Source organism: Dendropsophus ebraccatus, chromosome 10 (genome assembly GCF_027789765.1).
Source record: "Dendropsophus ebraccatus isolate aDenEbr1 chromosome 10, aDenEbr1.pat, whole genome shotgun sequence".
Lineage (NCBI taxonomy): Eukaryota > Metazoa > Chordata > Amphibia > Anura > Hylidae > Dendropsophus > Dendropsophus ebraccatus.
The window spans coordinates 89,645,835-89,717,923 of NC_091463.1; the positions used below are offsets into that span (position 1 = coordinate 89,645,835).

The following is a 72,089-nucleotide window of genomic DNA, read 5'->3' on the forward strand; positions in this document are numbered from 1 at the left end:
TTGGCGGCTTTTTCTCAGCCAATCATCATGCAGGAGAGTCTTTAGGAGCTTGTAGCATCACGTGGGAACTCTACATGTCGATAGCAGCGATTGGCTGGCCAGATCAGATGACCTGGACATATAAGATCCAGATCCTGTGATGCTCGCTTCAGACGCAGGCTGGATGAGCTTAGGGAGAGAGCTGCTGTCTGTCAGGGAGAGTGTTAGGGTGGGGCAAATAGCAGCTGTTAGGCAGGAATCATCCACAAAGAACCCAACAGTCCTTCTAAGTGCTACAACTACATTTTTTTTGCTACTCTTGGCTGCTGGCTGGGACTTGTAGTGCAGCTACCGCCATCTTGGCTGCACACTGTGCAGAGCGACTGGTGCCAGAAAGGGGACAGCACGTAGTCCACATAAACCCCAAAGAAATTGCCCAAAGTCCTCTTAGTATTCATTTCTGCTGCTGCTGTACCTTGGCTTGCTGGGATCTGTAGTGCAGCTACACCTATTCTGGCTGTGCAGTGTAACGGGTGCTCTAAAACAAAAAGCCCCTGGTACACAGAAACTCCATAAACTATACCAAAAGTCCTCCCAGTTGCACCTAGTTGTGTGCTTTCCTAACATGTGCCAGCACATGTGCCTAGCCCATCTTGTTCTGGGTCAGCAAAATTGTAATGAGGGCCACCACCCGGTTGTTGCCCATAATTTGGCGTAATGTTGCGTTTAGCCAGCCACAGAGGCATCCATGCATGCTGCCCCTGCTTTTTCCTGTCCATTTCTGTTGTGTTTCCATCATTTTCTGAGGTTTCCAGGTTCTCACACAACCTTCCCTGTGCAGAGCTTTTGTCCCCTGCAAAAATGCTCGAGTTTCCCATTGACTTCAATGGGGTTTGTTACTCGGAACGAGCACCCGAGCATCGGGAAAAATTCGCCTCGATTATCGAGCACCCGAGCATTTTAGTACTCGCTCATCTCTAGTTATTACCATGAAACCCAAATTTTAATAGGCTGAACATTTTTGTACTACAACCTAGATTTTCCATATAAAATCATATAATCATCTAAAGAAAGTGGAAACGGGATTTACAAGATACATAAACATCAGCTATAAAATCCTTAGCTGTCAGCAGCAGCTTTATTATAACTTTATTTTGTTGTAAAGTACATGGTCTATTACGCATGTCTCCAAAATGCAGAAAGCAGGGATTAAATGAAGCTGTACTCCATGTCTACGATCTACTATAATTTAACATATTCTGCCAAAAAGATATATAATCAAATTTATAGATATATCTTCATAGTGGGTCCTGAAGAGGATATAAGACAACCGCTCACTTTAAACTCAAACAGAAATTGAAAGGAGAAGAAGCGGGGCAAAAAAAATATTTCAGGCTGGGGGTGGAGTAACATAAAAAAGAGTTCATATTCACCCCATTGGGCTGTCTTCTTAGCTCCCCTCCGGGTACGTCACAACCTGACTGACGGATGTCCAGGCGAAACCCCAGCCGCCTGTGATGTTTCAGCCGGGTCGGGACATACCTGAAACTCTGCAGAAGATGACACCTGTCAGGGTATGGGAGCCCGGTCATAGGGCGAAACGCGGACATGGGGACAGGCAAGCAGTGTCTTTTTTTATTTTCACCTACCCCCTGCCGATAATAATTTTTGGCCCCCCTCCTTTAAAGTAAGTACCATACCAGTTATATAGTTTCTACTATAGGCCAGGGTTCACACACACTACAGATGAAGAATTGCACTTCTGACTGTGGCACAAAAACAGCAGTGACATTTTTTCTAAAAACTGTGAATACAGCCATATAGTTGAAAGCCAAATTAAGTGAACCCCCTGAAATTAGTTTCATGTCTGATTTGGTGAATCTGTCAGATTTCTTTTAAAGTTGTGAATCAGGATTCTGATTTGGAAGTAATCAGTTGCCCTTTGATTGTGCATACACAGTATATACAGGGGCCGGGACTCAAGGGGAGAAGTCATTGGTCCAAGGCAAGGATAGCGAGCGAATGAGTACCAGCTGAGAGGCATACAACATCATCACTTACCTCCAGGTCACTTAATGTACAATGTCTCTCACAGGAGTCCTTCTGAAATTGGAGAAAATCATTAAAAAAGAAAGTTTGGAGTCTAACAAATCCAGATTATTAAATTAGTAAATATCACAACCAAAGCATGAAATCATATACACATATCTGTGAGATAAAGCAAAGGGCTACATTTCTCCAATGAAATACAGGATCAAAGCTTCTGATTATTATGCAAATTAACAGTCTTTATTTCAAAATGATGGCCGTTATTTTACAAATGGCGGCCTCAAATGGCCAAAAGACCACACTGTGGGAACAAAGCCTGTGGGGGTAAATTTATACAGTTGAAAGAGTTTTCAATATAATCCTAAATGGGAAAAATTCATGTGTTAGCCTTAAAAAAAAAATCAATCTCCCTATTGAGTTCTTTTTTTTACATTTTTTTAAAAACATTTTTTAAACATTTTTTTTTTACCTATTCTAACATGTCGGTACTTGTTTTATTACACAGATTGTAATTAAAGGTAATGTGTCATAAATAAATTACCAATTGTTTAGGTCACGTTTTATATTAAATGTTCATCGCAATTTTAAACAAATAACAAGTTGGTAAATCATTTCAATTACCAAAAATGTCTCCTTGCCTCAGGAAAAACAAAATTGAATGGTTTGGCCACTAGGTTTTTTATTTCCGTGCATTCTGCTGTCCACTGTCTATTTTTAGGGGAATTTTGCCATTTAACAGCAGAAAGACCATGATAGAACATGGGAAGTGGGGGTGTGGCTTAGCTAGTGCTATGTTTGGGAAAGCCTATACAGGCATAGCTGCCTGAGTCCTCCAGAGGGTCCATACTGTGCCTAAAAGGCAAATATACTTCCCTATTATCTATTACCACTAATTTAGTTCTGTGCAACTGAGTAAATACTTGTGTTCTTACTATATACTCAGTGCCGTCTTCTGAATGTTGACATCCTCCCCCTTTTTAGGAATAAATTCTAAAATGAAAACACAATTATTCAGTATTCAGTATTCTCTGAGTAGCTCCGTGAATGTATCACCTAGATTTTTTCCTTCATTGATTAGATCCAAATACAGACACATGTTCTTCTTTTAAATCTGTTTATATTTTATGATATTATTAAAAATAATAATAATAATAATAATAATAATAATAATAATAATAATAATAATAATAATAATAATAATTTATATAGCACCGACATATTCCAGAGCACTTTACAATTCTGGGGGTATATACATGAACAAAAATACACAGACATACACATGTAGCCATCAAGTCAAACATGAGGAGTGAGGGCCCTGGTCGCTAGAGCTTACAGCCTAAGAGATAAGAGGGTTGGAAACAAAAGTCAGAGGGGCAGAAGTCCTTAATTTCCCACCATCTTTTATAAATAGGGTAATGCAGGTAACACGGTGGTTGAACCGTTCACTAACCAAGTCCTGTATGTACAAGTCTAAGTGCTTGGGGGGGGGGGGAAGAGGGGGAGGCTGAGCTGCTATTGTCTTTGTTACCTATTGGTCTTGCTTCTGGCTGTAATACTGTACAGATCACTTTTAAAGCATCATCACAGATGCAACAGGAAATCTGTACTTAGTTGCAAGTTTTGTGTCTGGAATGAAAGCTGAAATATTTCCAGAAAGTTTTATACTATAGAAATTAAAATATGAAATTTGGAAGGATTTTTTTTTTTTTTTTTTTTTAAATATGTATGACAGAAAAACTTGATTTGAACGATAGATCCTATCCTTTTAATATATAAAAGCATAAAATACATCTATTGCCCAAAGTCCCTGCTCCTGTAAAATTTCCCTGAAACAAGTCATAAAATTGAAATGCAAAATCATTTAGAATTCATTTGCTCAATTCTTCATAATTAATAATTCTTCATAATTTCCCCCCTCCCCCCCAAAAAAATAAATAAATTAAAATTAAATTAAATATAAATAAATAAACAAATTAAGCTTTAAAGAATTAATTTACTTTATGGCTTTTTGAAGCAGTTACCTGGGCACCACCAGGTGAGTTGAATCCCATCCAAAAAGTATGATTTCTATCCTTCTTCATTTGGAGACAAATAGTTGGGATGGCCATCGGGGTTGACATGGAGGTTGAGTAGCCAGTTAGGAGCATACCATGCTAGTTGCAGATGGTGATTTGTTACTAATAAAGTTGTGGCTGTTTGGCACATTTTTTAGATGCTCTCGGAGTATAAGTCTCTGTTCCCACTATGTCTTTTTTTGGCCAGATAGCGGCCATCTTTTAGGACTGCCATCATTTTAAGGCTATATATTTATATTTATATTTATAATGGCGGTTATATAAAAATGACAGCTGTTGTAGAAATAATGTCCATTACTATGACACATTATGACTTAGACGTAAGTTTAAAGTAGAATTGTCTTAGTTGCCCCTAGCAACCAATCAGATTTCACTTTTCATTCCTCGCAGATTTTTAGAAAAATTTTAGGTGGAATCTGATTGGTTGCTAGTAGAGATGAGCGAACCTGCCTGATTTCTGGTTTATACGAACCAGAAATCCGTCAGGTTCGCTCATCTCTAGTTGCTAGGGGCAACTAAGACAATTCTACTTTACACCAGTTTGATAAATCTCCCTCATAGTCTTTTTAGGGGAATTGGGTGGTGGGTCCTAACAAATAGACATGTTTTCTCTGATAATCCCACCATACTATTTTCACAAGTTTCATACTTGTTGTTCCAAGTTTCACCCTTTACATTGATTGCAGGTAATTGCAATTGATTATTAAATATCATTACAGCGAGGAGCACAGATACATTCCAATCGGGTGAATCGGATGAGTCAGACATGTAGAACACGAATCATACACTCGGTGAGAAGTTCATAATTACTTTCCTTAAGTCAATGGAAGCTCACTATACTAAACGTGATATGGGACGTCCAACTCTGAGATTTTTGTGATGTGACACATCAGACATTGTTGATGAAGTCCATCATCCCATTACATTAGGTATATAAAGATGAGATTGCAAATTTCTAATAGTTTGGGATATTGCCTTTCTTCACGACACAGGACGAAATCATTGGCACCATGGGGAATAGAAAACGCTCCAATTGGATTTTACTTTTGTTCCTGTTTTTGCTCAAAGGTAAGAGCCACCACATTGGATTATCATTGTAAATAGAGATAAGAACAATTAGTAGCATCATTACAGTCATATCTAAGATATAGTTCATATGTAATTCATTCGAATGAAATTGAATTTTAACAAAGGACACAGAGATAATATTCAAAAATAAAACAAACGGCAACAAAGTGGAGAGAAAATAATAGGCAAAACAAAGTTCAAAGAGAGCTGGCACTGATAGACTTTTTGGATGGGATTCAACTCACCTGGTGGTGCCCAGTTAACTGCTTCAAAAGCCATAAAGCAGATTTTGCAGCACTCACCGAATCTTGTGAGATATAGATATATATTGCAGTGATAGGCTATGTTCACACGTTTTTTCAGCTCCGTTTAAAATGACATCTGTCATTTTGAGTCTAAAATAACGGACGTCATTTAGCTGTCTGGGTGCGGCTTAATTTGTAAAGTTCATTGAATTTAATAGTGAAAACGGAGAAAGAACTGTGAAAAAAGAAAAACTGTGTAAACAACTAAAAAAAAGTCCGCTGTCTACAAAAGACGTCTGAAAATAATTGTTATGATCATTATTTTGACGTCCGCGGCAATAACATCCGTTATTCAATACATTGTGTGCATTGGACGTCCGTCTTTCCATTGACTTCAATGCATTGCAGTCAGGTAAATCATGGCAATACCGGACGCTATTTTAAATGGCAAAACCGTCCGCCTTTTCTCTATTTTTGACATTGTGTGAACGAACAAGTCCGTTACATCACTTACGGCTTTTTTAAGCCTAAAATAATAGGTGGGAATTTTATAGGACTTTCTGTATAAGGTTTGTAATTTTAGATAGGATACAAATATGAATAGAAAAACAACAAAAACTGAACATAAAATTACATAAAACAATAAAAAAACATTCATGATTATTTTTTTAATTTTTTTTTAGTGATTAGTTTTTTTGTGATTATTGATTAAACGGAATCATTAAAAGTAATCACTCTATTAACCAATTTAATTGTATAATATAAATTCATCGCTATATGTTGGCTAGTAGTTCTCCATTGTTAAAGAATATAGGAGAACGAAATAAAAAGAGGTTACAAAGAAACAAGTCACCTAAGTAGAATCGTACTGAACAAAGAAAAAATTCCAGGTTATGGTTCTAGATTAGTTCTAGATTTTGGGAGAAGCGCTGTGGATCCGGAGACTTATTGTCACATTTAGGGTATGTTAGAACAAGATTTGTTTTCGGCTGTATTTTTGGATGGTCATAAATTTAAAGCAATAATTATCAAAATATAGCCACATAGTCACCTTAAAAAACATTGTGTGAACATAGCCTATAAATGAAGGCATGAACCTAGAGGGATGCCTATTCATTGTACAACTCCTACAGGTTAGTGGGTCTGAGATACAAGGTAACAACTAGGGACCCCTTTGTTTTCTTTCTTTCTTGCTCTTTCTGTGCTCACATTTTCTATATTGCTTTGTTTTCTATAATTTTTAAATAGTTTATTTTACTCTGTATATGCTCTTATATATTTCGACCATTCAAGGGATGTTTGAAGAGAATAAACAAAAATTAGAACCCAAAAAATGAAATAGGTTTGTCCTATGCACATTGGAAGTCCTGCTTTTAATTCTAATGTTTCTAATCTGTTTCATTTTTTTAATTCAATTATTTTTTTAATTTCATTTAAACATCCCTTGAAGGGATGAAATATACAAAAATTACAACCAGAAAGTTTTCTTTGAGAACTGACGGCCAAGCGATCATTCACCCATCAGTTTTTCAAGGTTACCCGAGCATCTGAGCATGCTTACTCAACTCTAAATAATATTGAACAATTAAAATTTAACATGCATCAAGGTTGTTCCAAGCAATCAACATCACATGTTGGAAACTATAATAAAGTAATAAATATAAAATAATTTAAATGAGCACTGGTATTATTGAAAAAAAAAAAAAAAAAATTTGACAGAGAGACACATTAAAAGTTTTCATCTGACGGGGTCTGAGTGTTCAACCCACAACCGATCTGCAAAACAAGTCGGGAGATCCATCAGCATGAGCTCTTATCAGCCAAATGTGCATGGAGGTGCTTGGTGGGTTGGACAGGAGCTCCTATCCTAGCGACTGGTTGTGGTTCAAGCAATTGGAACCATTTCTACCAGTCCTCTACCCATTGGTTGAGTACTGTTTTTTGGTGTAAAACTAAGGCTACAAGGTAAAAAGGTTATTCAGGATTAAATCAAGCACAGCTACTTTTATTTTGTTGTTGCTAAAACAGCACCACCTTTGTCTTCAGGTTAGGTGTAGCATTACAATTCAGCTCCATTCACTTCACTTGATCTGAGCTACAAACCAAAAGGATAGAGGAGATGGATCTTCTGTAGGATCAGGGAGCAGGAGGAAGGTTCCTTTTATTTTAGCTCTTGTCCTGTTTTAAAGTGCTCTACCCAGAATGACTTGTTGGCAGCCTCCTGACACCAGACAATTGGGATACATAGGATACCAGCAGTCCTTCACCCCAACCTACGATCCCCACAATTCCATGGCAGTATACCCTACCTGGCCGATGCTGCAGCTCTCCATATTTCTTTGCCGTCTCTGGAGATCCCTGTACAAGCTGTAACATATAATTTAGTAAATGAACAATTATTAATGGCTTGCTAGAAATGTTAATTAGTGAATGTTTCTCTCAGTTATGGAAACACCCTACAAGTACTGTCAAACACGCTAAATTCTTCTAATGAAAAAGTCTAACGTGTAGCAGGGCACTAGGATGTGGTTTATGTTGTACTAGAGGCTTCTCAGGGGGCAGAGGGGATGTTGGACCTCCTTTGATTGCTGCCCCTGTAGAGGCACAACAATTTTAGAGGTTGCAATGCTCAAAAGTGGCACAAAAGCTTGGTGGTTACCTTAAAACAATGTTAGAAATTCCAACCCATGCCTACATTCTGTCCAGCTGTAGAAGATCACAGCAGGAGGTCCCAATATGCTGGGATTCCAAGATGTCAAGGTGCAATCCCCGCATGTTGGGACCTCCTGCTGCGATCTTCTACAGCTTCATTCACCGGTTCTCCAGGACAGACAGCAGGCGGCTACTTCATCCTTGTGTCTGGCAGTGTCGGGCTCGAAGCACGACCACCAGAGGAGCAGCTAAATTAGCCATCTCATTTTCTCTTTTACTTGCGGTTTCACACTATGTGCTCCTGACGGTGCTCTCTACCTTTTCAGTGATTACATTCTGTCCAGTGAATATTTCCTATGATCAAACCATGACTTTAATGGGTTTGGCTGAGATGTAGCTTCATGCCACTTTTATTGCTTAGTGGGCAATTTTTTTTTTTTTTTTATTACCGACACTAGTAGGGTCTACTATGACTCACCTCCAAAATTACTCCCACAACGGCTAGTGTAACCACATTACTTTGCCACCTTTTAACAAGTCTAATAGCCCTCACCCACTGCTTACAGGAATATCTTAACTGGGTCTACTATCCAGACCAGATCGCAGATTCAAGTGGGTTTTTTAAACTGGTAAATTTACTAATAGAATAGGAAATAATTATTTGACCACTGCAACCTCCCCCCCCACACACACACTTGATCAGATACTTAAACATTTTCTATTATTCTATAATCTGTTTTAATTTTCTGACTGTCATTTTTTTATTTCATTTTTTTGTACATTGTTGCCTGAGCTATTTTTAACAGCACTTACTGATATGCTTTACTGCAAGACTTATGGACATAGATGACAATAAACAGACTCTGTCTCCTTGAGATGAATGTGAAACATTACTGAGCGCGCTCTGTGACCTTTGAAGAGGTCATTCCACAGGGAGCTGCTATTGTCTCCTTAACTGTTGTCACATGACGCTGTAATGCTGAACAGATCACTTTATAGCTGCCTCCACCTATCACTTCAGACAAAACAGGAAGTTTTAGCTTAGCGTTTGCCCCAGTGGTGAGCGTGAAAATGGCAAGATCTTAGGGTTATCGTATACTATAGATAAAAAAATTGAAAAATGTGAAAAATATCACCAAATATTCTTAGAAAATATGTTTAAAGTAAAAACATTATTTAAACAGTATGTCCTTTTCTGGTGACACCTTCCCTTTAGGCAATATAAAAATCTATAATAAAGAATATGTTATAATGTATTGGAAACTATTTTTAAAGCTTATATAATATTGACTTCTATAACAATTAATACTGCAGGACCAAGCATTTGTAAAGCACAAGATACAACAGCATCAACTACTGCAGCTCCAACCAGCACAACTACATCATCTACAACTACTGCAGCTCCAACTACTACTACATCATCTACAACTAGTGCAGCTCCAACCAGTACTACTACATCATCTACAACAACTACAGCTCCAACCAGCACTACTACATCATCTACAACTACTGCAGCTCCAACTACTACTACATCATCTACAACTACTGCAGCTCCAACTACTACTACATCATCTACAACTACTGCAGCTCCAACTACTACTACATCATCTACAACTACTGCAGCTCCAACCAGTACTACTACATCATCTACAACAACTACAGCTCCAACCAGCACTACTACATCATCTACAACTACTGCAGCTCCAACTACTACTACATCATCTACAACTACTGCAGCTCCAACTACTACTACATCATCTACAACTACTGCAGCTCCAACTACTACTACATCATCTACAACTACTGCAGCTCCAACCAGTACTACTACAGCATCTACAACTACTGCAGCTCCAACCAGCACTACTACATCATCTACAACTACTGCAGCTCCAACCAGCACTACTACATCATCTACAACTACTGCAGCTCCAACCAGCACAACTACAGCATCAACAACTACTGCAGCTCCAACTACTACTACATCATCTACAACTACTGCAGCTCCAACTACTACTACAGCATCAACAACTACTACAGCTCCAACCAGCACTACTACAGCATCTACAACTACTACAGCTCCAACCAGCACTACTACATCATCTACAACTACTGCAGCTCCAACTACTACTACAGCATCAACAACTACTACAGCTCCAACCAGCACTACTACATCATCTACAACTACTGCAGCTCCAACTACTACTACAGCATCAACAACTACTACAGCTCCAACCAGCACTACTACAGCATCTACAACTACTACAGCTCCAACCAGCACTACTACATCATCTACAACTACTGCAGCTCCAACTACTACTACATCATCTACAACTACTGCAGCTCCAACCAGCACTACTACAGCATCAACAACTACTACAGCTCCAACTACTACTACATCATCTACAACTACTGCAGCTCCAACTACTACTACAGCATCTACAACTACTGCAGCTCCAACTACTACTACTTCAGCATCTACAACTACTGCAGCTCCAACTACTACTACAGCATCAACAACTACTACAGCTCCAACTACTACTACATCATCTACAACTACTGCAGCTCCAACTACTACTACAGCATCTACAACTACTGCAGCTCCAACTACTACTACTTCAGCATCTACAACTACTGCAGCTCCAACTACTACTACAGCATCTACAACTACTACAGCTCCAACCAGCACTACATCATCTACAACTACTGCAGCTCCAACCAGCACTACTACATCATCTACAACTACTGCAGCTCCAACCAGCACTACATCATCTACAACTACTGCAGCTCCAACCAGCACTACATCATCTACGACTACTGCAGCTCCAACCAGCACTACTACATCATCTACAACTACTGCAGCTCCAACTACTACATCATCTACAACTTCTGCAGCTCCAACCAGCACTACTACATCATCTACAACTACTGCAGCTCCAACCAGCACTACATCATCTACAACTACTGCAGCTCCAACTACTACTACTACAGCATCAACAACTACTACAGCTCCAACCAGCACTACTACATCATCTACAACTACTGCAGCTCCAACCAGCACTACTACATCATCTACAACTACTGCAGCTCCAACTACTACTACAGCATTTACAACTACTGCAGCTCCAACCAGCACTACATCATCTACAACTACTGCAGCTCCAACCAGCACTACTACAGCATCAACAACTACTGCAGCTCCAACCAGCACTACTACATCATCTACAACTAGTGCAGCTCCAACTACTACTACAGCATCTACAACTACTGCAGCTCCAACCACTACTACATCATCTACAACTACTGCAGCTCCAACCAGCACTACTACAGCATCAACAACTACTGCAGCTCCAACCAGCACTACTACAGCATCAACAACTACTACAGCTCCAACCAGCACTACTACATCATCTACAACTACTGCAGCTCCAAATACTACTACAGCATCTACAACTACTGCAGCTCCAACCAGCACTACTACATCATCTACAACTACTGCAGCTCCAACCAGCACTACTACAGCATCTACAACTACTACAGCTCCAACCAGCACTACTACATCATCTACAACTACTGCAGCTCCAACTACTACTACATCATCTACAACTACTGCAGCTCCAACTACTACTACATCATCTACAACTACTGCAGCTCCAACCACTACTACATCATCTACAACTACTGCAGCTCCAACCAGCACTACTACAGCATCAACAACTACTACAGCTCCAACCAGCACTACTACATCATCTACAACTACTGCAGCTCCAACTACTACTACAGCATCAACAACTACTGCAGCTTCAACCACTACTACATCATCTACAACTACTGCAGCTCCAACCAGCACTACATCATCTACAACTACTGCAGCTCCAACCAGTACTACTACAGCATCTACAACTACTGCAGCTCCAACCAGCACTACTACATCATCTACAACTACTGCAGCTCCAACCAGCACTACTACATCATCTACAACTACTGCAGCTCCAACCAGCACTACAGCATCAACAACTACTGCAGCTCCAACTACTACTACATCATCTACAACTACTGCAGCTCCAACTACTACTACAGCATCTACAACTTCTGCAGCTCCAACCAGCACTACTACAGCATCAACAAGTACTGCAGCTCCAACCAGCACTACTACATCATCTACAACTACTGCAGCTCCAACCAGCACTACTACAGCATCAACAACTACTGCAGCTCCAACTACTACTACAGCATCTACAACTACTGCAGCTCCAACCAGCACTACTACATCATCTACAACTACTACAGCTCCAACCAGCACTACTACATCATCTACAACTACTACAGCTCCAACCACTACTACATCATCTACAACTACTGCAGCTCCAACCAGCACTACAGCATCTACAACTACTGCAGCTCCAACCAGCACTACAACATCATCTACAACTACTACAGCTCCAACCACTACTACATCATCTACAACTACTGCAGCTCCAACCAGCACTACATCATCTACAACTTCTGCAGCTCCAACCAGCACTACTACAGCATCAACAACTACTGCAGCTCCAACCAGTTCTACTACAGCATCTACAACTACTGCAGCTCCAACCAGCACTACTACATCATCTACAACTACTGCAGCTCCAACTACTACTACAGCATCTACAACTACTGCAGCTCCAACCAGCACTACATCATCTACAACTACTGCAACTTCAAGTACTACTACATCATCAACAACTAGTGCACCTCCAACTACTACTACATCATCTACAACTACTGCAGCTCCAACCAGCACTACTACAGCATCTACAACTACTGCAGCTCCAACCAGCACTACTACATCATCTACAACTACTGCAGCTCCAACTACTACTACATCATCTACAACTACTGCAGCTCCAACCAGCACTACTACATCATCTACAACTACTGCAGCTCCAACTACTACTACATCATCAACAACTACTGCAGCTCCAACCACTTCTACAGCATCTACAACTACTGCAGCTCCAACTAGTACTACATCATCTACAACTACTGCAGCTCCAACTACTACTGCAGCATCAACAACTACTGCAGCTCCAACCAGCACTACTACATCATCTACAACTACTGCAGCTCCAACTACTACTGCAGCATCAACAACTACTGCATCATCATCATCTTCAGCTCCGATTAGCACTGCGGCTTCAACCACTACTGCAGCATCAACAAGTACTGCAGTATCATCATCTGCAGCAACTCCAACCAGCACTGCTGCATCAACAACTACAGCAGCTCCAACCAGCAATGCAGCCTCAACAACTACAGCAGCTCCAACCAGCACTGTAGTATCAACAACTTTTGCATCTCCAACTACTACTACAGCATCAACAACTACTGCATCATCATCATCATCATCTGCAACCAGCACTGCAGCATCAACAACTACAGCAGCAGCTACAACCAGCACTGTAGTATCAACAACTTCTGCAGCTCCAACTACTACTACTACTACTACTACTACTACAGCAGCATCAACAACTACTGCATCATCATCATCATCTGCAGCTGCAACCAGCACTACAGCATCAACAACTACTGCAGCTCCAACCAGCACTGCAACATCATCAATTACTGCAGCTCGAACCAGCACTACGGCATCAACAACTATTGCAGCATCAACAACTTTGGCAGCTCCAACAAGCACTGCAGCATCAACAACTACTGCAGCAGCTCCAACCAGCACTGTAGCATCAACAACTTCTGCATCAACAACTACTACTGCACCATCAACAACTACTGCAGCAGCTTCAACTAGCACTGTTGCATCAACTACTGCAACTCCAACCAGCACTGTAGCATCAACAACTACTGACGATCCAACTAGCACTGCAGCATCAACTACTACTGCAGCAGCTCCAACCAGCACTGCAGTATCAACAACTTCTGCAGCTCCAACTTCTACTGCAGCATCAACAACAACTACTGTATCATCATCATCATCATCATCTGCAGCTCCAACCAGCACTGCAGCATCAACAACTATGGCAGATCCAATCAGCACTGGAACATCAACAACTACTGCAGTATCAACAACCTCTGCAGCTACAACTAGCATTGCAGCATCAACAACTACTGCAGCACCTACAACTTCTGCAGTTTCAACTAGCACTGCAGTATCATCAACTTCTGTAGCTCCAACCAGCACTGCGACATCAACAACTACTGCAGCTCCAAATAGCACTACGGCATCAACTGCTGCAGCTCCAACGAGCACTGCAGTATCAACTGCTACAGCAGCAACTAGCACTGCATCATCAATAGCTACTGCAGCCCAGAGTATCACTGCAACATCAATAACTAGGGAAGCTCCAACTAACACTGCAACATCAACATCTTCTGTAGCTCTAACTAACACTGCAACATCAACATCTTCTGTAGCTCCAACTAACACTGCAACATCAACATCTTCTGTATCTCCAACTAACACTGCAACATCAACATCTTCTGTAGCTCCAACTAACACTGCAACATCAACATCTTCTGTAACTCCAACTAACACTGCAACATCAACATCTTCTGTAGCTCCAACTAACACTGCAACATCAACATCTTCTGTAGCTCCAACTAACACTGCAACATCAACATCTTCTGTAACTCCAACTAACACTGCAACATCAACATCTTCTGTAGCTCCAACTAACACTGCAACATCAACATCTTCTGTAGCTCCAACTAACACTGCAACATCTACATCTTCTGTAGCTCCAACTAGCACTGCAACATCAACAACTACTGTTGCAGTTTTAACTAGCAAAGTGTCAACAATTGCAGCTCAGACTAGCACAATGGCATCAACAACTTCTCCATCTCCAACTACCACAGGAGGATCAGCATCTACAGGAACTTCTACATCTTCAGCTACCACAGGAGGATCAACATCTACTGGAACTTCTGCATCTCCGGCTACCACAGGAGGATCAACATCTACTGGAACTTCTACATCTTCAGCTACCACAGGAGGATCAACATCTACTGGAACTTCTACAACTACTGAAACTTCAGCTACCAAAGGAAGATCAGCATCTACCGGAACTTCTACATCTTCAGCTACCACAGGAGGACCAGCATCTACTGGAACTTCTACATCTTCAGCTACCAAAGGAAGATCAGCATCTACCGGAACTTCTACATCTTCATCTACCACAGGAGGATCAGCATCTACTGGAATTTCTACATCTTCAGCTGCCAGAGGAGGATCAGCATCTACTGGAATTTCTACAACTACTGCAGCTTCTACTAACACTGCAACGGCCACTACCACAACTACTGGAACGGCTACTAGTGCAAGTACTGACACAGCTTCAGCTACCACCACAACTACAGGTGTAGCAGCAGGAACCTCCCTAGCAACAACCACCAGCACTGCCATCAGTAAGTACACTACAAATATACAGTCCATTCAGTCAGTACATTTCTGGGAACTAAGCATTAAAGGAGAAGTCCGGTGATTTATAAAACCCGGCAGCTGGCAGGTGCAGGGGGTAAATTGACTACAAGTACTAACTTACCTCTCCCTGTGCCTGCAATGAGCGACAGGACCAGCCTCGGGACCCTTGCTGGGCTCGGGGATTTCAGGTGCTGGCACATTACAACCCGGCTGATGGACTGGCTGCTTAGCCAGTCAGTGACTGGGGCGGGACACTTCTCCATTCACTGATTGGCTGAGCAGGCAGTTTATCAGCTGGGACAGGTGGCCTTCCAGCGAGGGTCTTGAGGCCGGTCATGACGCTCAGAGCGGACACAGGGAGAGGTAAGTTACTACTTGCAATCAGTTTCCCCCCTGCCGGCTGCCGGGTTTTAAAAATTGCCGGACTTCTTCTTTTAGGATGTACATTATATTCTCTTTAATGGAACTTAAAGAGCTACTCTAGATGATTCTTGTTTTTTTCAAAATTAACTGGTTCCAGAAAATTATACAGAGTCGAAAATGACTTTTATAAAATAAATATAATAATAATAATAATCATCATCATAATATCAAGTCTTCCAGTACTTATCAGCCACTGTATGTCCTGGAGGAAGTGGTGTATTCTCTCCAGTCTGACACAGTGCTCTCTGCTGCCACCTCTGTCTATGTCAGGAACTGTCCAGAGCAGTAGCAAATCCCCATAGAAAACCTCTCCTGCTCTGGACAGAGGTGGCAGCAGAGAGCGGTGTGTCAGACCTAAAAGAATGGAATATTCAGCACTTTTAAATTCACTCCGTGTTTAGCTTTTCAGCCTGATCTCTGCCTGATCCGAGGGCTGCAATTTTGTACAGAGGAATACTTTTCACAGTTGAGAGTTTACTGCAAGACCAATGTCCTTGTTAGGGATTGTTTTTGTCTCAGACTATGCGTTTCAAGAGGGGCACCCAGAAACTGATGAAGAGAGAGGTGCCACCCTTGAAACTTGTAGTAAAAACAATTATACCATAGTCATGAAAAGTTGGTAAAAACTCAAGTAGTATATGTAGAATGAATGTCTTTTATGGATATACCACTAGTCTACTGTGCTGTTCCATTCTTGCTACCATCTCCTGGGTCGAGCGGGTTATGATTTTTCACTCTTTTCTAGCTTGCTTTTTTTCCCCTTACACCAATATAAAATGAAGCAAATTTATCATATTGTCATCTAATTTCCAATGAACACGGCACATTTTACTTATACATTGAACGCCATCCATTAAGTGGAGGAAGAATGTTGTAACTTTCTAAGAAACGAAAAACAATGCATGCAGCTAAAAAGCAATACAGGATCAGAAAACTGCAGCTACTTTCTTCCAAAAACAGCGCCAAGCCTTTCCTCGGGTCATGTGTGGTGTTACAGTTCAGCTTTATTTACTTCAGTGGAACTGAGCTGCAATACCACAAACAAACTGAAGAAAATAGTGGCGTTGTTTCTGAAAAGAAAAAAAAAAAGCATACTGACTTTAATCCATGCTTCTTTCTGAAGGAGAAAAGGCCTTTGTAAAAATAAATAAAAATAAAATAAAATAAATAAATACAAAAAATAATAATAATGTTAAACACATATAATAAGTGTAACGTGCAGAATGCAAGCCATTTTTGGTAAAAATTTGGCCTACATACTGGTATATGTCTTCTCAATATACAATAGTCTATACAAGGATTAAACTTCATGCTCACTAAACATCTTTAAATATTTTTAAGAAGAAGCAAGTCACAGACTTGACTCATCAGATACATTTTTATACAGTGATAGAACAGTTGTTGTATTATACCGCCATCTGGTGGCCAGTAAGTAAAGCTGCAGTGTAATTTACTATTAGGGTTACATTAAGAATTGCATCAGGGAATCTCGCTTACTGGGTGGTCGGGTTCACAAATGTAAATTCTATTTACAGATAAATAAAAAATGTTTACATATGAATAAAAATATAAATATTAAAGAGAAACTTTAAAATAAATGCTCTGTAGAGGGGGAATTAAAAAGTATAAAGAATCACCACTTAAACTGATTTATCTATTTTTATTGAATAACAAAAAATGAGATTCAATTTTTTATTTTTTTTTAGATCAAACATAAGCCACATGGGTCTGTGCATTGTTACAGCAGTATCATAGCCCAGGCTTATGTCTATACGTTTATCAGACATGTCTTTAGATTTGCCATTGTAGGCCCCTGTAGTAATTCCCTGTATGACTATGTGGCTCTGTTACCTACAGACATGTGGTGTACTGACAGCAGACACTCACCTATAGTAACCATCACTTAGGATAATTTTTCTCTTTGATTTGCAGATGTTGCTGGTACTGGCGGCCGTCTTCCATACTGGGCAATAATTCTCATAGCGTTGGCAGCAGTGATTGTCTTCCTTTTAGGCCTATATGGCTTATTTGCAGTAAGTATCATTCAATTTATATGATGATTTGATTATTTATTACCGAGATGTAGAAATGAGGAAAAGGATGTTCTACAATAGACAAATCAACTACTGTTCTTCTTCAGAAGTTTGTGTGCCTTTGCAGTGGCAGGTCCCCATGATTGCGTTCCTAATGGTTGGGCAAAACCACAATAGAACGCTTTGCTCAACCCGTGTGATAACTGTGCAGACATTCACAGTTACACTTTATTATTTATATCATCAGAGCAGGAGAGGAAGCTGAATGCATTGTGAACGTGTGTTCAGCTTCCTGTCAGGCAGAACATCCAGACAGAACACATTGCTAGATATGAATCTGTATTTTTTTCTCCAAAAGATCAACCCCGTCATATATCAGACTTTGACCCCCTTGTTTATCCTGGACCATCAGGAAATACAATGCCCCCCCCCCCCCCCCCCTTAGACCCTTTAGTTTGATTTAGTGTTCTATTGTTTTATTTAAACCTGGATGAATTCTATAGTCCAAAAAGTGAAAAATAAATAAATAAAATAATAATACTAATAGTATGCTGAAAAAGATACAATCTGCTTCACGAGGTGTATTCCGAAAAATAAGAAGGGTAAGATGGATAAAGCTAGATTGTGCGTCTACAGTATATATGCTAGTAGGGCGCAACAACCAAAAGAGCAAGTTCAACAGTATATGCCATAATCAATGTCCCTCAATGACTGTTTCTGTAAAATCCCACAGCATGTGGAGCTTCGTTTGACACGACATTTCCTGTGGATATGCTATAAATATCTATGGAGGAAGAATAGTTTTTTTTTTTTGCATGTAATATAACCGCCATCGTAAGACTGAACTGTCTATGAAGCCAGAGCTAGAGGGCAGTAGGGTTCAGGGTTCATCAGGTGAACATTCCTTGCATTACCAAAAAATTTTAGATTAGAAGAAGAGGAAGGGTAACCACTGCCAATCAACCAGAGCGGCTTATATTACTCCCAGTGTCACCAGGGGTTACTCAGCTTCTCTGAAGTGCATATCTATGTTTATAGTTTGAAAAAATATGGTTAACAAGTTAAGAAGTGTAATGGAAGCCGTATAATTTTAAAAATTTCACCTCCAAAGTTCATTTAAATAGAAGCGTGCCCAGGAATTAAATGTTCATCATGCATATTGCTTCAGAAATTATGTCCGCCTATGCATTTTGCCTGCAGTGGCCACTTCTGGTGAGATGTAGTATGACATCTTGACCATGGAAATTATTGATGGGCCATGCTAGATTGGGAGAAAAGGGACCACCACACAAGACATGTCTATTCTTATAGAGGAAAAAGGTGCCAAACAAGGGACTAAGGCCCCCTTCACACGTCCGGAAAATCTGTCCGGATTTCTTATCAGGAAATCCGGACGGATTTCCGGACTCATAGGCTAACATTAGAGACGGACACCTTTCCGGATTTTTCCGGAAGGGTGTCCGTTCCGGAAAATAGGACTGCATTTTTTAGATCCTGTCCTATTTCCGTCCGGAAATCTGGCACGGACGCCCCCATAGAAGTCTATCGGAGGAACATGTACATCAGGAAAGTGCCTGCGATTCCGGATTGGTAGAGAGCCAGCCTGGACCCGGACCTCAGCACAGGACTGGCTGAGATCCCCCCACCACCCGCCCTGCACTCTGGCCGCCAGCCGATCGCCCGCATCCCCCCCCCCCTGCATCGCACCACACCGCACACTCTGCCCGGCACTACAGGTCCCCCGCGCCGCCTCCTTCCCCCCCCCGGAACTCACCACCGGACCTCCGGCTCTCCGTCATCTGAACACGCCCCCGCCCGAAACTCACCACCTGGCCGCCCGCCGCATGCTCCGCACCTCCGACCCCAACAGAGCAGGATCCAGGACAGGTGAGATTACCCCTTATGACTACTACTCCTACCATGCTCTGCTGGCAGGCCATGATGGGAGTTGTAGTTCTGCAGCCTGTTGCCATCCAGGTACACTAGTGGCTGTGTGGGTACCTGTGATTTATGTTGGCATACTAGACCATATTATCTCATCAGGAAATCCTGAAGGTTTTTCCTGAAGGTTTTTCCTGATGGTTTCCTGATGGTTTCCTGGTGGTAAAAACAGATTACTGTCAGGAAATCCTGATACTTTCCTGATGACATTTGAGGTCTCCTGATCAGGATTTCCTGACAGTAAAAACTGACACGGACGTGTGAATGGGGCCTAACACGGCACATGGAAAATGGCTGACTTCATAAGCCAATGCCTAATATGAATAGTGTGTCTTTTACAGAAACTCTCAGCTCAGGTTATAGCAATAGTTCATTACTTTGGCACTGAGTGGACTTGGTGCATCATGGCAAGTTATAAAAAGTTTGTACTAAAGGTCTGTAAGAGTCTTGTGTAGAATATCAATGATCTGACCTGACTTGTGTCTTTCTAGGTCTTAGGTTTATTATATCCTGGAGGTTTCCTGTCTCTGGGCGCAGGTGCCGTATCAGGCGCCACCAATGTTGTACCGACTACCGCAGGCGATTTCCCTGGCACCTTAACATCATATTATCCCAACAAAGCCTACAACCCCGAGCCACAATCCTGTTCTGAATCACAACCATCAAGAAATTCACCATATTATGAGCCTCACGGAAGTATTAACCCCTAGAATGATCACACCCATCCCATCCCATATATATTTATTTTTATACTAAGTTGGAAAATATTTAGATTTGATGATTATATTTATTTGCACTGATTTAGTAAGTACATTATGTCATATTGCAATAAAAATGCTACTTACTGCAATTGTCTTCTATTGTTATAGAATGTAGAGGAAGATGCAATACCTAAGCCTACTATTAAATACTATTAATCAAGAGTGGTTCATATCCTTTCCATCCCACCAAACATATTGGGGACGGTTAATGGAAAGGTGCCTATTTAAAAAAAAAAAAATTTTATGTTTTAATATTCACTTTATTATATATGTCTCTTTATATAATGTCCATAAGGTACTTGCAGTTTAAACTGGATTGCTTATATGGTTTTTATGTATCATTTTTATTTTCTGGATTTTGTATTTCCATATATATTTATTTTTGTGCCATACGTGGATTTTTGGCACATTTTTTATCATGTGTTATTTTGGCCATTTTCCAGATCTTCTTGGTATATGCGCCTATTTTAGACAAAGATATTATTGCCAGTGCGAAGTCCTACTGCTTGGGAGGAGCATGGGTGACGCCTCCTTGGTTACCATATGTGGTTTGCTTTGCGGTCGCTCTAGGAGGAGGAGCCCACTGGTGTTTTTGGTGATGTGTGTTCCATACTAGAGCAGACAGACATCTCTCACCGCTGGGTATGTTTCACTTGCGTTGACATAACTGGGTGCATTCCATCTGTGGAACGCAGCCAATTCCAGAGCCATGATCACTGACCCTGTGGTGTACCCCTCTGGTGGCATAGAGGAGGTATGGCCAGTCACTTGCCAGATGGTGAGGTGTGACGCCAGTCCTATGGTGGTTGGCCAAGATATAGTCGGGCCCAATGATGTTCTGTCGTAAGCTGGTTTGGTAATAAAAGGCCGTTTATTACCTTGTTCCCCTGTGGTCAGTGACCTGCTGGTCTGTTGCGGGGTCCCTTGGGTTGTAGTCATGGTGGTCCAGAGTGGAATGTTGACCCACCTGGACTATTGGCACCGCCACCCACAGAAAGGGGAGATGACCCAAGGAATGCTCGTGTACTGTGTTGGTGCAGGGTGAAGAACCACAGAGTCTCTTTATCATAAATAAGATCTGCTTTTCTGAGGAAACACTTCTGTGCAGCAAGTCATACAGCTTTGCCTAGAAACAGTACTTTACACTTAATAAGACTCTTGATAAGTTAGGATCCAGATCTGTTGTGAGTGGGGAAGAAGTAGTGCAGTCGGGTGAACTGAGTTGGGTACTGAGAGTATAGAGTCAGAGGATAATGTCAGTCAATACTGGAGAAGAAAGAGAGAATACTTGTGCCTGTGTATTGATCTTTGGGTCTTCGCACCACCTTTTTTCCTACCAGTGTTGATAGACCCGTCCTAGTGAGTGACACAAGCCCCAGACCTTGTTACCTGGGATGCTGAGGGTTCCCTGCTGATACCCACCTTGCGAGATAGAGTTCATAGGCTTCTAGCAACTTTGCTATATCTGGATCAGTTGCTAGCTTTGCTTTATGGATACTGTCCTGCACTTTGACTCTCCTTGTCCAAGGCGTGGGTTGAGATGATCTCTGTCCTCTCTAGCAAAGAGTTTAACACTGCATAGTGCTGAGCGGAGTTACTGAAGAAGAAAAGGTTAGCTGCATGTTGTCTCTACGGAGGATAGTGACAAAAGACCTGTACACTTCCTCTACCTATGTGACTTCCTATCTACAGCCCCCTATATGGTGCGCTGTTAATGGGCGAAGAGTGAATACAGAAGAAGAAAAGAGAGAAGTGATAGGACAGAAGAAGAGAACACACTCATTGGTCTACAGATCCATGTGACATACCAACAAACAATAACCTTTACAGTACTATAGCTGTGCAGCAGCTAAGTATACACACTTACAGTAGCGACATCTTGTGGTGACACTTTAACACTCCTTCATCACCACTGTGTGTGTAGTGTACGTCCAGATTTATGCTTGACAAAGGTGACTTTGGATTACCGAAATTAGTTGCCTGGGACATGTTTTATTCACTGCTTGTCACCTCGAATAAAATGGTTTACTGCAAGATGCTGGAACGTGGTTTTATCTACATGCTAGCTTGGTGGGGGATTTACATGACTGTTTTATCTAGGGATGAGCGAACCGAACCGTAACGAACCAGATTCGTTACGAACTTTGCAAAAAGTTTGGTTCGTCACCGAACCGAACTTTGAGAAAGTTCGTAACGAATCTGGTTAAAATAACAATAACAAATAGAATCAAAGACATCCAAGACATCTTTAGAAAGTGATGCAAACACCTCTGGAATGCATCTGGGAAAGCAGGGAAACAGTATTAGAGGAATCGGCATTAAGGGGTTAGCGATCCTATGCAGTAAAGCCGATGCCTCTGATGGTTAATATATTTAATAATTAAAACATATTTTCATTGTAATAAAGTCCCTTTCGTTGTTCAATAATTTAAATAAAACAAATTCATCATTGTGCAATTAAATATAGTTAAAATAAATATATATATATATATATATATATATATATATATATATATATAAATAAATGTATATATATATATTTATTCTTTTACAGTATATTTAATTGCACAAGTATGGATTCGTTTAAATTAAATTATTGAACAATGAAACTAATTTTATTACAGCGAAAATGTGTTTTATTAATTAAATATTAATTAGTACAGGAAGCTCTTTAAGCCGTTAATTCATATTGCCGGTAAAAGAGCAAACTGTAATAATCAATACTTTACTTTAATTAAAACATCAAATGTTTTTTCTAATTCTGTTATCACAATAGCATTATTAGAAGAAACATTTTGAATCATATGTGCGCTCAGCTGATCAGCTGATCGGCTGAGCGCACATATAATTAGCGGGTCCGCAGCACAGTGACTTCATTGTGCTGCGGACCAGCGAAGAGGACACATGTGGACATCAGATGGTGAGTATACAGCTCTCCCTACCCCTTCCCCAACACTGCACCCATCCCAGCAAGGAAGGGGGGTCACTTAACCCCTTCCTTGCTGGGATGGGTGCAGTCTGACATCAGTCTGGCCCCCAAGGGGTTAAGGGGGATGCAATGCATCCTCCCTTAACCCCTTGAGGGCCAGACTGTAAGCAGCGATCTGTAAAGATGCTGCATACTGTAAGGAGCACAACACCGCTCACAATGATGGGTGTTGTGCTCCTGTTTGTGTGTTTTTTGTGTGTTTCTCCCTTTTTGTTTTTCAGATATCGGTATCCTGTGGATTACGTTGGATTCGATGGACTACGATGATGAACAGCGGTTGTTTGGATTTTTTTTTTTAATAAAATGGTCAATGAGGGGTTTGGGGGTGTTTTTATTTGAATAAAAAAAAAATTTCACTTGTGTCTTGTTTTTATTTCTTTACTTTATAGACTTAGTAGTGGAAGTCGTCTAATAGACGGAATCCATTACTAAGTCGGGGCCTAGTGTTAGCCGGTATAAAATGGCTAACACTAACCCCCCCATTATTACCCCAGTACCCAATGCCACCAGGGGTACTGGGAAGAGCCGGGTGCCAGTGGTCCCGGAGCGTCAAAATTGGCGCTCCTGGACCGGGCGGCAGCAGGCTGGTAAGATTTAGGCTGGGGAGGGCCTAAACCAATGGCTCTTTCCCCCCTGATGTTACCAGGCTGCTGTTGCTTGGTTTTTAACCCGGCTGGTTATGAAAATAGGGGGGACCCTATGCGTTTTTTTTTAATTATTTATTTATTTAAAAAAAAAAAACGCATAGGGTTAATTAAATATATTAACCATTAGTGGAGTCGGCTCTGCATTATTGCCGATTTGCCGGCTATATTTTTTTTCACTATTTTTGCAATAGAGTAATTAGAGTTACGCACATGTGTACAGATTATCAGGTGCAAAGCATAAAGAGGAGCAATTACAAGGTGCTAAGCATTAGCGTATCTTCTATTCGCCAGTGCATATATACACAATGATGTGCATCCATGTATCACGCAATACACGCGAGGAATGCTAGGCCGCAGCGTACAGTTAACTTAGCGAGCCTCCCCTTTTGGCCACGGAAAACTCGAATACATTGTGAAGATAATGGACAGGATGGACTATGATCTGCATCATGGCCCCATGCAGAATCCAAACATGCATAAAAAATGTTGGTTAAAATTATTCACAGCCTGCATCAGAAGTTTTAGGTGCGATTATGGCAATTTTTACAATGTTCTAAGCCCTACTTGGTCAGTTCTTCCCCTTACACAGACAGTTTCACAATGTTCTAAGCCCTACTCGGTCAGCTCTCCCTCCCTACACTGACTAACTACCACTGTGAATATTGCTGCCTAACTGAATTCAGATGTTGTCCCTGCTCCTTTCACTCTCCCTACTGAACGGCACAAGAATCAGGAAAGACTGTGAGAAAATATTCCTCAGCGTTGCGTTTTTATAGCATGTACGTAAGGTACGTAATGACGCCAATCGTACAGCCAATCACATTAATGCCAGTAGTGACCATGGCTGCTACATTACCTGATGAGCCCATCCTTCAACACATGTTCATTGTCTCTCTGAAATTAGTAAAGGCAACTCATGCAGTTGTGTACATAATAAGATTAACGTTCGCATGTTCAAAAATTTTCGAAAATTATAGTTATAACTAGAGATGAGCGAAGCGGGTTTGGGTTCAAGTCGATCCGAACCCGAACTTTCGGCATTTGATTAGCGGGCGGCGGCTGAACTCGGATAAAGCTCTAAGGTTGTCTGGAAAACATGGATACAGCCAATGACTATATCCATGATTTCCACATAGCCTTAGGGCTTTATCCAACTTCAGCAGCCACCGCTAATCAAATGCCGAAAGTTCGGGTTCGGATGGACTCAAACCCGAACCCGGTTCGCTCATCTCTAGTTATAACCATTCCGATCATCGAACAAATTATTCCTGATGGATGAAAACGAACAATAAGCGGCATGTTTGTATGAACATACAAACATGTTCGCTCATCACTCTACAGAACCTGAATCCTATGAGTTTGGGTCCCTCATCTCTACTAGTCGCCATGACCCAGGGTCTTGCAGCACCTTCAATAAACAGAATAAAATACATAGAAAAGATATACAGTGTATGTTCGCTGCACCCTACTATGGATATAGGAGATGTTGGGGGATGTATACTCTGAGTGCACTACTATTCTAATGCCCAAGAATACTGTAAAATGAAATCGTATGTAGGCTCTCTAGGAGTAAATCCTATATATCTTATCTTTGTGGAGGGACAAGCCCTATTGAAACATTGCAACAATATTACGATATTGCAACTATTATCATCTGGCTCCAAAACAGCAGGGGGCAAGAGGCCAGAGAATCTAAATGCCATAAGGACATTTACTCTATATGCAAACTGCGATCTATATTGATAGAACAGCCAGCGCAAGGGCCCTGCGCTGACGCTCTATTTTCAGCAAATTACTATAGAACGTTGAATTTTATTGTTTATTTCATTTTATATATTGAACTATTTATTTGTTTTGATTCATTTTATAAGATTATGTTTATCTCTATGAATTCATGAACTTTTGCTTTTTATAAGATAAAATTGTGATATATTTTAAGACAAATACCTCCCTGTAAATGATTCGCCTCCACAAACATCAGCTATATAGGATTTACTCCTAGAGAGCCTACATACGATTTTAGAATAAAATACATGTACAACATAACAACCTGTATATACTCTACATACCAAAATATTTGTTTTCCAGTCTCAGCTGAATAAAGGTGGCAACAATTTATATAAAGATTTTGCCCTACGGGGCACAGGTTCACTGTTTTATGGTGCGTTCACACCTACAGGATCTGCAGCTGATTTTCTGCAGCAGATTTCATTTAAATAACTGAACACAGCATCAAATCTGCTGCAGATCCTGTAGGTGTGAACGCACCCTTATACTTCTGGCTCTAGTTTTATCCCACATGTCGCTAACATTATTGGGTGATGCTGCCATCTGCTGGTTACATCTCATTGAAGACAGAAGAGAAAAGGCTTTTAGAGGTTTTGTTCATCCTTGTTCTCCTTCTTTCGTAAGGCTCTTAAACGTTTATTGGCCGTATTCGGACGATAATTGCCCTGTGCAATAGGAAACAACAATAAGCCGACATGAACGATGTCGGCTGATCGTTGTAGTCGTTTGTGGAATAGGAGCAGCGGCAGCAGACCGCTGCTATATGCGATGGGCTGCCTGCATGATCAGCGATCACCGGGGCAGCCCCCCCGGCTCTTACCCGCTCACGTGATGGCCCTATTACATGTGGCGGGAGCGAGCAGAGAACGAGGAGCAAGTGAACGCTGACAGTGCTTGTTTGCTCCTCTCACACGCCCCCTGTAATAGGGGCTTTAGTACAGGGGGGTATGTAAGGGGAGCCAGGTGCTACGTAACAGGGGAGATACCAGAACAATACAGGTCTAGCTATGACTCTAATATTAACATTCCCTGTCACTTCTTACAGCTTCAGTCCATGTTCACACAATGTAAGTACCGTAATAATAACAGCCGATGTTGAAAATCGGCAACAACGGCCGTGATTACTACAGAACTTACATTGTGCTGCAGCTGAGGGAATCCCAGCCGGAGTGTATACATTCGGGCCGGGATCCCTATCGGCGCCGAAACAAATGACATGTCAGTTTTCTGCGGCCACTATTCATTGGATAGCAGCCGCAGAGGACCTGTCAGTGCACACTATGGAGTGTGCGGCTCCAGTCGTACGCTCCATTGTGAGCAGCGGTGCAGTGGTATGCGGGCACGCACGGATGCTCCCGCATCCCGTTTCTATAGAAGTGAAGATCATCCGGCTGGTATTGCAGTACCGGCCTGATCTTCTCTGACACTGATCTTCTCTGACACCGGCCGTTCTGTAAACATCCCCCAGACCATGACACTGCCCCCACTTGCTCGTGTGATTCCAGCAATGGCTGTGGGGTGTTACTTCTCTGATGTTTCTTGCCCTAGACGTCAGTCTGCAGTTCTTTGTAGAAGAAATGCTAAAGCCTGGATTCTTCCAATACTGTAGGTAACACCTTCTCTTATCCCGTGTAGGAGCCTGGACACATGCCACCATATAAGTGTTATGTTCTACCTCTCTTTCCTGTCCTTGCGCTCCACCTTCCCTGTTTCACCCTCTCTACGTTCTCCCGTCCTTTCATCCTCTGAATTCATGTCACGACTAGGTGACTCATGTAATAAATCATTCATAGCGCCATTGTTATCATACCTGATCACTCATTTCTATTCATTGATTTTAACTGGGTTAAATAACTACAGCAAAGTCCTTCCTCCCCCCCCCCCAAAAAAAAAATTGTCGAGTCACAACATGTAGTAGAGGGAGACGAAGGGACGGGTCATAGACTAAGTTTGCAATAAATGATTTTATCCTTTCTCCAGAGCATTACAAAACAAATATTAGCCTCAAATCTCAAGCTTACAATTAGTAGGGCGACCAATGTGTCTCCATGGTAACAGACAACAAACTTATTCCAGTGTAGTCTGATTCCAAAATGACAGTCTTTTCTTTCTGCCCCCTGCTTCCTCTCAACATATTCTTCAAGGGTAAGGGTCCTATTACATGAAACAATTATTAACCCATTACTGAATTCGGCCCATTACCGGACGTTGCAACCAATAATTGTTTTGGGTAATATCTCATGTTGAAAGGCAACAAGAAGCTGATGTGGTGCTTGTTGGCTGCTCGTTGCCTTTCAGCATGAGCTATTAACAGCACTTTCTCTCATTTTGACAGTGATGGAGATGGTCTATCGGATTCAGCTGAACACCCCCGGGTGGGATGCCGGGCACCTGGACCTGATAGTGTTCTAGTCACTATAAGCAGCAATACATGGAGCATAGCCACTTACATCTGAGCTGGTGTACAGGAGCAGGGACTCCTGTCTTTGAAAAAAGTCCTTGCACCTGTATGTACTTTTTGAGTTTTTTTTATACTGACATGGTCACATGATCACTGCTAAAAACACTGATCATGGGGAATCTAAAAGACCGGATTGCAGAGGCAGAGTATCAACAAAATAACAGTAAATGTATACCTTCCCGCTCACTATATACAAGAAAAGGTATGTAAATTACTTTAAAAAAAACTGCCAGTACTTATCTGCTGCTGTATGTCCTGCAGGAAGTAGTGTATTCTTTCCGGTCTGACACAGTGCCCTCTGCTGCCACCTCTGTCCATGTCAGGAACTGTCCAGAGCAGCAGAAAATCCCCACAGAAAACCTCTCCTGCTCTGAACAGTTCCTGACATGGACAGAGATGGCAGCAGAGAGCACTGTGTCAGACTGGAACGAATACACCACTTCCTGCGGGACATACAGCAGCTGATAAGTACTGGAAAACTTTATTTATTTATTTATTTTTAAATAGAAGTCATTTACAAATTTATGCAACTTCCTGACACCAGCTGATTTTAAAACAATTTTTCCCCCCTCAGAAGTACCCCTTTAAGTTCACTGAGCTATTCTAGCCATCCAGGGTGAAAGACATTCTTTATACTGAATCTGTAATAGGTTTTACAACACAAAAAAAGAATTTAAAGGTTATTTAAAGTGAACTTTATACAATGCCAGCCCCATTTACAACCTTCCTGTGGCATAAACTTCAATGGAAATCGCCTAACCTGTTTCTTATCAGTGAATGTTTTATTACAGCTCAGTAAACTAGTAGCAGCCTATGGGTAGGTGATCTATAATAAGCGGCTTATTTATAACATGTGTTCTGTATGGCTGGCTTCAAAGAAGAACACGGCTCCTGGCAAGAGAGGGAATATTAATGATGACAGCTTATCACCTCGTAAAAATAATTTATACCTCGCTCTATATAATACACCCATGTTGGGCCCCGCCGATAACCTTACACTGTGTAGCAAGTACTATACTATAGAATCCTAGCACTTTTATTAGTTCTTGTGATCTGTCCTCTCCATAGTAGGAGTACCCTGAATTTTTTTGGGAGTGGGCCAAAAAGGTCAAAGAAGATAACTTAATTTTGGCGACTCTGGAGCAATTACTAGGGTCCATTTATAATGGGACGAGTCACAAATAACCTATGTAACATTGGTATTTTAAAGGTGTATTCCACTCCCCCCTCCTGGAGGTTAACAATTGATCCCATACATGTCATTACCTTTTTTAATTTCCTTCCCCCACTTTTGAGCTGCTGCTTTCTGCTGAAAACACAGAAAACTGTGTGTGAGCTCTTCTCTCCATCTCCCCTTCTTCCCCTCCCTTCCAAGATGACTTATATAAACGGTGTCCTTAGCCGGCTGTCTCTGCACTCTGTATTGCCAGGAGGGTTAATCTGAGGTCAAGTTGCTGGTGACGTCTCAGTAGTTAATCCTCCTTGAAGGCATCTCGCCTGCATAAGAAGGGGGGGAGCGCGTTGGAAGTGTCTGGTGGGAGTCCGCCAATGGCACACCGATTGCTCCCACTGGAGTACGAGTTAGGCACCATGAGTGCCAGTTGGTATTAAAAGACAACTCTGGCCAAAAGTATTTTTTGATATGTTATTAGACAATTTCCTAATGTACATTAATTATGGGAAATGCACATATACTGCTATTTTCCTTAATTTAGTAGATCATGGAGACTTCAAATTTTCTGAAATACCGTGATGCCACGAACCAGGGTGTAATTCCAATGGAGTGTCCAGCAGGGGGCGCAGTATATGTAAAAGCCTATGGACTGTATTAAAGTCTATGGAGTATGTAATGTAATGTGAAAACGACACTTTATTGGTAGACTAGGTGTATGGGATAATGGACTGTGTGTATGGGATAATTTGGGGAGCAAAGACACTTGCTCCCCAAATGAAAGGCACTGAGCAGGAAGGGAGAGAGGATCCGGTACATCTTACTACCTCCTCCCTCCCTGCTCAGTGCTGTGGGACAGATACACACTGCTACTCCTCCCATTATCTGCTCATAGTATGAGCAGATGATTGGAGAAGTAGTACTAGGAAGATACCCAGCCTCAACCTCCCTCAGCCAACATCCCCCACACTCGCCGCACCGCAACACACTATGACCATCACCAGCCCCCCCCCCTCACTGCATAGCTGCTGCTGGCGATGGTGATGGGGGGGGGCTGGTGCTGGGATCTTCCTAGTACTACTCCTCCGATCATCTGCTCCTACTATGAGCAGATAATTGGAGGAGTAGAAGTGAGTATCTGTCCCACAGCACTGAGCAGGGAGGGAGGGAAGAGGTAGTTAGATGTACCGGCTCCTCTCTCCCTTTCTGCTCGGTGCCTTTTTATTTGGGGAGCAAGTGTCCTTGCTCCCCAGATTATCCCATACACATAGTCCATTATCCCATACACCTAGTCTACCAATAAAGTGTAGTTTTCACATTACATTACATACTCCATAGACTTCAGTCCATAGGCTTTTACATATACTGCGCCCCCTGCTGGACACTCCATTGGAATTACACACTGGTTCGTGACATCACATTATTTCAGATAATTTGAAGTCTCCATGATCTACTAAATTAAGGGAAATAGCCCTATATGTGCATTTCCCATGATTAATGTACATTAGGAAATTGTCTAAATTTCCATAAGTAATAACATATCAAAAAATACTTTTGGCTGAACTTCTCCTTTAAGTTTGGTTTTGGTTTCTAATAACGCTGTGGCCGACCATCACCCAGCAAAAGTTATAAGTGTCTTGTTTTTATTCCTGGCGGGTGCGTTATGACAAGTAAGGGTTGATTTGGTATGGAGCCTTTATGCAGTCTTGCATTACAGAGTGCAGAAAAAGCTAGGGACTTTTTTACATGAGGTGTCTAAGAAGGGAGGGGGGGAGGGGGAAATGGTGAGAAAAGCTCACACACAGTTTTCTGTGTCTTCAGCAGAAAGCAGCAGCTCAGAACTGGGGGAAGGAGACTGAAAAGATAATAAGTACGGAATAAATTGTTAGTCTTCAGGACTATGTATTTTACCAGAGTAGAGTACATTTTAATCTACCAGAAGAAAAAGGGGTCTTTTTTTTCCTGTGTGCCAATCCATTGTAACCACAGTACCTGTAGTTTAATGGAGTGGAGGCAACACTATGGCTTGACTCCTTTAGTATCTCCCATACACATCCTTAGTAGTCTATGGACTATGGGCGTCGTGAATCAATAATTATAGATCACAGGCCACGTTCTATTGGGCACAGATGCCGTCTAGATTTTTCCTGAAGAATGTCCATGCCAGAAAATAAAGGATATCTCCTATATTTGCCTGGAATCCAGTGCAGACTCCGCATAGAACCCTGTGGGAGCATACTGATTCTGGACATCCGGAATCTGTCTGGAATTCTGAATGCATAACATGGCCGCCTGGGCCAGTGCTAGCACCTGGGCAAGTGCTGCTAAGTGCTGACGCTGGCCCTTTAATACTCTTAGGGTAGCTTCACACATAGCGTATCGCAGCAGATTTGATGGTGCGGATCTGCAGCAGATTTGATGTAAATAACTGAACACGGCATCAAATCTGCTGCAGATCTGCTGTGGATCCTGTACATGTGAACGCACCCTTATCAGGAACATATACAGTTAAATGTGACACTGTGATTGACCGGGACGGGACCCTTGGCTCCTGAGCCTGTCAATCACTCTCATGGCAGGAGGCAGCATTATACCTCTGACCACAAGAGGCCGCTATCTGCCCCCAGTGTTGTGGTGCACGAGTGATGCCACTTATGTGCATGCAGCACCAGAAGACAGAGGAGGAAGCTTAAAGGGGTGCTCCAGCATGGGGGCACTTTTTTGGGGGGACCGGGGAGGAGGTGGCTGAAATAAAAGACGTCCACTTACCTCCCCGGTTCCAGCGGCGGGTCCCGCATCACTGCACTCCGGTGCCTGGTTCCCGGCCGCTTCTGGGTGCCTGACGCCGCCCGAGACGCTACGTCTCAGGGCCACTCAGCCACTCAGTGAAGGAGGCGGGCTCCGAGCGGACTTCAAACGGATCCCGCCTCCTTCACTGAGTGGCTGAGTGGACCTGAGTCGTCACGTCTCGGGCCCGCGTCAGACACCCGGAAGTGGCCGGGAACCGGGCACTGGAGCGCAGTGATGGGGGACCCGCCGCTGGAACCGGGGAGGTAAGTGAACTTCTTTTATTTCCGCCACCTCCTCCCCGGTCCCCCCCAAAAAGTGCCCCCACGCTGGAGCACCCCTTTAAGGAGGACATCACTGTAGCCTGCAAAAGGTGAGTATTTTTTTTTTTTCCACTCCTCAGTTTTTACGGCCAGGACACACTGATGGTTTCCTGAAGCCTCCTGAAAGTCTTCCTGATCAGTATTTCGAAACAGCCATTGAAGTGTAAAGGAGGTATCCATTCCCCTCTGTCTGTTCTTCAATGTTTTATTGTACCAATTTCCATTTATAGCTTCTTGTTATTGGCAAATTAATATTTCCTTAATCTGAGGGAACTGGGGCGATCGCATTCTCTGGCAACGATTGTGGTTCAGCCAGATTGTCTTGAACGTCACCCGGGAAGTTACCCTATAATTTGGATACTTATAATACTAGGAATACTTGTTTAAATTATTTCATATAGTTATGTGATCATCAACATGTAATCAATCACAGGAAGGTACGTGAAAACTCACAGTGTATACGACACCTATAACGTGCCCAGCTCAGGGTTCTAGCCCAATTTCTAGGCAGTAGTCTGGTAAAGGGGTACTCCCTCAAAAATAACTTGTTTTCAACTAGTGACAGAGCGTTATACAGAATTGTAAAGTCTTCCAGTACTTATCAGCTGCTGTACATCCTGCAGGAAGTGGTGTATTCTTACCAGTCTGACACAGTGCTCTTTGCTGCCACCTCTGTCTATGTCAGGAACATGGGGATTGGCTGCTGATCTGGACAGTTCCTGACATGGACAGAGGTGGCAGCAGAGAGCACTGCATCAGACTGGAAAGAATACACCACTTCCTGCAGGATATACATCAGCTGATAAGTATTGGAAGACTTAAGATTTTTAAATTTATATAACTTTCTGAGACCAGTTTTTTTATTTAAAAGAAAACTTTTTTTTCACTGGAGTACCCTTATAATGGTTTAGTCCATGTTTTAAATAAATAAATAAATAAATCAATAAATAACAGAAACCATCAAACAGAGTTTGTTATTGTTTTTGCAAAAACAGGTGGAAAAAATGGAATGCAGAAACAGTGTAAACCCAGCCTAAGGCTACGCTCACACATAGGAGGAGATTTATTAAACAAGGTGTAAAGTGAAACTGGCTCAGTTGCCAATCAGATTCCACCTTTCATTTTCCAAAGAGTCTATGAGGAATGAAAGGTGGAATCTGATTGGTTGCTAGGGGCAACTGAGCCAGTTTCACTTTACACCATGTTTGATAAATCTCCCCCTATGTATTTCCGTCTGTCTTTTTTTCAATCAAAACCAGGATTGGGTTGAAAGCACAGAAACTGTGCAAATCTTTCTATGATAATTTTGCCCTGTCAGTGCCGCTCCTGGTTTTGGTTGAAAAAAGACTGACGGAAATACTAAGTGTGAGCATAGCCTTCTGCTGAGTGTGGATTTGTGTTCATCAGCTTGACACAGATTATGCTCGCACCTTGTTAGATTAGTCATCTCTGTCTTTACAAATCCTGGAACCAAGGCCACTACACTGAGATGTTAACTCTTTACATCTCACAAAAATGTAAACTTTTGACAATTTAGCTTCCCAAGTGGGTTGGTTTTCAATGGAAATTGGTTTAATTTATAGCGTATACACTGGGTCAGAGGGGGCTAAAATTTTGGTTAGTAGAGCATGGACAGCAAAGGATAACTTTATTAACATCTGGTCCCTCTGTGACAAAAATAAAACTTTTTAGGCTTGATAAATCACCCCCCCCCCAGGGTGTATACATGCAATTTAGTGACCAACCCCTAGTGGTTGTGGTAGAAATATCACCTCTTGTGGGTACTTGGTCTATCCCATGTCCTACGATGAATTTAGCCACCACTAGTTGGAATCAGGAATGAACATGACTATTGTCGAGTTCTTCCAATTTCCATTAATGACACTTGGTTCGAAGGAACCTATAATAAAACACCTGTGTGCCCTCAAATTAACCTGCTTCCTTCCAGGCCTAAGCCCTCCACAAACCAAGTTACAAGTAAAGACCACAATGTCCTCATAAGGAAGGGAGTCCAGAACCTAACGTTGGTTCTCCTCTCCATTTCCAGTGCCAGTGTACCATCTTAACCTCGATGCCCCCCCCCCCCACACTCACTGATGCACTATTTAACCACCTCCACGACCTCGCCTTGTTCCACACGCTCTGAGAAACAATGTCTGACCACACTGAGGGATACATGGACCACAACCGCAACAGGTCAAATTTTATATTATCAATAAGGTCAAGAGAAGGCCTTGCCCCCAGATCATCCCCCCAAGTGCACCACCAGGATCCATCTGTCTAAACGCACAAAGCGGTAGAATTCAAGCAATAAATTGTTCCAGGTTAAACCCAGTTGTCTGTCCGTCGGCCGCACATCTGCTCTCAATGCTCCCCAGAAGACACACGAATGTCCTAAAAAAAATAGGAAACATTAAGTCCGTGCAAATAACATCCAGCAAACTGAAACAATTGGCCGAGAAACCCCAGCCACCACCATACCACCACATTTCACTGAAGAAGAAGCCGTACATAAGACCAGAATCTAATCAACTTCCACCTGACGATCCCCAGGCCTTCTCCTTCCCCCTCCTCCGTCACCTCTCCAATCCGAAGAGAGTGGCTATTATACATTCCGGCGGCCATACCCAAACGTACAAAACACTGCCGCAACACTGCCACGAACTGAAAACGGGATAAGAACAATCCATTCCTATGCACCAGAAGAGGACCACGGTCAAATGCCCCCGGCTGCCCCGGCTGAGCCCCTGGCACCCGCATGAAAGGACTGCCCCTCAAACCAAGACCTAACCAGAGCAGTGACATGCAACCACAGCCCAATATCCTTGTGACCCCACCGGATACTGGACCTGACCACTTTTTTCTGGCGGAACTGCTCATCATAGTGCAGCCTCTCCTGACCCAATACAGAAGGTACGCCTCCCCAATGGCATCCACGTAACAAAAGAAAGCTGAGTAGTTTCCTTTGGCCTGCTCCCCAAACACCCCTGCTAAAATTGCCAACTCACGCGGAATCAGTTTATACGACCTCCTCTCCTTCTTCTCAGTCATTTCTTCAAGCTTTTTAGTCTTATCAAGAGTAAACTTCTCAAGCGGAAGGCACAAAAATATCTCTACATATTGTCCCTTCCAAATTTGCTCCAGAAACTCCTGCTTCAAATGTTCACCCCAGCTGTCCCTTGTAGAACACATACACTTCCACTTTAGCTGCATCATCTAGTCTGACGACCTCCCCATCCCCCACTGTGGATGACCCCTGAGTCTGCATCGAGGACACCCCTTGCCCTGACTCCTGACTCCAAACCCTTTAAACCCATCAACAAATCCCTCACACAGCTGTCAGGCCCAATAATGCCTGCATGCAACCCCACCCAACTACTAAGACCCCCAAAAGGCAAAATAGTGTCTCACCTGGCTGTTTGTGTTCTGAGATCCCAGCAGCCGGAGGTCCTGTATTCAGATCAGCTCTGACCACTTGCCTCTCCCTGTCCATCCACTTCCATGATTGCACCGCCACTAACGTCATCATGCCCCCTGCCAGCACCTGACCCAAGGCTGCGGTCCACATTGAAAGCTGCCTGATGGCTGCTTGAGGCAGGGCCAGTTCCCTGCTTCCCGCTCAACACACGCTGCCAAGACCACCCAGCCCCAGGCCTCCTTGCATCTTCTCCCTGGGTCCTCCTATGAAGATGCCAGGCTAAGTCAGCACCATGCCTTCCTGGTAAGTCAGCTGTTCTGGGTCCCAACACAACCGCAGACTCATCTGTAGGGAAGCCTCCCCCATTGCAGGCCACGTCAACAAACACACAGGATTCCTCCTGGACTGAGATCTGCGTCCTGCAGCGGGTCCACTAGCAGCCAAGTTCGGAGGGTCCCTGGAGGGGCTCCCAATGCTGTGCCCGTCCTGAGGGGGTCTAATTGGGGCTTAGGTGCGCCAGAAGCTTAGTCCCCTATGGCCGCCAAGACATGAAGACAGACCCAGTTGTGGTCGCTCAGACCCCTGCAGCAAGCTTGAGACTTGAGCCTGTAACCTCTGCGGCCCCCCGCACATCTGCGGGGTAGTTTTCTCCTAATTCTCTAGCTTGAAAATGGCTGTGGTCCACCCCCCCAGCTTATTGCTCACTCCATCGCCCCCCCAATCCCTGCCAACCTGCCCCATGCTGACCCTTACCCTCCCCCCCCCATATAACTGATAACCTCACCCTTCCAGTACTTTCCAGAATTTCCCGTCCCACCAAATCCCAGTCATTCAGGCCTCCCGTAAGCCTGCTCCTCAGTCCGGCCTGTACTGTATAGAGCATGCAGCGTCTCTTCCAGTCCCACAGATCCTATCAGTGCAGGATGATTTTATTCCTTCTATCTACTGTGTCATCTTCCAGCAGTGTAAGAAACAAGGGTCATTTGTCGCTCACAATTAACACTAATTAGTGATCTGTTTGGATTTTACGATTAAAGCTGTAATTTCGCAGGTGTGTCCTACAGTCTATAGCGCGGCACCTGCCCCTGTGAGGAAACTCCTGTAATTAACTAAATCACCAATTATTCCGCCTGTAATTAGACCGGGAATTCCTTGAAGATGATTTTACTGTATATAAATCTAAGCTGCTGTAATGGTCGGTAGGACATGAAGTGCGCCCTATAAAAATAAGGGGCACATGCTTCTCTTTTACGTGTGAGGATTAGGATTAGCCGGCCAAACCTTAGATCTGTGATAATCTCCTGCTCTCATAACTTGCATGTTTTACAAATGGGAAAAATCCGCTGCCAGATTTATGAACCGACCCTAATCTTTCCCATCATACACAACACAGACCTGTTGTTTCAGGTGACTTATTAGGATAAGCTGTCCTGTGTGTGTACATGAGGAGAAGCACTATATCTAACCAATATATATATATATATATATATATATATATATATAGTGGTGTCTTGGATTACAAGTATAATTCGTTCCGGGTCCGCGCTTGTAATCCAAATCCACTCTTAAACCAAAGCAGAATTTCCCATAAGAAATCATAGAAATGTAGAAAATTGGTTCCACACCCCAAAGATAATGATTTATTATTCTGAATAACATGTAAAACAGATGAAAAAAAATTCAGAAACAGGAGAATCTGTGATATTATCAGTTACTGTACAGTAATGGAGAGGATGGGAAACACAAGGGTTGACAGAGACTGCAGGGAGTATGAAGGAATGAGCAGGGCAGATGTGGGCACAGTATAGCAGCGCTCTCTGTCCGGGGAGAGAGGGGTTACAGCTATGGAGAGATTACCTCCACAGTCCTGTCCCCTGGTGCAAGCCCCAGCCTGAAGTGGATCTGCTATGATTTGGAAGGTGAGGGAGACTTCCTGGGTCAGTGTACAGTGCTGTAGGCCCCGCTATGCAGACCATGCCCCTCCCCCTCCCACCCAGTACAGGGAGCTCTTAAACCAAAGCAATGCTCTTAAACCAAGTCACAATTTTGAAAAACTGTGAGCTCTTAAACCAAGAGGCTCTCAAACCAAGTTACTCTTAAACCAAGGTACCACTGTATACATATAGCATGTTCTGCAGATTTCTGTTCAGTACATTCGCTTTAAGATTTTAACATGGATAGAACGGCGTCGGCACGGAGAAGCCATTGCCGTTCCCACAGCGCCGTTCTATTCCAGGGCACTGGTCAGGGGTGAAGCACTGGAGGTGCTCCCGGGAATAGAATGGTGCTGTACATAGGAACCGGTCCAGGGTTCAAAAAAAGGACAGCGGCAATGGCGTCTCCTTGCCGGCGACTTTCTATCCATGTGAAAATCTTAAAGCGAATGTACTGATGGTACACTCGCTTTAATGTCAATGGTGTCTGTAACACAAAGAGGAGGAGATCCTGCACTGTCTCTGTACACAGCCCAATAGCAGCAGTATGGAAACCATAATAAAGCTGTAGTGAGAAATATACAGTAAATGCCCCATTACAAAGAACAGTTATCTGCTGAATCAGGCCGATAACCCTCAGTGCCCCCATATAGTAGCCAGGCCAACCTGTGCATTAGTATAGCAAATATAGCATATAGGCTTCATGTGCCCCAATATAGTAGTAAAACCTCTTCTGCACCTATATATAGTAGTTACCCCCCCCTCTATGCATCCATATAGAAGTTAAAGGAGAAGTCCGGCAGGGACAGGGAGAGGCCTCTTGTGGTCGGAGGTAGAATTCTAATTGGGACCACAAGAGTATTGGCAGAGCGGGTAGCCAATGACTCCTTGGTCTGTCAATGAAACTCACTGCTGCATTTAACTGTGGGTGGGACAGGACACCAGCTGACACTGGCATTGGGAGGTATGGCTATACATACTGTCAAGTTGTGCCTTTAAAAATATATTTAAAAAAAATGAGCCACTTTTATACACTGTTATATTGATCTATCCAGACCCAGAAATTTTTTTAAAAGTCCAAGTAAACCCAGCTCTCCCAGTGTTCTTCACTGACGGGCACAACGTCATCTGCTCTTTATATGGGACTTCTATCGGTCTATCCATAGATCAATGCCATCATTATTTACCAGAATCAATATTTGTCTGGCGTACACCCTATAATATCCACCAGGTGAGGCAGGAGTCACTGACATCAGGCACGAGGAACAATGCCTCTGTGTTCTGCAGGCGATCAAACAACAATCTTATATCCTGTACACTGCCCTGCATCTATACACTATCCATGTATCTGTACACTGCCCCTGCATTTATACACTATCCATGTATCTGTACACTGCCCCTGCATCTATACACTATCCATGCATCTGTACACTGCCCCTGCATCTATACACTATCCATGTATCTGTACACTGCCCCTGCATTTATACACTATCCATGTATCTGTACACTGCCCCTGCATCTATACACTATCCATGCATCTGTACACTGCCCCTGCATCTATACACTATCCATGCATCTGTACACTGCCCCTGCATCTATACACTATCCATGTATCTGTACACTGCCCCTGCATCTATACACTATCCATGAAACTGTACACTGTCCCTGCATCTATACACTATCCATGCATCTGTACACTGCCCCTGCATCTATACACTGCCCCTGCATCTATACACTATCCATGCATCTGTACACTGTCCCTGCACCTACTGTATGGGACCACTTACAAAGTGAATTGTGATATTAATGTATGCTGCAACTATTAAGTGTGAGGTGCAGATAGATAGTTGTACAACAAGTCCCAGCGAACGGGTGCCAGATGAAGAGGAGTAAGACCAATTCCAATGTAACTAGATGCAAGTGATGATCCACGGCACTCCAAGATACGTGAAAAAGTGATGCATTTTTTTTGTAACATGTTTTTTTTTAAATAAATTGTTTCACTTTTTCATGTATCTTGGGAGTGCCGTGGATCATCACTTGCATCTAGATAGATAGATAGATAGATAGATAGGAGATAGATAGATAGATAGATAGATAGATAGATAGATAGATAGGAGATAGATTGGAGATAGATAGATAGATAGATAGATAGATAGATAGATAGGAGATAGATAGATAGATAGATAGATAGATAGATAGATAGATAGATAGATAGATAGATAGATAGGAGATAGATAGATAGGAGATAGATAGATAGATAGATAGATAGATAGATAGATAGATAGATAGGAGATAGATATGAGATAGATAGATAGATAGATAGATAGATAGATAGATAGGAGATAGATAGATAGATAGATAGATAGATAGATAGATAGGAGATAGATAGATAGGAGATAGATAGATAGATAGATAGATAGATAGATAGATAGATAATAGATAGATAATACATAGATAGATAGATAGATAGATAGATAGATAGATAGATAGATAGGAGATAGATAGATAGATAGATAGATAGATAGATAGGAGATAGATAGATAGGAGATAGATAGATAGATAGATAGATAGATAGATAGATAGATAGATAGATAGATGATAGATAGATAGGAGATAGATAGATAGATAGATAGATAGATAGGAGATAGATAGATAGATAGATAGATAGATAGATAGATAATAGATAGATAGATAGATAGATACATAGGAGATAGATAGATAGATAGGAGATAGATAGATAGATATGCGATGCCCTGGCCCCTGGGGGCCAGTTCCGCAGTGCTGGTGTTATGAGCGGGCAATGACCGGGGCAGCTGCAGGGGTTATACTTGTCACGGTATAGGCCTGAGGGCGGCACAGCTGTAGGGCCGGTCTGTGGAATCTGCGGGTGATGATGGGCATGCGATTCTTCGCTGCACTTAGTCAGGGCACCAGTTAGTGGACACCAATGCCAGGGTTCAGTAACAGCGGTTTTATTATAGAAAAGGTAACTAGTAGCAACAGTTCTGTCCGGATGCAACCGGGTATATAGCAGGCTTTGACAAATAAAGCAGGAGTGGTGCTGCATAGGCTGTGAGAATACGTGACGGATGATGGGAGTAGGAGTATGAGAGGAATAGCGTTGCTGGGTGGATTAGCTTGAGAATAATACTTGCTGTGAATCCTTGCAGCGATGAGGAGAGATATCGGAATGACACCCAGATGAGAGAGAAGAACCCGGTCACTTGAGCAGGCAGATACAGCCGAAGACTTGAATATAGCAGAGCACCTAATCCACACTTCTAGTGGTGAAGTGGGAGCTGCTAGAAGAAGCCCAACTCCTCTGAGGCAGGAGAGGGACGACACACATCCTCCTTGCTTGGAAGCAGGGGGAAGACTAACTTGTTAGGAGGAAGTGGGAGGTCACATGGTTGCTCCTGGCCAGAGCTAGTCGGCCATTGGAGGAACCATGGTTACAGGTCACGTGATCAACAGCCTTGCATACCACTGTACACTGTAATAATATACAGGAATACATGAGAATACACATGAGAATGCACATTACCAGAGAATACTAGGGGAAAACCAGCAGCAGTTGCAGTGCAAACACTTACCAGAACAGGCATTGACACAGCAAGAGAAATGGCCATAATAGGAGTAGTAGTCTGCATGTTCTGGGACACTGCATACCTCCCTAGCAAGTTTGAGCCGACCTCGGCGAATCTAGAAGGCAGCAAACATGAATAGACTGGACAATCAAACAACAGGAATGAATGATGAGAGTGAGTGTGATGAGGTGTGTGTTTCCCACGCCCAAGGCACAGGTGAGAAGAGAGAGAGGATGAGAAACCCTAGTGGCAGGACTTCACCTAGGGGTGCCTAACGTACTCTGGCGACCAGGTAGCTAGTGCGTGAACCATCTGACGTGTAAGCCAGGACAAGTTAACTGCTGGCGGGGGACCCTCAATATTCCAGCCAGTTAGACAGTAGGTTTTCTGTTAAATGTGTTACCCTACTGGAGGAGAACGTGAAGACCTGTGTACTATCTTGGCGTGTTTGTGAAATGTCTTGGATACCTGGAAGAGAAAAGAACAAAATAATAAAAGCAAACATACATGGGGGCCCCTTACATACCGGTCAATCATACAACACAATTACTCAATAGGCCAAACACACGAAAGGGTATCCAAGGTGCAATATGTATGAACCAGTGTGAATGTTAGGTAAGACTATGTGTGATAACTACTGCGTTGGGACAAGACAGAGGTAAACAAATACTGGAAACAAAAGGAAAGGAAACACAAGGGACAACAAATACTGCGAGGTCTTGAGGAGAACCGGCTCACATGAATCTGAATGAAACCCGAGAGAAATCTGAATGAAAATCTGAGAAAAAATCTGAATACAAACTGGCTCAACTAAATCTTTCCAGCTATAGATATGATAATAATACACAATAATGAGACTGGATGAGAAAATACACTCCTACATAAACTGGACTTTCTCTGAGGTATATGTAAACTGACTTCTCTTACTCAGAGGAGGAGCTATCTGACTGGAAAATATACTGTTTTACAAAAGAGGCACTCTACTCTGAGGCAATCTATGTAACCTTGTGCTTACTCAGAGGAGGAAATACAAAGACTCCGATAACACTGGAATGCAATAGTACAATAAGTGCAATAATGAAATAAGTGCAATAATACCCTGTGTGGAACACACAATCACAGGAAAGGGCATTAGGAAGGAAGGGGTTAAGTGTCTCTGTTAGGTAGAGTCTCTTGTAGGCAATTGGAACATCGTCCATGTAAAAGGCTCTGGGACAGGCACTAGAGAACCTTTTGTTATTGTAAGTGTCCATCAGCTCATGGCTGGTTAGTACAGGGAACTTGGTCAGGAGAACCAGGCACGAACCTTGAACGTTGCATACACTAGAATGGTGAAACAGTTAAGGACTCTGGTCTCTGTAGCGAAGTGGAGGAATTCCTCTGGTAGAGCGCTCAGACCGTCTCAGCGGAGGATCCTCTTCAACAGTGATTGGTGCAGGTACAGGTGGAAGATCACGCCCAGTGTCTGGTTGTAGAGCTGGAGTTGTTGGAGGCACAATTGGAAGTGGAGGGGCCACTGGAATGTGTACAGGGACCGCTGGATAGCCTATGGCCATGAGGAACGGTTCAACTTGGAACATTTCTTCCAGAGAGAGAGGTTTAGCTGGAGCTGCTGGGGGAGCCGGAGGTGTGGATGCAGGTACCGGACACGGTGCTGTAAGGCCCTGTAGGTCCTCCTTAGTGCAACGTTTTATCCTATTCCGGTGCACCGTCTGCGGGGCTAGCCCTGGTTTTTTTACTTCATACACATCAGTCTCTGGGTAAGGGATAGAAGAGATGACATAGGGCTCAGGCTCCCAAAGGCTTTCAAGTTTGTGAGAGCGATGATATTTCTTTAGCCAAACTTTATCTCCCACTTGTAGTGGTGTGGCATTCGCCCTTTGGTTGTAGGCATCCTCTTGGCGCTGCTGAGCTTCCCCCATCCTCCGGTCAACAATTTCCCGGGCATCCTGGATTCTCCTCTGATGCTCCCGAACCCAGTCAGTTTCAGGTAGGGGGTTGAAGGTGTCAGGAGCTTGGACTCCCAGAGCACGGTCCTGAGGAAGTTGGCCTTGGCGGCCGAACATCAGGTAGAACGGGGAGTAGCCAGTGGAACAATGAGTGGTATTGTTATAGATCTCCACTAGTTCATCCAACAAGTGGGGCCACTCTACTCTCTTCGTCACTGAAGCCGTTCGGAGCATGTTGATAAAGACCTGGTTAACTTTTTCACACAGACCATTCCCTTGAGGGTGATAGGCCGTGGTACGGAGCTTCTTACATTCATGGTAGGCACACAGCTCCTGGAAAAGTTGCGACTCGAAGGCCGGTCCCCGGTCCGTCAGCAGAGACTCTGGGCACCCATAGTGCTTTACATACTCCTTGTAAAAAGTAAGGGCGGTGGTCTTGGCGGTCAAGTCCCTGACAGGTACCACGACTACCCACTTGGAGTAATGGTCGACCATGGTGAGGGCGTAGGTATACCCGCATCTTGTAGGGACCAGCTTCACATGGTCCAGGGCGACTAGCTGATTCGGCCGGTGGGAGGTGATTGGATGCAAAGGGGCCCTGACTTCTCTTCCCCCAGCTTTGGAGATATTACAGGCAGGGCACTCGGCACACCAGTTCTCGATGTCAGCCCTCATCCCGATCCAGTAGAACCGCTGTCGGATAGTGGCCTCCGTCTTGTGTACCCCGAAATGACCGGACCGGTCATGGTAGGCATCTAGCACCATCTTAGCGTCTCGTCGGGGAATGAGGATCTGGTGGCACCTCTCCCCGGAGACCGGGTCAAGAGAGTTCCGCAGGATCAGTCCCTTCTGTAGGAAGAGCCTCTTTCTTTGCCTCCAGAGTCGCCTTAGCTCGACATCAGGATAGGGCCTCTTTATCCGCATGGGGACCCGACCAGTAGAGAGGTAGTCATAGATCTCCCCCAGGATGCGGGACTCTTCCTGGATGGTCTGCCACCTGGCCAAGTCTTGCGGGGCCCTAGGTGGAGGCGAAGGCGTTTCAGGCCTAGCTGCATCAATAGCACTCTGGGTAGCGAACCTTTGGTAGAAGGGAGGCATTTCTACATCTTCCCAATCGCTGTCCTCTGGGGCCTCTTCGCCCTTGGGTAGTCGGGACAGGAGGTCTGCATTGACATTAGCCTTGCCACTGCGGTACTTAATTTCAAACTGGAAATTGGCCAGTCGAGAAGCCCACCGCTGTTCCAGGGCGCCCAGCCGAGCAGTGTTGAGATGCGCCAACGGGTTGTTATCCGTATAGATGGTAACAGGGGTGGCAGCCAGGTAGTCCTTGAACTTTTCGGTGACGGCCCACACTAGGGCTAGTAACTCCAACTTGAAGGAGCTATAATTGTTGTCGTTCTTTTCAGCGCCCCGAAGACTCCGGCTGGCATAAGCTACAACTCTCTCTTGGCCATCTTGAACCTGGGACAGCACAGCTCCCAGGCCTTGGAAGCTGGCGTCCGTGTAGAGCCGGAAAGGAAGGTTATAGTCCGGGTAGGCCAGGATAGGAGGCGTAGTCAACAGGCGTTTCAGGGTTTGAAAGGCAATCTCCTGCCGTTCGGACCACTCGACGGGGAGCCGTCGGTTGTAGCTTTCTCGAGGGCAACCCCGGAGTAACTCATTGAGGGGCTCAGCCACTTGGGCAAAGTGGGGAATGAAGCGGCGGTAATAGCCGGCAAATCCCAGAAAACTTCTCACCTCCTTGACTGTCTTAGGGGTATCCCAGTGTTCCACAGCCGAGATCTTCTCTGGATCGGGTTGTATCCCCTCAGCACTCACAACATGCCCCAGATAGTTCACTTGGGGTTTGAGAAGGTGGCACTTGGAAGGCTTGATTTTCAGGCCGTGATCGATTAGGACCTGGAACACTTCAGCCAGATGATGGACGTGATCTTCGTAGGTACGTGAATAGACAATCACATCATCTAGGTAGAGCAGGACACTCTGAAAGTTGAGATGGCCGAGACACCTTTCCATCAACCGCTGGAAGGTAGCGGGGGCGTTGCACAGACCGAAGGGCATGCTGGTGAATTCAAAGAGCCCCATGGGGGTGGTGAAGGCCGTCTTCTCACGGTCTTCGGGTGCCATGGGCACCTGCCAGTACCCACTGGTGAGGTCCAAGGTGGAGAAGTAGGCGGCTGACCCCAAAGCAGCAATAGACTCTTCGATCCGGGGCAAAGGATAGGCATCCTTGTGGGTGATTGTGTTTATCTTCCTATAATCCACGCAGAACCGGATGTTACCGTCTTTCTTTTTCACAAGGACAATAGGGGCAGCCCACGGACTCTGACTTTCTTGGATAACGTTAGAGTCTTTCATCTCCTTGAGCAGTTTCTTGACCTGCTGATAGTTGGCAGGGGGGATTGGCCGATGTTTCTCTTTGATAGGCAAATGGTCCCCAGTGTTGATCCGATGCTGGACCAGATTGGTCTTTCCGAAATCGAGAGAGTGTTTGCTGAAGGCCTCGTGATACCTTTTGGCCACCTTGAGGATGCCGTGGAGGTATTCAAGTGGGGTATTGGCATCGCCAATATGGAGCTCGTCCCACCAAGGGGCGAGAGCCCTGTTTGAGTCCCTTTGAGTGCCACGGATGGATCTCTGATAGGCAATGGTCTCCTCACAGACGATGTCCTCAGGATCGAGTTGGTATAGCATGGCCACGGTGGTGAACTTGGGTAGGTCAGCTGGGGAGTCTCCAAGGTTCACCAGACGGACAGGGACCTGACCATTGGAGACGGTCACCAGGCTTCTAGCGGCCCTGACAAGAGGTTGCCCCTCAATTTCAATAGCATCCAGAAGGGCCACATAGTCAGCATTGTTAAGGCCCGGACGGACCCTGCACCAGATGAGGAACTCACTGTTAGCTGGGATGATGATCGGACGAGCATCTCTAGTGCGGACACGGCAGATTTCTCCTCGAGGATTGGCAAACTTCCGCTGAGCGGTGAGCACTTTAATGGTCTTCTGGACGGCTTGCCTGTACTGAGGAGAAGCACAAGACATAGAGGCATTCAAGGCATCCAACACTTCAGTGAATACATGACGGATAATATTCATGCCTAATACCACGGTCCTACTATCTCCCTGAGCCTCAGTAACAATGATACCCTGACGTGCTAGCTCTTGCTTCCCTATGCAGACAGTGGGTTCCCAGTAACCTAGTTGCACAATAGGACGACCATTACTAGCAATAAGTTTCAGACGGTATTTCTCAACTGGACCTAGGGTTCTCAGATCCCAATGTTCTTCAAACACATGCCTCGGGATAGTGGTAACCTGGGAACCTGTATCTACCAGAGCCTCCAGGGGGACTCCGTCCACCCAGAGAGTCACATGCGGGCATTGTGAGAGGAACCTTGAGAACCACTGTGCTTCCTGCGGGCCTGGATCTCGACCTCCTGGGTATTGGCCCTCGGACCCAAGGGTAGCCCCGTTTAACTGATAGCATTGGGAGCGGTAGTGTCCATGTCGCCTACAGTGGCGGCAATAGGGGCGCTCAGGGGATCTAAGTCTCTGTGGAGGAGGCCGATCGGGAACTGCATACTCAGGGCAGGGGTCCTGTGGTGGTGGAGGTGTTGGATAGGCCCCTTGTAGCCCCCTTAGGGCTTGGCAGAGAGAGTCAACCACTTGCGTAAGGAGAGCAGGGATCGCTGGTGAGCTAGCCGGGATAGACTGTTGGGCAGCTTGTATAGCGGAAACCGGCTGAACCATATTGGGCACTGGAGGTGAGGGTATAGATCCCACCGGGTCCGGGCAATCTGAACCTGGAGTACAGCCGGCACAGGGATTGTCAATGCCAACCACCCTCAGAGCCAGAGTCTTGAAGTCCAGGAAAGGCATTGTAGGGTTTTGGGCAGCTAGCATACGCAGTTGGCTCTGGATGAGTCTAGAGTCCACCCCCTCTATGAAGCGGTCAGTGATCATACTCTCCACAGCCGAGGGGGCTATGGTATCAACCTGTCTCAGGGCCCGGTAGGCAGATTGGAGGGCTAGTGCATAGTCTCTGAGGGTCTCACCTGGCCTTTGTCGTCGGTCATAAAACTTAAGGCGGACCTCCGTGGGTGACTGTACCTCAAATTCTTTACTCAGCCGGGCCAGGATCTGTTGTACATTAGCTTTCTCCGTAGCTGGCCACGACCGCACCTCCTCTGCAGCGGGACCCTCAAGTTGTCCTAGCAGCAACTGCACCTGCTGAGTGGGAGAGAGTGAGACAAGTTCAAGGGTGCGGGAAATTTTTTCCTTGAAATCAGCCAACGTGTGGGGTTCCCCTTTATAACTGGGAAGATTGTTGGGCCCAATGAAGAACGGGACCGCTGCGGTAGCCATAGCAACGGGAGCCGCGGGAAGTCTTCGCCGGGCCATCGGCGGACTGCCGGACCCGTCAGAGTCACTGTGATGGCCGGTGGACATGATGAGGGGTTCTGGTGTAAGGCGTCTGGAAGAAAGCAGAGGTGAGGAGAGCTTGCGGGAACAGCAGGCACCGATAGGCAGGGTGTCCGGGACCGGAGAGGGATAGGGCGGAAGTCAGCACCAACACTTCCGGCGGTCCGGGCACAATCTCCTTCCCTCCTGCAACAGAGGCTTGGATACTGCAGAGTCGGGGCGGAGCTTGAGTGGAGCGCGCGCGCGCGCGAAGACAGTGCGTCACAAGCTGACTTGACCCCTTAGCAGGCCGCAGCGCAGCAATAGCAGAGTCTCTGAGGATGATGAGGGGTAGCAGTACAGTTCTGGGGACACTGACAGTTGGCACAACACAGTCTGTATCCTGTTCGTGACGCCAAATGCGATGCCCTGGCCCCTGGGGGCCACTTCCGCAGTGCTGGTGTTATGAGCGGGCAATGACCGGGGCAGCTGCAGGGGTTATACTTGTCACGGTATAGGCCTGAGGGCGGCACAGCTGTAGGGCCGGTCTGTGGAATCTGCGGGTGATGATGGGCATGCGATTCTTCGCTGCACTTAGTCAGGGCACCAGTTAGTGGACACCAATGCCAGGGTTCAGTAACAGCGGTTTTATTATAGAAAAGGTAACTAGTAGCAACAGTTCTGTCCGGATGCAACCGGGTATATAGCAGGCTTTGACAAATAAAGCAGGAGTGGTGCTGCATAGGCTGTGAGAATACGTGACGGATGATGGGAGTAGGAGTATGAGAGGAATAGCGTTGCTGGGTGGATTAGCTTGAGAATAATACTTGCTGTGAATCCTTGCAGCGATGAGGAGAGATATCGGAATGACACCCAGATGAGAGAGAAGAACCCGGTCACTTGAGCAGGCAGATACAGCCGAAGACTTGAATATAGCAGAGCACCTAATCCACACTTCTAGTGGTGAAGTGGGAGCTGCTAGAAGAAGCCCAACTCCTCTGAGGCAGGAGAGGGACGACACACATCCTCCTTGCTTGGAAGCAGGGGGAAGACTAACTTGTTAGGAGGAAGTGGGAGGTCACATGGTTGCTCCTGGCCAGAGCTAGTCGGCCATTGGAGGAACCATGGTTACAGGTCACGTGATCAACAGCCTTGCATACCACTGTACACTGTAATAATATACAGGAATACATGAGAATACACATGAGAATGCACATTACCAGAGAATACTAGGGGAAAACCAGCAGCAGTTGCAGTGCAAACACTTACCAGAACAGGCATTGACACAGCAAGAGAAATGGCCATAATAGGAGTAGTAGTCTGCATGTTCTGGGACACTGCAGATAGATGATAGAAGATAGATAGGAGATAGATAGATAGATAGATAGATAGATAGATAGATAGATAGGATATAGATAGATAGGTAGGTAGATAGATAGATGATAGATAGATAGGAGATAGATAGATAGATAGATAGATAGATAGTTAGATAGATAGATAGATAGATAGATAGATAGATAGATAGATAGATAGATAGTCATATCCTCATCTCACTTCTAGGATGATATCACTGATACATGATGACATCTCGGCTGCCTGGGACATGACACATCAGGAGACAATGCCAATGCTCCGGCTTGCTGGGTAGGTATAGAGTAGGGAGGATCCAGCTCATTCCTCCAGGTATATACATGAAACAATACATGTTATCTGTCTGATAGGATCCGGAGCTCCTCTTATCAGCTGCACCATGACCAGCCATGCCTGGGGGGTCTGCAGCCTCCTACTAGGTAAGTGCACACTGAGGCCATGCTGAGCGGGGTCTTCAGGCCTGCCCAGCTCTACACCTGTAATTTGTATGATGATAATTGTGTTATCTGTGATTTCTCATCAGATTATTACATTACATTACCTACAGCTAATCTCACAGATGCACCATCATACTGTATACTTCAGCCATAGAACCCCAGCTTGTTACATACTGTATGTACATAGGTTTACACCAGAAGATTATTGCTCAAATTTAAACCATTTAATTTATTGTCTGCTAATCGTGAAATGTAAAAGGCCCTTAACTCCATACTGGAACACTATATCTTAAAGGGGTATTCCAGCCTTACTCCATATCCACAGGATAGGGGGGAACAGTGTCGGACTGGGGTACCTTGGGCCCACCAGGGAATATTTTATTCTAGGGGCCCACCCTGCATACACCAGATATACCCAGCGCCAAACCTTTCACATTACTATAGTGACTTTGCACAGTGCTGTGCATGTGACCGGCAATGCTCGCTCACTGTTAGTAACCGGTCAGACACTATGCCAGGGATGCTGACCTGACATGGTGGGAGTTGTAGTTTTGCAACAGCTGAAAGGTCGAAGGTTCCCCATCCCTGCTCTATGCAAACAGCGAAGCCATCCACTTAAGTTTCTTGAAAGGTGAAGTCCCATGAAAGTAACTGGGGGATTATATGTCATCCTAAAGCTGCTAAACAGGGATGCAGACCTACTGCTCAGGGGCCCACCAATGGGTAGGGCCCACCGGAGGATTCCCCTGCTCCCCTGTGGGCCACTCCGAACCTGGGGGGGAACGTGTCTAATGGTCGAAGGGTCCGAGTGCTAGGACCTGCCATGATCACAAGAAAGGGATCCACAGTCTCCCATAGGAAGCTAGAGGATCGTGTGTTTGCACCAAGGACAGCTTTTGGCTATCTCCAGCAGCCTTCATAGACAATGATTTGACTGGTGGGGCTCACATGTGACCTATTTAGATTGGACACTATGGCGGAGATTTATCAAACATGGTGTAAAGTAAAACTGGCTCAGTCGCCCCTAGCAACCAATCAGATACCACCTTTCATTTTCCAAAGAGTCTGTGAGGAATGAAAGGTGGAATCTGATTGGTTGCTAGGGGCAACTGAGCCAGTTTCACTTTACACCAGGAGTCTCAAACTCGCGGCCCTCCAGCTGTTGCAAAACTACAATTCCCATCATGAGCTGATGTCAGTAGTATGACCACTTAGGTATTAGTTTAAAATGGAACTTTTCATTGATGATATGCTGCCTCAACTGGGCATTCCCCACCCCATCAGCCTTGATCGATAGATCTCTCTTTGTTTAGGTAAAGGGAGTGAGCTATCGATCAAGTCTGGTGGGCAAGTAGAAGCCACCAGGAACTGCTCGGAAGACTTGTTGTTCAGGCAGCATGATGCTGATGACAGGCTCCCTTTAAGCGACCCTTAAAGGGAGCCTGTCATCAACTCTCCAGACTTGGATACCATACATTGCAACAAACCCTCAGCTATGTGAGCAGGACATTTGGCAGAGAGATTCAAATTTTTAAAAGGGGTAGTTGCCAGAGATTTGTTATTTACTTCTATTAAAAAAAATCTCCAGTCTTCCCATACTTATCAGCTGCTGTATGTCCTGCAGGAAGTGGTGTCTTTTTTCCAGTCTGATACAGTGCTCTCTGCTGCCACCTCTGTCCATGTCAGGAACTGTCCAGGGAAGGAAAAAATTCCCATAGAAAACCTCTCTGGAAAGAATACACCACTTCATGCAGGACATACATAGAAGTAAATTACAAATCTCTGGCATTTTATGGCACCAGTCAATTTGAAAGAACTTTAAGGAATCAAATGAAAAAAACATCAAAAAGTTGTATAACAGCCACATTGTTTACAAGGTAAAGATGGGCAGAGGGCTATGTTCGTCCAGAAATTGACACTCCTGTCTATGGGCTGTGCACAACATTGCAGGCAATTCAACCACAACTAATAGACTGAGCTATTCTGGCACCATCAGTGAATGACATGTACCACGCCGTGATATCACTGTGTCATGTCACCTAGCAGGCTTATCTTTAATATGTTGATCAGTTCACCTCTGCTTGATCTATTTCTGTAATACTAAGAATAACCCTCCATGATCAGTGTGTATGAGCCTCATCCTCTGCGTCTTATTGCAGGTATTGTGTGCAGAGAGACGTTTGCCGCTGATGACGCTGCTGCAGTGCGTAAGTAATAAGAAATATCATTGTCATAGATGTAGGGTGTCAGTAATAATTGTCTATAGATGTGAAGTGTCACAGAATTCTGAACGCCGCCCTCATTTACGATGTGTTTACACGTTCGCAGTTTTTATGCGATTCTTTGTTTAAATATTTAGAGCCTGTAATATGGTATAAAGTGACTGTAGGTGCTTTACCATCTGATCAGCATTACCAAGCTTCAACATGGGATCAGTATTACCAGGCTTCATCATGTGATTAGCATTACCAGACTTCATCATGTGATCAGCATTACCAGGCTTCATCATGTGATCAGCATTACCAGGCTTCATCCTGTGATCAGCATTACCAGGCTTCATCATGTGATCAGCATTACCAGGCTTCATCATGTGATCAGCATTAGCAGGATTCATCATGTGATCAGCATTACCAGGCTTCATCATGTGATCAGCATTACCAGGCTTCATCATGTGATCAGCATTACCAGGCTTCATCATGTGATCAGCATTACCAGGCTTCATCATGTGATCAGCATTACCAGGCTTCCTCCTGTGATCAGCATTACCAGGCTTCATTATTGATCAGCATTACCAGGCTTCATTATTGACCAGCATTACCAGGCTTCATGCTGTGATCAGCATTACCAGGCTTCATCATAGGATCAGCATTACCAGGTCTCATCATGTGATCAGCATTACCAGGCTTCATCATAGGATCAGCATTACCAGGCTTCATCATGTGATCAGCATTACCAGGCTTCATCCTGTGATCAGCATTACCAGGCTTCATCATGTGATCAGCATTACCAGGCTTCATCATGTGATCAGCATTACCAGGCTTCATCATGTGATCAGCATTACCAGGCTTCATCATGTGATCAGCATTACCAGGCTTCATCATGTGATCAGCATTACCAGGCTTCCTCCTGTGATCAGCATTACCAGGCTTCATTATTGATCAGCATTACCAGGCTTCATTATTGACCAGCATTACCAGGCTTCATGCTGTGATCAGCATTACCAGGCTTCATCATAGGATCAGCATTACCAGGTCTCATCATGTGATCAGCATTACCAGGCTTCATCATAGGATCAGCATTACCAGGCTTCATCATGTGATCAGCATTACCAGGCTTCATCATAGGATCAGCATTACCAGGCCTCATCATGTGATCAGCATTACCAAACTTCACCATGTGATCAGCATTACCAGGCTTCATCATGTGATCAGCATTACCAGGCTTCATCATGTGATCAGCATTACCAGACTTCATCATGTGATCAGCACTACCAGGCCTCATCATGTGATCAGCATTACCATGTTTCATCATGTGATCAGCGTAACCAGGCTTCATCATGTGATCAGCATAACCAGGCTTCATTATGTGATAGCATTACCAGGCTTCATCCTGTGATCAGCATTACCTGACCTCATCATGTGATCAGCATAACCAGGATTCACCATGTCATCAGCATTACCAGGCTTCATCTACAGAGATATCATACATGTCCTGATGAAGCCTGGTAATATCGATGACATGTCAAAGCCCAAACAGTCACTTTATACAATCTGATCAATGTGGACTCAGCTAGCCCAGCCTGGCATCTAGATAGGGATGTAAGCAATATGATAAAGTCACGTCATCAAGGCAAGCCTGCCAGTCATCTGACTCCTAAACCAATCAGGACTCTTCCCAGCAAAGCCGATATACTGTGCTCCTCCCAGATGTCCTCTCCAGCCTGATGCTGAGAGGATCTTATAAAAGCCTTCATATGGAAATTATAATTGGTTTAATGCATTCCATGTGGCATACCTCAGCAAGATTAAGTCAATCCATTAACCAATAGTAATTTTATTGTCACCTTTGCGGCTTTATACCATCTGTGTGGAATTCGTGACCTATCAATACCTTACCCACCCTGAGTGTTACTCAATGAGTATTCATATAGGAAACCTCTGCTGGCACCAAGACAGGGATTGTTTCCTGCCTCGTGTGACTTCCTTCATATAAAAACTAACTGAACCAGTCTTATAATCTGCACTGTCCCAAGACATACTGTACTGGTGACATCACTATCCCGGAGATGGTGGGAACCAGAAGGATAATACTGTACATACAGCACCACAGGATTAAAGGGGTCCTCCTGCGGCAGCTTTGAGACCCCCACTGAACACCCCCACCGCTACTTCCGAGATGGACTCATTCTGATAGTGACAGCCTGCTCAGCCAATCAATGACTGAAGCAGGACATCACTGTGGCCAGTGATTGGCTGAGTGGGCTGTTACTACCAAGACAAGTCCATCTCAGAAGTAGGGAGGGGAGCATTCAGCGAATACTCGTAGAAACTACAGGAGGGATCCAAGAGAGTGTGGGGAGGTGAAAATAAGATGTTTATCATGTTGTATATAAGAACAGAAGTATATAAATACACACATATATATATATATATATATATATATATATATATATATATATATATATATATATATATATACTGTATAAGTTCTAATGCACTACATGTGTGTAAAAAATAAGCTGCATATCCCACTATGGCCAGCCGGGGGTGCTGTGTTGTTATATACAACATAGATTTAGTTTGGTAAGACTGCTATAGGTATTTTTGAACGTGCTATTACAACCGTGACCTGGTCCACACGTAGAATCCACCAGACCAGTGATTATTATGAATTTAGGGGAGGAGCTCGTATCGCTAGAATTTAATTTAAAAGTGTTGGGGCCACACGAATGTTTTACTTATCTGGGAATAAATATATCACAGAATATTGGAAAGTTCGCGAAAATAATCTTAAACCCCTACTTACTAAACGTAGGAAAAAGTGTGATATGTGGTTGAAGCTCCCTTTATCCATGGCAGACAGGATCTCATTAGTGAAGATGATCTGGCAACCCCAAATATTGTATGTACTGAAAGCTATGGAGACCCTAATAAACCATTTGATCTGGGGAGGGAAAAGACCTCGTATTGGGTATCAGGCTATGACTGGTTTAAATCAGATGGGTGGATGCGCATTGCCTGATTTTCGTAATTATTTTTGTGCGATACAAATCTTAAATGTGATACGCCATGCCGAATCAGATCTAAGGAAAGGAATTAGGAAAATTTTAGGTATGCCTGAATCGGATCTATGGGGTTGCTTGGAAATGGAGGTGACTGACACTCGCAAGGGACACTCTTTCTCATATGTTAAGGTATGGCGCAGGGCATGGTATATATTTAAGGGGTATGCAGGTATTACGGCAGGGACTAAGTATACACCGTTATGGGGGAATGTAGATCTCGTAGAGGTGAATAGGATTGTAGATAAAAGATTTGGGATTAAAAGGGGTGTAACTAAAATATATCAGGTAATTGATAAGGGGAAATTGAAAGGGTTTGAGTTGTTAACTCAGGAATATGGTATTAACACAAATCACTTATTACATTACTATCAGCTATCTCATGCACTGGAATGTACATAAAATAAGCAGTGTTCGCTAATTCACACTCACTATTTAATTGTATCTCTGATTAATTACAAGGGTAATAAAGCAGGTGAATTAGGGAAATTATATTGTAGTATTAAGCACTTTAAGGATAGTAATATGTATAATAGAAGTCATGGTAGATGGGCAAAGGAATTAGGAGTGGTGTGGGTAAGGTGGTAAGGTGTAATGTAAGTGTGCATTTTAACTGTTTCATATGCCGTGGCTAGGAAGGTCTAAGGTAAATTCGTATTTCTGTATGGAGCGTATGGTTCTTGAACAAGGCCAATCTTTGATCTGTGTTGGTTTGATATGGCTTAGCGATAATGGGGGGCCTTGTTTTTATGAATGCTGTATCCGTTATATCTTTATTAATAGTCTGGCCTCTATGTTGAAAATAGGGTCATGACATCTGTGCAACCTATACGATAATGTGCATGCCTCGGCTTTTTTGTTATTATGTATTTATTATAATTAGATTGGTTGGCTGTATGCTATAATTTTCAATCATGTTTTAATGGGAAAATTTTGAATAAAGACTATGAAATATAAAAAAATATACAACATAGATTTAGTTTGGTAAGACTGCTATAGGTATTTTTGAACGTGCTATTACAACCGTGACCTGGTCCACACGGACCTAATCAGCCGAGAACAGAGCTCTGGTTAGCCATGCTACATGCTCCAAGAGTTATTCTCAGGATTCTCAGTTTGGAATTTTTTCACGAAAGCCCCCCATAATCATTACATAGCCCCTCCATAAGCCATTACATAGCCCCTCCATAATCATTACATGGCCCCTCCATAGTCATTACATGGCCCCTCCATAATCATTACATAGCCCCTCCATAATCATTACATAGCCGCTCCATATGGTAAGTCATTACATAGCCCCTCCATAAGCCATTACATAGCCCCTCCATAATCATTACATGACCCCTCCATAAACGATACATGGCCCCTCCATAGTCATTACATGGCCCCTCCATAATCATTACATGGCCCCTCCATAGTCATTACATGGCCCCTCCATAATCATTACATGGCCCCTCCATAGTCATTACATAGCCCCTCCATAATCATTACATAGCCCCTCCATAATCATTACATGGCCCCTCCATAATCATAAAATGGCCCCTCCATAATCATTACATAGCCCCTCCATAGTCATTACATGGCCCCTCCATAATCATTACATAGCCCCTCCATAGTCATTACATGGCCCCTCCATAATCATTACATAGCCCCTCCATAGGTCATTACATAGCCCCTCCATAGTCATTACATGGCCCCTCCATAGGTCATTACATAGCCCCTCCATAATCATTACATAGCCCCTCCATAGTCATTACATGGCCCCTCCATAATCATTACATAGCCCCTCCATAGGTCATTACATAGCCCCTCCATAAGCCATTACATAGCCCCTCCATAAGCCATTACATAGCCCCTCCATAATCATTACATAGCCCCTCCATAGGTCATTACATAGCCCCTCCATAGGTCATTACATAGCCCCTCTATAATCATTACATAGCCCCTCCATAATTAATACATAGCCCCTCCATAAGCCATTACATAGCCCCTCCATAACCATTACATAGCCCCTCCATAAGCCATTACATAGCCCCTCCATAAACCACAACATAGCCCCTCCATAATCATTACATAGCCCCCCATAATCATTACATAGCCCCTCCATATGGTAAGCCATTACATAGCCCCTCCATAAGTCATTACATAGCCCCTCCATATGGTAAGCCATTACATAGCCCCTCCATAAGTCATTACATAGCCCCTCCATAAGTCATTACATAGCCCCTCCATAAGTCATTACATAGCCCCTCCATATGGTAAGCCATTACATAGCCCCTCCATAAGTCATTACATAGCCCCTCCATAAGTCATTACATAGCCCCTCCATAAGTCATTACATAGCCCTTTCATAAGTCATTACATAGCCCCTCTATATGCCATTACATAGCCCCTCTATATGCCATTACATAGCACCCCTATAAGCCATTACATAGCACCCCTATAAGCCATTACATAGCACCCCTATAAGCCATTACATAGCCCCTCTATATGCCATTACATAGCACCCCTATAAGCCATTACATCGCCCCCCCCTCAAGTCATTACATAGCCCCTCCATATGGTAAGCCATTACATAGCCCCTCCATAAGCCATTACATAGCCCCTCCATAAGCCATTACATAGCCCCTTCATAAGCCATTACATAGCACCCCTATAAGCCATTACATAGCCCCTCCATAAGCCATTACATAGCCCCTCCATAAGCCATTACATAGCCCCTTCATAAGCCATTACATAGCACCCCTATAAGCCATTACATAGCCCCTCCATAAGCCATTACATAGCCCCTCCATAAGCCATTACATAGCCCCTTCATAAGCCATTACATAGCACCCCTATAAGCCATTACATAGCCCCTCTATATGCCATTACATAGCACCCCTATAAGCCATTACATAGCCCCTCCATAATCATTACATAGCACCTTCATAAGCCATTACATAGCCCCTCCATAATCATTACATAGCCCCTCTATAAGCCATTACATAGCACCCCTATAAGCCATTACATAGCCCCTCCATAAGTCATTACATAGCACCCCTATAAGCCATTACATAGCCCCTCCATAAGCCATTACATAGCCCCTCCATAAGCCATTACATAGCCCCTTCATAAGCCATTACATAGCACCCCTATAAGCCATTACATAGCCCCTCTATATGCCATTACATAGCACCCCTATAAGCCATTACATAGCCCCTCCATAATCATTACATAGCCCCTTCATAAGCCATTACATAGCCCCTCCATAAGCCATTACATAGCACCCCTATAAGCCATTACATAGCCCCTCTATATGCCATTACATAGCACCCCTATAAGCCATTACATAGCCCCTCCATAATCATTACATAGCCCCTCTATAAGCCATTACATAGCACCCCTATAAGCCATTACATAGCCCCTCCATAAGTCATTACATAGCACCCCTATAAGCCATTACATAGCCCCTCCATAAGTCATAGTCATAGAAGTTTAGCACACAGACACTGGAAATAACTAACTTTACACCCCAATATGTTGACAGTTCTGTTTTATTCTTATGGCGCTCATGGGTACATAGCACAGGTCCGGTTAGCTATATCTTCATACCTTCTCACTGATGTATGGTGGCTTCACCCCCACAACAAAATACCAAAACAGATCTCACCCCAGTCTGCTCAGATATCGCCATGTTCTAGGACCTCTTATAACAATGTCCTTGCTTCTGATGAGTGAACTTGACGAGAGCTTGGGTTCGGAAACGTTCGTCTGAACCCGAACACTCAGCATTTGAGAAGTTGGATGCAGCCCTAGGGCTGACAGGAAAACATGGCTACAGCCTATGGTCTATAGCTGTATCTAACTTTTCTAGGGCTGTATCCAAGTTCTCCAGCTGCCGGGAGTCAAATGCTGAAGTTTCAGCAAGTTCACTCATCACTAGTCCTTATATATTATTATTACTGTATGTTGTAGTGTTCTTAAAACGACCATGATTTATTCTAAATCTATTCTTTTTGTTTTCTTTTATAGAAAATGCTCCAGACCTTCCTTTCTGGTCTATTATACTAATCTCCCTGGCCTGTATACTGGTCATGGCGGTTCTCCTATGTCTTCTCTGTACTGTAAGTATCTTATTTTTTGTGACACAAATTGTACTTTTTACTGGTACTTATTATTTTGACATATAATATAAAGCTAGAAAAAAATTATTTGTAGGGCAAAAGTAAAACAAATAAACAAACAAAACACACATTCATTTATGGAAATAGGTGGAAAACCAAACTTACTATATATATATAAAAAAACAAACTTACATAGCCATGTATGACCCCCAGAACTTTTCTGCAATGGCAAGTTTCCAAAAATTTGTAAATTTTTGCACTTGATTGGATTAGGAATTTTTTTTTTTTAGGAAAAAAAAAAACAATTGATAGCCCTAAAATAATGTACTGAAAGGGTAGCTTCCCACGCACCGTATCGCTGCTGATTTTACGCAAGAAAATCGCAGATCCGCCCCTGTGATTTTAGATGTAGAAAAATCGCATGAATTGACCTGCGTATTATGTGCGTAATTTACGCTGCGTTTTTTAATATATATACATAATACGCAGGTCAATTCATGCGATTTTTCTGCATCTAAAATCGCAGGGGCGGATCTGCGATTTTCTTGCGTTTTGCGTGCGTAAAAACAGCAGCTATACGGTACGTGTGAAGCTACCCAAATAGTTAAAATAAAGTTACAATGGAAAAATTGCACCCCAATCCCACATCCTGCTAGATGAGGATGGGGCAATAGAAGAGAGTCGCATATACAGGCTCATCTATAACTAGGAGAACACATACTGTAGGTTTGCATAGAAGCTGTATACTGTACATTATCAAGATTATCTGCAATATTAATTTAAAAAATTTTTTTGGGATGCATTGGAACAACAAAAATGGCCGCAAAGTTTGGCCTGCCCTATAAGTTTTCTGTAAATGTTCCTATTTTCTCTTCCTTTCAGATTGGTGCAATAATACGGCCTCAGTTCTATCCTCAGCAGTGCTGGGTACGTTCCTACTTCCCTCACTTGGCCTTCTGGGGATATGATGTGGATCCTCCTGACAATGTATGTAACAATGTAACATGTCCTGCTGAAGGATAAGAAAAATGAGGCATCCAATTTTTCCCGATTCGGTAGGCCATCTCGAGGTCTTCATCGGAAGAGGAGAGCGACGAGATGATGAAATGTGTTCATTTGCACTATATTGTGAATATGTAAATATTGTACGTGATATTTGTACTGATTCTATTGTATTTTTCCTTAATTAAAGAATCAATGAACAGATTTTCTTGCGTTTTCTTGCATTTAGAATTTACACATAATCTAAACATCTGAAAAAACAATGAGCTAAAACCCAGAAGATCAAGGGAGGCCCATCCAGTGATGAGTATGGCAACTCTCCGGCCGTGTGTGTTTTTGGGAGATTTTTGGGCAAACCCAAAAAGTGCCTCAAGAAATGGCCATATTGTTCGAATTGGATTATAATTAATCCAAAGGAAAAACTGTTCTCTGTATTAACTTTATGTACGTTGCTATGAGGGCTCATGCACACTGAGCAAAAGATGAGGAATTTCTGAGCTTGAAACTCCTCTTCTATTCTGCTCCAAGCAGAATAGGGGTGGGTTCACACTACAGAATTCTCGCGGATAAACTCAGCGGAAGTCCGCCGGCTGTGCGCGCTCATGGGCGCGCACCTTTCCGCCAGCTCCATAGACACCATTCTATGGGCCGGCTGATTCCACATTCCGCCGAAAGCATTGACATGTCACTTCTTTCGGCGGAGTGCAGAATCAGCCCGCCCATAGAATGGTGTCTATGGAGCTGTCGGAAAGGCGCGCGTCCGTGAGCACGTACAGCCGGCGGAATTCCGCAGAGTTTATCCGTGAGAATTCCTCAAAGTGAACCCACCCTAGGAGCTGAATTTGAGCTGAATTCAAGCCCCATTGACTATAGGATTCCTCTAGGAGATTCTGCCAAAGGGTATGTGCACACTGAGCAATTCTCAAGGAATTGAAGCAGAAAGTTTTCAAGCAGAATTTAAGCCCCCCATTGACTTCTATAGGATTCCTCTAGCAGATCTGCAGCAGAAAATTCTGCTCGGAAATTCTGCAGTGTGAACAACAGAGCAGAAAACCCATTGAGCACAATGGGACTTTGCTCTGTACATGTCTTACGGGAGGAATTTCAAGCTGAATTTCAAGCTGAATTCCTCACCTTTTCCTCAGTGTGCACATACCCTATGGGCGGGTTCACACTACGGAATTCTCGCAGACAATGTCCGCGGAATTCCATCAGCTGTCCGCCGTCACAGGCACGCGCCTTTCCGCCGGCCCCATAGACACCATTCTATGGGCCGGCGGAAAGGCGCCCAGATGTGCGGGCGGACAGCTGACGGAATTCCGCGGACATTGTCCGCGAGAATTCCGTAGTGTGAACCCGCCCTATGGGAGGAATTTCAAGCAGAATTTAGGAGCAGATTCCTCTTCAATTCCTCGTCTTTTGCTCAGTGTGCATGAGGCCTTAGGGTGGGTTCACACTGAGGAATTCTCGCGGATAAACTCTGCGGAATTCTGTCGGCTGTCTGGGCGCACGGCCGCGCGCCTTTCCACCGGCTCCATAGACACCATTCAGCCGCATTCCGACACTTCTTTCGGTGGAATACGCCGGCCCATAGAATGGTGTCTATGGGGCCGGCGGAAAGGTGCACAGTCGGCGAGTTTATCTGCGAGAATTCCTCAGTGTGAACCCACCCTTAGGCTATGTTCACACTGCGTATATGTCCGGCCACATATTTTCGCAGCCGGACATATATGCGGTAAACTCCGGCCGGGGATTTACGCTACTTGCGGCCGGCTACGTACAGAGCGCGAAGTTACGCCCAAAGTCTACTTACGCTTCCCGAGCGCCCTACGTAGCGATCTGACAGCGGTCTTTTACTTGGAAATCTTCGCCTAGCCCCGGACACCCCACAGAACCTTTTGGATCGGCACAAAAAAACTGCAAAAATTAAGAAATTACCACTACGTACGGGACCGCATGTAACGCTACGGGCGTAAGTTACAGCATTTTCGTCCGCAAACAATGGTCTGGTTCATTTTTTACGCCGCCGCGTACGATCCGGGCGTAAGTTCGTACGTAGTGTGAACTGTGCAGCCGTTGTCAGGAACCGGTGACACCAGACACACAGAGACTGTGAGCCCTGAGCTCAGCCCCGCCCACTGACTCTACCTACTTGCCCCCCTAGGCTAAACCCTAGGGCAGCAACTGGGCGGCGGTCCCTACACTGGCTAGGTGGGACACAAAGACAAGACAGACAGACAAAACACAATAAGAATGGTCAGCAATCCGGGTCACAACAGTCTGGCAGCAAAGGTACAAAATCAGGATCCAAAAGAGTAGTCAAATAACAGGCAATATGGTCGGAGGCAGGCAGCAAGCAAGCGAGGTCAAAAGATACAAGGCAGAAATCAGGAGAAACCAGAAAACAGAACACACAAGCAGGCAGAGACTAAGTCAATAACCGGCCAGGCACAGGCAGAAGCTGCAATCTTAAATAGGAGACCAGGAACCAAGTCCAGAAGATGATAGGAGGGACCAGCTCAGAATCAGCTCAGAATCACTGAGGCAAAGGCAGGTTAACCGTTACAAGACCAGAAGAAACTTAGCAGCACAGACATGGGTGGGGCAGGGAAAACAATTAGCAGACCAGAAGGAATAAGACACAATTCAGACAGGGCAAAAACAAGGCAAACTAAACACAGAATAAATGGAAGATTATGGCCAAAATCGCAGTCTTTGGCGCAGAGGTCTAATCCTCGCAGCAGATGGTGGCACTGATGCCTTTTCAGGCACGATCATGACAGCCGTACTTCGTATACTTTCCATTATACGCAAACTACGTAAGTCTCCGGCCGCTTATTCACGGAGCGCGCTGCGGACGGAAACTTACGTAGTGTGAACATAGCCTAAGGCTGGAAACACACACTGCAATTTTTTGGAAAAGTGCCACTGTACTTTTCGTGCCAAAACCAGAAGTGGATTTAAATGGGATGGAATATATAAAGGGCGGACATGGACTTCTCTTTTCTGTTGGATCCTCTTTTGGTTTGCAGCCTATTGGCCATAAAGCTAACTGCTAAATTGTCATTTTTGGAATATATTTAAAAATATGGCCATAAAATGCCATATATGGGTCAAAATATAGGTCCCAAAAGCAAAGAGCAGGCTGAGAATATCAGGAATTTCCAGACATTTTTAGTCCAAAAAACATTTTTTTTTTAAATTTTTTTTTAAGGTTCGAAAGCAGCGTACATAGCCAGAACAAATTACGAATGTACAGTAGAAGCGTACGTTTTGGTCTACAAACAAGTGTACAGATTATAGGGTGCAAAGCGCAAATCCCATCGTTGTGTATGGTCGCAAGTTTGAATATGTTCGAAAATGATGGTTACAGCCATTCGTAAATGTTAAATATATTGGTCGTGATCGGCGAATACGAACAATTAGCGTCATGCTCGTACAAATATACCAACATTTACGAACATGTTGGCTTATCACTAGTCTTCAGGAATTGAGACTCGCTGTTCACATGGGGGTTGTTGGGAAATAGAAAGGTCTTCCCTGTTCTTTTCCCCGACGCTCTACTGTCTCTCTCTGGCCACCCAAGATGGGGGAAGTGGGTGCAAGTCATGAGCATTGTGATATCCAATGGTGTGGCCACAACATAGGCAACATAACCAACTATTAGACATCATGTGCGGGTAAGAACTAAGATCCTTTAAAATGCCAGGTATGTGATAAGTCACCCGCCATGTATAAATATCCAACCCCTCATCTTCCTCTCTCCAGATGCCTTTAAAGCAGCAGCCTCACACATTTTTTGAATTGCTCCAAAGGTATTTAAAGTACTTTCAATTGACCAGAAATATTGAGCCGGAGGCGAAGAAAAACATAAAAGCGCCATAAACCTGGTACTTCAGTGGAGATAAGAAAACCATAAAATAACATACAAGAATAACAAAAGAGCAATAAACCAGGTACTTTAGTGGATATAACATTTAGTTTACACAGCAGAAATTGGAGGGAGGGAAGCTAGACCATGGAGATTGTTAAAGAAACAATAAAAATTTCAACAATTTTTTTTTTTATGAGATCCGTCAACATTTCCCATTGAAGATGACAAGATGTAATGACTTTTATATTATTTACCGTTCCTTCCTACCTTTCCAGAAGATACTATAATTGATACCAAACATGTCTTCCAGTCATTGGATCAGGCCGTCTAATTTGGCCCTTGGGGATGAAATGAAAGGAGATGGAGCAGTCGTCTGCTTAGTTTTGGTCAATTGATGGACAGGAGATTACTTTACTGCATTTTGACTAATTGTTATGACAACCTGGCAGTAGGGAGATGTTTAAGGGCACTTCTAATGTGGGTTCTGTAAGAGGTTTAAGCGCGGAGTATAGTATATCCTATTGGGACAGGTACCTGGGAAGAAACTCATTGTTAAGGACATATTTCTCCCCTTCTGAGTTGCCACCTAGTGTATACTGATGACTATTATTGATAGATAATAGACAGATTAATAGATAATTGATAGATAGATAAATACATAGATAGCAGTGGCATAGCTACCATAGAGACAGGGTAGGCAGCTGCTATGGGGCCCATGGGGGAGAGGGGCCCGGAAATGCACAGAGAAGATAAGAGCCTCTTGTGTCCTTCTGCTTAACACCTTATGTACTGCAGGGTGTAAGTGATCCAATGTTTACTTACATGGTGCAACACAAACAAAGGGTAAGTAAGCAGAAGACAAACAGATCTGTGCTTCACTGCACTGACAATCCCTGACCTCTGTTCTTAGCTGCCTGCCTCAATCAAGTAGTAAATGTGCAGAGCTCTGTGTGGAGTTCGGGGGTTATCAGTGCACTAGCAGTAAAGCAGATATCTCCTTGTCTTCTGAACATAGGGTCATTTACACACTGCAGTATATAATGGGTTAAGCAGAAGGTAGACTGCTCCTGCATCTATGTATTTAACCATAAGGGCTCCTAATGGGCCCTTATAGCTAAATACAGCGGCCTGACAGAGCAAGCAGCCATAGGCTCTCTGCTCTGCCAGTCACTCTTGTGGCTGCAACCAGGATTCTGCCTCTGGCCACTAGAGATTTTAGTTTTTGGCCACATCACAGACTATATATATATAGTGCTTTGTGTTATGCGTAGGGCAGGAGGGTTTACAATTTTTTTTGCTATTGGACTCTGTGAATCCTAGCTATGCCCCTAAAAGATAGATAAATAGGAGATAGATTGATAAATAGATAGATAGATAGATAGATAGATAGATAGATAGGAGATAGATAGATAGATAGATAGATAGATAGATAGATAGATAGATAGATAGGAGAAAGGAGCCGCACTTCTTCACAGGTGTAGTGGGTGCAGTTGGATGCAAATCTCTTGGCAAGGGGGATCCCCAAGTATCACACGAAAATCCAATGCACTCCAGCATAAGGTGAAAAAAGGTGGTGGTTTATTACAAAAATGTGCAAAAACACAGGATGCTAGGAGGAGATAGATAGATAGATAGATAGATAGATAGATAGATAGGAGATAGATAGATAGGAGATAGATAGATAGATAGATAGATAGATAGATAGATAGATAGATAGATAGGAGATAGATAGATAGATAGATAGATAGATAGATAGATAGGAGATAGATAGATAGATAGATAGATAGATAGATAGGAGATAGATAGATAGATAGATAGATAGATAGATAGATAGGAGATAGATAGATAGATAGATAGATAGATAGATAGGAGATAGATAGATAGATAGATAGATAGATAGATAGATAGGAGATAGATAGATAGATAGATAGATAGATAGATAGATAGATAGGAGATAGATAGATAGATAGATAGAAAGATAGATAGATAGGAGATAGATAGATAGATAGATAGATAGATAGATAGATAGATAGGAGATAGATAGATAGATAGATAGATAGGAGATAGATAGATAGATAGATAGATAGATAGATAGATAGAAAGATAGATAGATAGATAGATAGAAGATAGATAGATAGATAGATAGATAGATAGATAGATAGATAGGAGATAGATAGATAGAAGATAGATAGATAGATAGGAGATAGATAGATAGATAGATAGATAGAAAGATAGATAGATAGAAGATAGATAGATAGATAGATAGATAGATAGATAGATAGATAGGAGATAGATAGGAGATAGATAGATAGATAGATAGATAGATAGATAGATAGATAGATAGGAGATAGATAGATAGATAGATAGATAGATAGATAGATAGATAGATAGGAGATAGATAGATAGATAGATACCATAAACTGAGTGTGACATGAAGACATCCAAAGCCATAGGCATAGAGAGGGCGGCTCATTCTTTCAGTTGTTGTGCACATTGTGTGTATCTGGCAGGTGGGTCTCTCCCACAGCCCCCGGTTATGTGTCTCTCGGTGAAGCTGGTGACTCATCTCATCCCCTTCTGTATGGAGCAGGTGGAAGCACCTTTCTGCTATTAAATCTATAAAGCGCAGACCCCAGGGGAGGCCCCTGTGGGATTTATGGCACACACCAAGTTATTAGTCATTCCCATCCTGCAGAGATAGATTATATAAATCATCCTGTCTTCACCTGTAAGGGCTGTCTCCAGCTTCTCATCATTACAGCCCTTAATACTAAAGAGCTACAGGAACTATCCAATATTAGAAAAGCATAGCTGCCATCTTCCACTAACAGCGCCCTCCTGTCCCCAGGTAGTGTGTTGTATTACAGCTCGGCTCCATTTACTTTAATAGGTCTGAACGGCAATACCACACACAAACTGATAAACTGAGTGGCGCTGTTTGCACCATTTTTGGTTGATGTTTTTGAGAGGCCAGATGACCCCAAAACATCATTTGCTTTTTTTTGTCACTTAAAGGGGTACTCCGGGCTAGGGGTACTTTTACTATATGGCCGGGGAGGGGGTGGATATAGACGCCGCCGTCCACTTACCTCCCCGGTTCCAGCACCAGGTACAGGATCGCGCCGCCCGGTTTTCCCGTCTCGCTGCCGCTTCCTGGTCTGAGCCATGATGTCTCAAAACTGCTGAGCCATTCAGCGGTCATAGCGGGGTCCCGCCTCAACCGCTGAATGACTGATCTGTACATCTCAAGTCGCAGCTCCTACCAGGAAGCGGCAGCGGGATGGGAGAACGGGGTGGCACGATCCAGGAGCCGTCGCATGAACTGGGGAGGTTAGTGGATGGCGGTGTCTATATCACCCCCTCCCCGGCCATACAGTAAAAATACCCCTAGCCCAAAGTACCCCTTTAATTTTTAAACCCATAAGATCATGTGTATACACATATTAATCAATTGCAGTGTACTGTTTCCCAGGTCTCCTATAACACCCTGCTTCTTTCAGGGTATAACAGGAGCATTGAGATGGTGCTATTATAACCACACAGTACCTAAAAGCATGAATGCTACTGTTTCTATAGAGGATTATGTGGCTGGTATCACTTTTTTTCATCATTCTGACCTATTATATACAATGTTGTCTGGGTACAGTCAAAAAATGAGTACTGTGAAATGTTTGCACTATGGGCATGTATATAAATACACCTAACAGACATCACAATACTGCGCTCTGCTATACCTGTATATGTGTGTTTTACAATCCGTAACACCTTATACCTGTCAGTATTGTATATAGAATCCTCTGTAGTGAACCGTACATAATAATAGGTTTCCCTGAGCTTATTCTGTCACTATGGAATGGCAGCTCTCACATTCCGGAAATACTTCTCTCCGTTGTGGTGTTAGGTCCTGTAGTTACACATACATCACCACTAGAGGCGCTCAACTCTTTCAATTCCTTTTGGTCCTAATTCTATCAGATAGGTTGTCTGTTTCTATTCAGTCGTCGAGTAACTTTATTGTAGTTGTGACTTGGTGGGAGCAACGTGATTTGCATTGAGGTCTGTAGTGGCAAAGTCATATGCCACTTGTGATCTGTGTGCAAAAATTCATTAAGATGACCATCCTACCATCGCACTGTTACAGTCCCAACGTCACCCCACTCACTAACATTAGGTGCAACAACACCACAATCCTTGTGTCTCGCAAACAAAGTTGATGTGTAGCCATAACCTACAAAATTATCTTTTTATTTTTTTATTTATTTTTGTGTGTGTAGGTGGGGGGTTGGGGGAGTTTTAGGGTACTGCTAATAACATAACCGATAAGGTTGCAAGTGTGGCTCTGTAGAAGATAGTAACACTATCAATGGCATTCTCTCAGCACCAAAAATTAAAGGGGAAGTCCGGACAGGCCTATTTTTTCGCTGGGGAGGGGGAGAATAAAACAAATAACATACCCGTACCTCCCCCGCTCCAAGACTAGTGGCCACATGCCGCCACTCTGGTCCCCGGACGCTTCCTGGTCTGAGTGGGAACCTGGGTTATGACATGTAAGGTCCGCTCAGCCAGTCAACGGCGAGACGGGACCCCACTTTGGCCACTGACTGGCTAAGCGGACCTCAAACGTCACGACCTGGGTCCCTGCTCAGACCAAGAAGCAGCCGGGGACCAGAGTGGCGGTATATAGCCACCAGTGCTGGAGCGGGAGAGGTAAGAGTCATGGTATTTCTTTTATCCTCCCCAGCACTTGTTAAAAAAATGGTTCTGGCCGGACTTCTTTAAACTGCCAGGAAAACATGGATACAGCCATAAGCCATAGGCCGTATTAATATTTTCCAGGACTCAATAGGGCGGCATCCAACTTCTCCACATGTCGGGAATCTAATGCTATATGAAGTAGGTACTCCGCACAAGCAATTAATGTAGTTTTATTCACATACAGTGGCAGAGCCGAACATGAGGTCCTGGTTGGAGGCGAGCACTTGGTATGGCATCCACCACCACGCACCTCCAACCAGGACCTCCTGTCTCCAGCTCACAGGACCTATAAGGTTGTGATTCTCTCGAGACCTCAGCGAAGAAGCTGTCATTACTGTACTACATGGATATCCCACCCAAGCAGCCTACGCTCATTTCTAGATGACCCTTCTCCAGCACCACCCTACTACTGCTACTAGTACAGGGAATCTGATGCCGAGCACTCAGGTTTGGAGAAGTTACTGAATCCGGAGAGTTTTCTCAAGTTTGCTCGGGACTACTCACTGCTCTTGTACAGGTGATTCTCCCAAAATAAATTACCGGATTGACATTTTTTTTTTTAATTGAGGGCAAATTCTATTATTAGGATCTATGAATGGGGCAATGACTTATCTACTATATTTATGTGGGGATAGGCCCACAGGTTTTCTCTATGTGTGTAGGGGGGAGGAGAGGAAACTCGCTAGGACTCTCGGTCTCTCAGTCTCTCGGTCCTGTCAGCAGTTACATGGCTTTTTACAATAAAACTTCCCACCATAGAAGCTACACTACATATGCCTGAGGTCGGCGTGTTCTCCTGCTTCTATGGATATCTAATTCAGTAATTCAGCCGGGGGCCTGTTCCTTATACGTGTAGGACATAGCTCATTGTGTAGTCATGAACAGGAATAGAAGCAATAGAGTAACATCAGCGAGAGCCTCCTTCTCTCCATAGTGTGACTGTACAATGTGCTATGTTCTACTTCTACTAGAACTTCCCTCCCGAGAGAATGACCCATATCTTATGTTGTTTTTGTTTGCGGCCGATAATCGCTTAGTGTAATAAAAGGAAACCATCAGCCGACATCAATGTCTTCCAACATTTTAAAATACAAATGACTAGGATGGCAATGATCAGTTGCCCTCACTCCGTGTAGACCGCCACTATCTCCTATGGGCTCCCCGGACCCCCCTGCACTTACCCGCTATTACACGTGCCGGCAGTAAGCGGGGAACGAGGAACAAGCGAGCTCTGATCTGACAGTTTGGCGCTCGCTTACTCCTGCTGATCGGCCCATGTCATAGGGCATTTAGTCTTTTGACCTCTGACATTTAGTTTGGTGTTTCCTCACTAACTCATCACTGCAGTCTCTCCAGAATAACAGAGATTGAAGTGAAATGAAATACAAGTGGTTAAGCCATTGAATTCTCACAGGGTTGCCCCCTCATTCTTATCTGTGTCCTCCTTGCTCCATCTTATATGCAATCTTATATCTCTCTACATCATCAACAACATGGTCCCGTTCTGATGCTAGACGCCTACTCCTTAAGGCTTAGCTCCCACAATGGCAAAATGACAGCCGTCTTTATGGATTGTCCAAAGAGACGACCATCATTGTGGGAACATAGCCTAAAGCTGGTGGACATAAAACGAATTCTTCAATTCACTTCTATGGGAGTTATGAAAAAAGAGCCGAGCAAGTAGGTGTGGGGTCCAGAAGTAGGACCAACTATCAGACATGTATGGGTCATATTGGGAATATGCCATAAATCTCCACATTGGAAGCCCCCACGTAGCCTGGCATATAAGGGCCTGCAATATAACTAGGGGGATGGAGCACAAAGCACAGAACTATAGTATAGACTAAAAACCAACCACTGACCATCACGGTTCTATACATTGTCCATATAGTGCCACATTTTACAGTAATGCCAACCCAAAGTGGCCCCCAGAAAGCGAGGGCATTGTACAGTATTGAGGGAGACACATTTTTTCACATGAGAAATTCCAATAGAACAAATGAGTCAGAGGTTTCATCTAAAGTAAATCTGTCCAGTGACACGAGGAAAACAGAGTCAGGTGAGGTGTCTGGAAGGTATGTACGACATGTTGTAACCAGCGAGGAGAGATTGTGTGAGGAGCCGAGGTGTGGCCCCCTGGACACTGAGCTATGGTATTCAAGGTCAGTATACAGGGGACATGAGCAGGACTAAAGGAGATAGATGATAGATAGATAGATAGATAGATAGATAGATAGATAGATAGGAGATAGATAGATAGATAGATAGATAGATAGATACATAGATAGATAGGAGATAGATAGATAGATAGATAGGAGATAGATAGATAGATAGATAGATAGATAGATAGATAGATAGGAGATAGGGAAATAGATAGATAGATAGATAGATAGATAGATAGATAGATAGATGATAGATAGGAGATAGATAGATAGATAGATAGATAGATAGATAGATAGGAGATAGATAGATAGATAGATAGATAGATAGATAGATAGATAGATGATAGATAGGAGATAGATAGATAGATAGATAGATAGATAGATAGATAGGAGATAGATAGATAGATAGATAGATAGATAGATAGATAGATAGATAGATAAATAGATAGATAGATAGGAGATAGATAGATAGATAGATAGATAGATAGATAAATAGATAGATAGATAGATAGATAGATAGATAGATAGATGATAGATAGGAGATAGATAGATAGATAGATAGATAGATAGATAGGAGATAGATAGATAGATAGATAGATAGATAGGAGATAGATAGATAGATAGATAGGAGATAGATAGATAGATAGGAGATAGATAGGAGATAGATAGATAGATAGGAGATAGATAGATAGATAGGAGATAGATAGATAGATAGGAGATAGATAGGAGATAGATAGATAGATAGGAGATAGATAGATAGATAGATAGGAGATAGATAGATAGATAGATAGATAGATAGGAGATAGATAGATAGATAGGAGATAGATAGGAGATAGATAGATAGATAGGAGATAGATAGATAGATAGATAGGAGATAGATAGATAGATAGATAGATAGATAGATAGATAGATAGATAGATAGATAGGAGATAGATAGATAGGAGATAGATAGATAGATAGATAGATAGGAGATAGATAGATAGATAGATAGATAGAT

General features: G+C 43.6%; 1 protein-coding gene across 1 annotated transcript; it reads left to right on the plus strand.

Annotated features, from left to right (window-relative positions):
- Positions 1 to 5,113: 5,113 nt before the first annotated feature.
- On the plus strand, positions 5,114 to 20,671 carry LOC138766532 (mucin-2-like). The gene is made up of 4 exons (XM_069944122.1): positions 5,114 to 5,171; positions 9,383 to 15,472; positions 17,844 to 17,944; positions 20,377 to 20,671. Exons 1-4 carry the CDS (start codon positions 5,114 to 5,116, stop codon positions 20,593 to 20,595), a joined length of 6,468 nt encoding a protein of 2,155 aa, XP_069800223.1. The 3' UTR covers positions 20,596 to 20,671.
- Positions 20,672 to 72,089: the final 51,418 nt, after the last annotated feature.

Coding starts and splice junctions, on each gene's coding strand:
- LOC138766532 (XM_069944122.1), top strand. CDS start 5,114: ATGGGGAATAGAAAACGCTCCAATTGGATTTTACTTTTGTTCCTGTTT. Junction 5,172..9,382: donor GTTCCTGTTTTTGCTCAAAG/GTAAGAGCCACC, acceptor TTAATACTGCAG/GACCAAGCATTTGTAAAGCA. Junction 17,945..20,376: donor GCCTATATGGCTTATTTGCA/GTAAGTATCATT, acceptor GTGTCTTTCTAG/GTCTTAGGTTTATTATATCC.